Raw genomic sequence first — 72,089 nt, 5'->3', positions numbered from 1 at the left:
TAAATTTTGCTTTCTAGGAGTACATTTTGATCCAAGGTTAAGGAATGTGGAGGCGGTACAGGTAAAAAGGTAATAAATATAATGAGATGTTTATCAGGGTTAGAATGGGGAGCGGATATCAGTCACTGAAATATGTAAATGTAAGTTTAATAAGGTCAAGAATAGATTTATGGGAGTGTGGTATATGGATCAGCAGCCAAATCTGTACTTGCGAGCAGGCCGGTGCCAGGACACACGACTTGGGGCATAAAGTGCGTTTGGACCGGCTCAGTTTGCAGAATCACATATGTGCTTCTGGAAATTATTATCTTTTTCTATATAGTGTAGTAGTTAGCTTTGTTTGTGTCATATGTGGCCGCTTGTCCCCAAGCATGAAAAACACAGTGTAAATCAGATATACAAATAGGTTAAATAGAAAATTGCTTACCTCAATGTCACTGCAATTTTTTCCTTTGGCCCAATTGGTGTCTATAGTTAATTTATAGACATTCCTGTGATGTCAGGTCCAATAATAGACAGCAGGTCCTCCATTAGCTGTGTTCTCATTCTGAAGTACTGCAGGTGCTTTTCCAGGCTTATTTGCAGCTCCTGAAAAAGGTGGTGGTAAACGCCAAATTGTGTCCTTTTTTCATTTAGAGGGTGTACCCAAATGCGAATGACTCTTTTTTTTATTTTTTATTCTTCAACGTAAAAGTAGCAGTGCAGTAGTTTTTTGTTGTCAGACAAAATTTTATCTGTTTGGGAAGAACAGGAAAAAACAGGGCATTCATAAAAATAACCTTAATATTTTTACATAAGTTAATTATACACCCACATTTATGACATTCGTCTTGGCAACTAGGGAAGACACAGCCCTGTATATATTTATATATACAAACATGTCAATGGCCACACTAGGGTATTATCTATGATTTTCTTAATCAGATTCATTCAATCAAAATTAAAAATGTATATATAAAAAAAATAGATATTATGAACTGAAACCTAAACGAAAATACTGTACATTTGTTTAAAAGGTGTTTCAAGTCAAGTCAAGTCAAGTCTGCTTTATTGTCAATTCTTCCACATGTACAGTACATACATACAGAGAATCGAATGTATGTATGTTTGGTTACATTTTCACTCAGGCTGGCTTGCTAACGTTAACTAAACAATATTGCTACTATGTAACATAGTTGCCTAGACAACAGATACAACCAAAAACAATAAAAGACTTATCATAACACAGATTCTTTTTATTAATTAACATTCAAAACTCACAGCTATTATCAATTAAACATAATATATTTTAAAATAATAATAAGAAAATGAAGTTAAAACGCACCCATTTTGCTGCTCAGAACTTGATTTGAAATTGAGCTCGGTTGAATAGAATGAAGCTTTTACGGGTTTGGAACGCTATGGGGGATAAGTGATTCATGACAAAATTTTCATTTTAGGGTGGAGTATCCCTCTAAGAATTGCAGGGGCTTCAAGAGAAAAATGGAGAACATGTTCGTTCATGAGGTCATCAAAATATGCCAGTGTCTATTGCAGCAACATAAAGATAAAACTGCCTGACGTCGTGAATGTTACACACCGTCTTGGTCGTAACAAACCTGGAAGCAGCACTGCCAGAGAAATAATATTTCAGTTCACTTAATTTTTCTTCCGGGATGCTGTCTGGTGTGCTGCCAAAGATGCAAAATTTCTGAAGAACAGCCACTTGAGGATCAAGGACTTGTCTCCTGTCAACAGAGAAAGGAGGCTGAAATTATGGCCGTTGAAAAAGCACATAAGGAAAACAAGAAAAGCTTTCTTCGTCGGTGGCCCGTGCTTTTGTAGACGGCGTTGAGGATTTCTCCATCCACTTAAACTACGAAGGATGCCTTACCATAATTAAGGTGACTGGAACTGTGAAGAAAAGAAATATGTTTACAGCCTCTTTCAGTGCAAAGGTACTCATCCTTTTTACTTTGTTTAAAGACTTTGAATGAGACTGAGACTCCAGTTCAAATGTTTTGATTTATAAATTTATAAGAGGCAATAATACAATACATTTTTTTTCTTTGCATTAAAAAGGGATTACAGTTCTCATCCTGTTTCAATCGATTAAAATGTGTTATAACTTTTTATAGGAATATCTTCTGGGTTAAGCTCTTTGTGTTTTCTATAGGTTTTGTTTTATGGTCTTTATCTATTGTTTCTCTTAATTGTAGAGGGTTGCATAACATTGTTAAGAGGAAAGCTTTTTTTTACTTGAAGCTCTTTAATACAGATTTTTTTTTTCCTACAAGAGTACAATTCTGATATTCAAGATGTACATTTTGGAGAGGTCGCAATAGGGGGACTAGATTTATGGCTATCTCATGGCACTGCTCATTCTGCTGGGGTTTGTATTCTTGAAAAATTGATTTAAAGTGAAAATATTAAGTTATGAGTGTGATACGTCTGGACATTACATTTTACTTGCCCTTGAAATTTTAAATTCAACCTGTATTATTATTAATGTTTATGGTTTCACCTTACAAAGAGAAAATAATGCCTTTGACAGGTTAGGTGATGGGGTGTGACTGGTATGTTAGCCATATATCCTAACTCTTCTCTGATCTTTGGAGGTGATTTCAGTGTCGCCCTGGACAACAGGTTATGTAATTATGTTATGGAGACATTTTCTTTTATTGATACATGGAGGAAATCTCACCCAACACAAGAATGCTTTACTTGGAGTAATAATTCTTTATCTAGTCAGTTCAGGATTGATTATTTGCTTACATCTAAGGATTATTAAAGGATTGTTACTGATATAATACCCATCCCCATTCTCGGATCATAAGGCTATTTCAATAAGTGTTCCCTTAAGATCTTCTGTGAATTTAACTCAAAAGTCTGGATATCGGAAATTAAATAATTCAGTACTTCAACATAATGAAGTTATTACTGGCATAGAAAAAGTAATTTTGACTTACTGGAATAAAGCAAAAAATAATAATAATAAATATATATTATATTGTAGCAATTGGGAACTTCTCATATTTAAAAAGTAGGAATTTTTTTAGGAAGTACTGTATCGAGTTTGCAAAAAAGAGGAAGGAAAGCTGTACTTTATTATAGAAAATATCTACTTTATTATCTAAAAGCGTAGAAGAATTATCAGAATTCAAATAAAGTAGAACTCACTGAACAGAAACTTAAACTTGAGGAAATTTACAAACAAAAGGCTGAAGGAGCTTTTATTAGGTCTCGAAGGAAATGGCTTGAAGAGGGCGAAACGAGCTCTTTTTTTTTTTTTTTTTTTGCGAGAGGCAACAAAGCTAAAATAATCATATTGAAAAATTGAGGATTTAAAGATTATATTGTGAAGGACCCTAAAATTATTGCAAATTTTTGTTCTGAGTTTTATAGTAATTTGTATGCTTCTAATTTCTGTCAACAGTCTACATCTGTTACGGAATACCCAGGAGGCTGAGGATAACAGAAAGACAGTTTTATTCGGGCACAAGCAGAGGAGCGGGGTCGGTAGTGCTGGGAAAATGATATGGAGACTGGCAGTGATGAATGGATCCATAGTAGAGGGGTAGAGATGTCAAGGTAGGGAGGTGTACCACACGCATGCACGGAGATGGCTGGGAACTTCTGGAGATCGCTGGAGAGAGGTAAGTAGAGAGAGTTAGTCCTTAGAGTAAGCATAAAGGTAAGACCTTGTTGCGAACGAGACCGGACGCTGACTGAGTGCGTGTGTGTGGTATTAGTAGTGCAGAGGTGATTGACTGTTGATGAGGGTCAGGTGGAAGTGCTCAGTACTCAGGTGAGGGCGTGCGCTGTGATTGAATGGAGGTGGAACCTGGCGTGTCTGTAACAGTACCCCCCCCCCCACGGCCGCGCTCCTGAAGGCCGAGGACCCCGATGACGTGGTGGACGTCCTCTTCCTCTGGGAGCTGGCCTGTTAGGATGACTGGAGTGGAAGGTGTTTAGTAAGTTCGGATCCAGGATGTCGTTGCGTGGGACCCATGAACGTTCCTCTGGACCATATCCCTCCCAGTCCACTAGGTATTCAAGTTGTCCACCACGCCGCCGGGAGTCCAGGATGTCTCTTACTTCGTAGGCAGCACCGTCTTCAAGGAGGAAATTCTCTCAATTGAGGTAGTACAAACTGCAAGAGGTGCAGGGGTAGGTTTGGCTGGGACAGGACAACCGGTGATGCAGCTCTGGAAACAGGAGTCGCCCCACTTCAGGACTTCACCTGTCTTCCACGAGATGACAGGGTTATGCTGCTCCAACCATGGGCGCCCTAGGATGACGTTAGCGGTGGATTCCTCCAGAACCAGCAGGTGGATCTCCTCTTGGTGGAGTAGTCCGGTTTGGAGGGTAATGGGACCCACACTATGACGCTCACATCTTCTACTCAACGGCCTTCCGGTTATTGTGTGGACCTTGTAGGCTGGCAGCGTTGCCATGGTAGCGAGTTTGAGGTGACGGCAGAGGGCACCTGAGATAAAGTTGCCGGCTGACCCAGAATCGAGGAGGGCGGAAACTGGAAGAGAGATGTCAGTGGCAGTAAGTGTCACAACAGTGGTGAGTGGTTTCAGTTGATACTCCGAAGGGAGAATGGCACTCACCATGGGATGAGGAGGACGGACGGGGTATGCAGAGATGATATGCCCCGGGGATGCACAGTAGAGGCATAGATTCTGGGCCGGCCGTCTTTGTCTTTCAGCCGCAGTGAGTCGATAGGAGTCGACTAGCATAGGTTCGTTGGCTGGTTCTGGGGAGCTGACGGCCTCTGGTCAGCAGAGTGGCGAGTTGGGATACGCTTGGCCCTGGTGCTCTTCTAGGCACGCCTGCATACGGGTGGCGAAGCGGATGGAGAGTTTGGTGGATGGTTTAAGAGAGATTGTATCCTCGTATGCAGCGAGATGCAACCGCACTCGAGGTTCCAATCCCTGACGGTAGGTAGTCAGCAAGGCCTGTTCGTTCCATCCACTGGTGGCCGCTAGAGTCCTGAACTGAACAGCATATTCATTGACAGACATTTTTCCCTGTTTAAGGTTATACAGCTTCTCACCAATAGACGAGTCCCAAGCTGGTCTGCCAAAAACTTCTCGGAAATGGTAGATGAAGCTGGAATAAGACTGGATAACTTGGTTATTCTGAGTCCAAATTGAATTTGCCCACAGAAGTGCTTTACCTTGCAGTTGAGAAATCACGAATGCTACCTTGGATCTCTCGGTTGGGTACAAGTGCGGTTGCATCTCCAGGACCAGTGAGCATTGAAGAAAACCGCTGCAATCCTCCGCCGAACCAGAGTAGGGCGCCAGCCTGTCCATGGGACTGGCGTGCACGGCAGGTGAGGAAGTGCTGGCGTTGTTGGCGGAAGTGCTTGCTGGTGTCGGGGATGTGGGTAGAGTGGTGAGTGTCCGACGTAATGCGTCAACCAGGTCTTGGAAGGGATCCGTGAGGCTCATGCTTGTGCCGATCGGTGTTGGTCCGGTCTTCTGTTACGGAATACCCAGGAGGCTGAGGATAACAGAAAGACAGTTTTTATTCAGGCACAAGCAGAGGAGCGGGTAGTGCTGGGAAAAAGTGATATGGAGACTGGCAGTGATGAATGGATACGTAGTAGAGGGGTAGAGCACGTCAAGGTAGGGAGGGTGTACCACACACACGCACGGAGATGGCTGGGAACTTCTGGAGATCGCTGGAGAGAGGAGTTAAGTAGAGATAGAGTTATTCCTTAGAGTAAGCATAAAGGTAAGACCTTGTTGCGAACGAGACCGGACTCTGACTGAGTGCGTGTGTGTGGTATTAGTAGTGCAGAGGTGATTGACTGTTGATGAAGGTCAGCTAGAAGTGCTCAGTAAGATTCAGCGTGAAGCAGACTGACACACAGCGCGTCTGAACCGAGCTGGTTCTTTTGGTGATTGATTCTGAACTGATTCTGTGCTAATGTTATGAGCGCGGGTAAACCGAAGGCTTGAATCAAGGCATCATCGCCAATGAAGTCATTACGTCGAGCGCAAAAGAAACTGGTTGAACCGTTTCTTCAATTCCCGTTTATAAATCGAACTGTCCGAAAGAACCGGTTCGAGGAAAGAACAGAACTTCCCATCACTACTGGTGATCCGAAAACCTATGCAACCGGTTCTTGACTCGAGAACGAGTTCAATCTTTCATTGCGTTATCTGGCTCGGCTCCGGTGTTCATCTTCAGTTCTCTCTTCACAGCAGTTTTCAGTCAGTGTACTGTTTGAGTTAATGAATTACTCCCGGGATATTGGTTTAATTTGAACTCAGAGGGAGTGTCAACCCATGTTAAAAAAGTTTAACAGCTTAAGTCATTTGGGATTAATGCTTATTGTAGAGGTTGAACCGTTTCAAATGATTTCAGTTCGATTTGGTGAACTGGTTCAAGAAGATCCTTTACATCGAGTGTGATTCGTTTCGCGAACCGGATATCACTAAACTGCAGTGTTGTGAACGCGCTCACAACAGACCCGGGAGAGAAGACAATGCTGAATAAAGTCGTAGTTTTTGGTATCTTTTTTGACGAAAATGTATTTTCGATGCTTCAAAAAATTCTAAACTGACCCTCTGATGTCACATGGACTACTTTGAAGATGTTTTTATTACCTTTCTGGACGTGGACAGTATACCGTACATACATTCTCAATGGACGGGACAGAAAGCTCTCGGACTAAATCTAAAATATCTTAAACTGTGTTCCGAAGATGAACGGAGGTCTTACAGGTTTGGAACGACATGAGGGTGAGTCATTAATGACATAATTTTAATATTTGGGTGAACTAACCCTTTAACAAACTTGTAGCTCCTTTTTTTGTTTGAAGTTTTTACAGAAAGTACAGAAAGAGCCTTGCTTCCTCCGACTTTGTGTCAAGGGATCATAAAGATCCCTTGTTAACTGATAGTTGGAGGCCAGTTACATTGCTAAATAACGATTATAAAATTATTGCTTTGGTTTTATCAAAAAGATTAAAATGTGTTTTGAGTAATCTAATTGATGAATGTCAATGTGGCTTTCTACAAAAAAGGCACATTTTTAATAATATACGTCTGGTTTTGGACATTCTAGATTATTCCAACTTTTTTTCTAATGATAACTTTTATTCTCTTTTTAGACTATTTATAAAGCCTTTGATTCCCTGGAGCAGGGGTCGGCAACCTTTTCAGCCATCACAGGCAATTTTAAATTTTTCTGGTTAACCACTGTGCCGCAATTTTAAATTTTTCTGGTTAACCACTGTGCCATTAATACCCATAAATACGCTGCTGAGAGAACACACTGATTCTGAAAATTAAGTTTCTACATATATTTAGTAGTAGTTTATCAGTGGATGACTGTCAGTTTATGTACATACGGCAGGAAATGTTCAGAAAAATCAATAAAAGACGTAAAAACAAGCAGACAATTAACACCAGGGGCAATTCCCAGGTTTTTCATTTTAGGGAGGGCACAGCCCCCAATGAGGGAACCAATTCACAATCTATGAAGACGATTTTACACAAAATCAAAAAAACGAATGTAGAGTTGTTTCTACTTTTTCTGCTAGGTGTCCCAACTAATGCAGAGTATATATTCAAGTTGCCAACACACGATTGTGAAGTACCCTTTCCAGAGAAATTAAAGGGAAAATGACTGTGTAAGTTGCATTGTTTTTTTTTAATCCATTGATTTATCTCTATCAAAACATAATCACACACAGTATTGTAGTAACAATATATTGTAATCTTTATTTTGCTGGAAAATGACAATCAGTCAAATTTGTGTTTTAAGCACACCTGACACATCCCTAAACCGTAAATTTAAAGCAGAACGTGCACCACTTGCAGGTTATTGTAGCATTATGTAAACACTGCCATATGCATAATTTATTTTTGCAGCACCGTTAATCAATTTGACATTTTCACTTCAATTGTAAGGAAGAATACTGTACTACAGATATTTAAATCTTTTTTTTGTATCTACTCCCACTTTTTCACTGCCTGACCATCATTTTAATGTTTTATGCAGTTCAATGTTTTTATTATTTTTTATATCTAAAGTACCTTGTTCAATAAGAATTATAGATGTTTCTCATATCTGTCAGGGTCTAAGCATGATCTGTTTCTGTTGTTCTGATGAAGAAACGTGTGTTGGGGGAGGATTCATTCTGTTGAGAACCATGTGAATGTGCTACAAAGTGAGTATCAGAAAACACCTCCAGACCCCTGGACTGTCAAAGACCACACGGCAGGAACATTCTCCTGGAGATGCTGAGAAAGCACGGAAGGAATGTCTGTGGAGGGATGGACTCAAAAAACACCCATACTTAAGGACACCTGCTGGAGTGAGTATAGTAAAACAAATCATCAATTGTAAAATATCTTGTTTCAAATCTTTTTCATGTAATTATATTTTATTCTTCTGTACCCTTTTAGCCCATCTGTAAAAATTTTTAAAACAATAGTTTTAGAAAAACAATTGTAAGATTTATCAGTGTATACAAGAACATGAAATGCATCGTATATTATGACCCTTATACATTAGCCTTCTAATAGTTTTTGCAGTTCTGCACTGTATGTAGCTACACTGTCTGAGTCAAAGAGGATGGGACATAATCTGATGAATTTGAAAAGTGTTTCTTTTTTTTTAAATTATTATTTTTTATTAAAAAAATTTATGAAGGGGGACCCCTACTACACCCTTTCTTACCATACAACTGATGGATACTGACTGGAAAATGGCTATCATAGGCGGAGGGTTCAGTGTGGTGACAGAAGAGGGAATAGACGTGTGCCAGTGCACCCAGCCTTGGTGAAGCCTCTATAACAGCCTTCTGTATGTATTCTGCTTTCAACATTGCATATCCAACCTACCTGAGAAAGACACTGACTTTCCTTCAGAGGTACATTGTCAACATTAGAAGATTGGACACAAGCACTGCCAGTAACTTTTGTATTAGATCCTAATGCCTCAACTGGGTACCATTACACAAAGTGCACTCGAAGGACATTCACTCTTTTGAAGTTAATCCAACATGTTGAACCAAAAAATTAGTATAACCTATGGTATACATGAGTGCCAGTCACCTTTTTTGTGATTCCATTCTTTTAGAAAACATGCACAGGAATCATATGTACTTTTGGTAACAGAAATGACTGTCTCAGTGAAGAGTCAGCAGTACAGTTGTCTTATAATATAATGGAGAAGGGTCTGGCTGCAGACTTGCACTTGCACTCTCAGACACTTGCGCTTCTGCTAGTGACAACACTTGCGGTATTTTTTTATTTTATATTTAGTTCTACTTATTGGTTGCTTTTTGTTTGAATCTCTCAACATTTGTGTTTTTTCTTGTGTAGGTACGGTTGACTGGAAGTCTGTCAGTCCAGATGTGAGGGAAGACATACAGAGTGGAGTTTGGATGGCTGTGGAGTCAGCAGGTGTGATGGCTGTGGATGCATCTACAAAAACACCACTGGATACTGTAGCCATGGAAAGAAGGGGGTATTCACAACTTTCTATTCAGACAAAGAGTTTGCTGGATTTTGTTCTATGGACCTGCTACTACTGAATGAATGAATGCGTGGTTTATCTATCTATCTATCTATCTATCTATCTATATATATATATATATGATATATATATATATATCATATATATATATATATTTATTTTGTTTTTTTTTTTGTTTTTTTTTATATATATATGTTGTTTTTTTCTGAAACTGAAAGCTAAATAAATGTTTTAGTGGATAAAGCTGTGGTCTGTTTGATTATGTCACATAACATAAGGTTACTAAACTCTTCTGACTAATTTTTAAATTTTATAATTTAGTGGTTTTGTCAACTATGTATTTTTCTCTATCAGGCAAAGCATATTTTTCGAGGATAACACTTTACAATAAGGTTTCATTTGTTGGCACTGATGTATTAACTAACATTAACTATGAGCAATACATTTGATACAGTATTTATTAAACTTTGTTAGTTAATAAAAATATTCAGCTGGTTCGTTTTTTTTCTTGTTAGTATTCAACTTCACAGTGCATTAACTAATGGTAAACAAATACAACTTTTGACTTTGATTTAACGAACAAGCTAGTGTGACTAACCGTGTTAAGAGACGTTTGTATTTCTCGAAAAAATAATTGTAATTTTGTTTTTGATTATTGATAAATCAGGCCTAAACTTGCGCTGGTGACTGACGTCAGTAACCCGCGCCATGCAGAAGTTTTGAAGGTACTTTCAAAGTAATTTAAAATAATATTCTTAATATCATTAACGTCGTTTTGTACCTTGGAAGAATTCAATTGGTTTTATAGCGGATTATGTTTGAATTTATGGCTTCCTTTTAATCTGCGATTAAGAGTATAGGCCTCGCCAGGTTTTTTTCCTTTGTTTTACACAGCCATCTTTCCACTGATCGAATATCACATATACCCAATAGCATCAGTGCCCATCTTTCGTATTACCTTTTGGCAACGCCCCCACTACCTTTCGTTTCACCAATGAGAAACCTTTTGGCACGCCCCACACCATTCTTTAGGCACGCACCCATTTTTTGGCGCGCATTTTTCTAGGGTGTGTCTTTTTTTTGGGACGTTTTTTTACCCCTACTTGGCACTGATATTGGGATATTAAATTTTTATTTGAAGAAAAGGGATATATTTCATTAACCAAAAACATTCTGGATTACAATATTGGTTAAATTTATGTTTAGTAATAGAAAAACTCCATTCACCAAAAGCTGAGGAAGACAGAGGTGTTACATTATTTTGAGATAAATTACAAGACATCTGAATTATAGATTGTGGGATAGCTTTGATGATGTTATCATATTGTTTTCTGTCAAATGAATTAAATTTGGAACTAAAAATTTCAAAAGACATTACTCCGGTATGTCTAAAATTTGCATGACAGACCATATTCCTTTCTCCCCACCACTTTTTTGTAGAACTGGGATTTGTTCCTGGATACAACATATCTACAGTTCCATAAAGGGACATTATGGGGACTGAAATTATGCTTATAGATCATTTTCCAATAAAGTAAAACCTGTTAATGAAACACTGACTTAGAGAGTTTTTTAAGGTCATAATCACATCTAAGGAAACAATGGATACCTCCTAATTTCATAAATATTTGGCTGGGGATATGAAACCAAAAAATATTTTGATTTTTCAAAAAGTATTTTAGTCAATTTGTTTTAATCGTACCATTAATACATTCAATGTCAAGGACTTTAAGTCCTCATTCTTCATATTCTTTAACCAACATTCCTTTTCTAATGTAGTTTGTTTTTCTTTTCCAGATAAAATTAAAGTTAGCTTGGTTTATAGCTTTTATTGCATTTTTAGGAAAAGAGATCGAGTAGGCTGGGTAAATGAGTCTAGAAATACATTACATTTTTGTAAGAAAAATTCTGCCAATAATAGAAATGTCTCTTTGAGACATCAAGTTTAAGTAGGACTTACACTTATCTAATATTCCAAATGTTGAGATTATTAAGTGAATTATTATCCTATGTAATGTGTATGCCTAGGTATTTAATAGTGTCTTTAACAGGAATATTGTATACGGTTGAAAGAGGAAAGTTATGAATCAGTAGTAATTCACATTTTTTGATATTTAACTTTAAGCCAGATGTTTTTGAGAAACACTCTATGGTTTGGAGAATTTTTTGGAACTGGATCAATGTTTTTCATGAATACGGTTTTATCATCTGCCAATTGGCTGATGAATAACTGTTTGCCAAATACTGTCAATGTTTTCAAAATCAGAATTTTTTTTTTTTTATAAGAATGGAAGGCATTTCTTGCAGCAGCAGTAAAGAGCAGGGGAGAGATGGGGCAACCTTGTTTGATTTCTTTGTCAAGTGAGAATCTTGGAGATATACCATGGGGCAATATAACGGTGCTCTTTGTATCTTTCTAAATTAATTTAACTAAATTAATAAAATCTTCTCCAAAACCAAATAACTCTAAAGTACGAAACATAAATTTGTGTTCAATCATGTCAAAAGCTTTAAAAAAAGTATAGAAATAAAATGACACCATCTTCAGTTAAATAATTATAATTCAGTAAATCAAGTGCAAGTCGGATATGATTTGTGAATTGATCGGGCCTTTCAAAAACCTGACTGTGTCTCTGAAATAATCTGTGAAACTCCGGTTTTTAATCTGTTAGCAAAAATATGAGTTAAAATCTATTAAGCAGGGTTATGGGCCTAAGCTTGTCTATTAATTTAGGATTTTTTTCCAGGTTTAGGGATAAGAGTGTTAACCCCTTGCTTCATAGTAGCTGGAAGAATATGGGAATTAGATATTTTTTTTTCAGCATATGAAAAACAAGGTCTTTAATATATTTCCAAAAATGCCTGTAGAAATTACTCGTTAATCCATCTGAACCAGGGGATTTGTCTAACGATAAACAATTCACTGCTTTTTCCACTTCCTCCATACTAATATCTGCATCACAAACATTTTTAAAACTCTCATCTACTGTTGGAATCCAATCCTTAATTCAATTCAATTCAATTCTAGTTTATTTGTATAGCGCTTTTTACGATACAAATCATTGCAAAGCAACTTTACAGAAAATTAAGTTTCTACAATATTTAGTAGTAGCTTTATCAGCGCTATATAAATAAAGATGACTTGACTTGACTATGCTTTCCTCTAAAAAACAAAATAAACACACAACAGAAATGACAGCAGTGAGAAACCAGCTTTTTAGAAACCATCTGGATAGCAAAATGTGGTAGTTCTGTATGTTGTATCAGGGTTAGCATCATCTGAGGTCCTCTGAGGGGTTGGCATCATCTCATCTCATCTCATCTTTTCAGGTGTTCTGGATCCAGACTGGAGCTTGTGTAAATCCTAGTTACCACGGGGTGTAAATCCTGTGGCAAAACAGAGAAACAAATAGAGACATAATTAGCGTAGCTGCTGTTCCAGCCAAGTAAAATTAATTAGTTTAACCCAAGCTAAAGAATAATAATGCGCATTTGATCAGATATAACTGCAGTCCAAGATTATTGAGATGCATTATTTGAATGCTTGGCCAAAGAGGTGTGTTTTTAATCTAGATTTAAACAGAAAAAGTGTGTCTGAACCCTGAACATTATCAGGAAGGCTATTCCAGAGTTTGGGAGCCAAATGCGAAAAAGCTCCTACCTCCTTTAGTGGACTTTGCTATCCTAGTTACTATCAAAAGTCCAGCGTTTTGTGACCTTAGGGAGCGTGATGGATTGTAGCGTGGTAGAAGACTAGTTAGGTACGCAGGAGCTAAACCATTAAGGGTCTTATAAGTAAGTAAGTAATATTTTGTAACTGATACGGAAGTTAATAGGTAGCCCGTGCAGAGACTGTAGAATTTGGGTCAATATGATCATATTTTTCTTGACCTGGTAAGGACTCTAGCCCGCTGCATTTTGGACCACCTGTAGCTTGTTTATTGAGGATGCAGGACAACCACCTAGCAGTGCATTACAATAGTCCAGTCTAGAGGTCATGAATGCATGAACTAGATTTTCTACATCAGAAACAGGTAACATGTTTCATAGCTTGGCAATGCTCATTCTAAGATGGTAAGAATGCGTGTCGTTTTTTTTGTAACATGGGAAATATGATTTTCAAAAGACAAGTTACCGTCTAATATAACACCCAGAATTTTTGACAGTAGAGGAAGTAACAGTACATCCGTCTAATTGCAAATTTTAATCTACGAGATTCTGTGTAATGTTTTTTGGTCCAATAAGTAATATCCCTGTCTATCTGAATTTAATAGGAGAAAATGATTGGTCATCCAATCTTTTACATTTTTAACACACTCTGTTAGCTTAGATAATTTAGAAGTGATCAAAGAAAGCATCAGCATCTGTATGTGAATAAGAGAAGGAGTATGAATTACTTTAGAAACAATACATTTCCTTAGAATTTTTTTCAGGATCTGTACATTCTTCATCATTAAAGCTTTAACACTATTACGTTCTTGTCTCTTTTGTTCCAGTCTACAAAAATATGCTGAACTCCTTTCTTCCTCCTCTATCCACTTTGCTCTCAATCTTATATACAGTATGCTCCTTTGGCATTATCAACATAAAGTTGTCTAACGAAGAATTGAAGGAGTAGAGGTTTCTGTTATCATTTTCACTTAAGAAGGATTTCATACAAAATACTGTTTATTTCTTTAATAAATTCATTAATAATGTTTTAATAATAGCAAATAAATATAATAATTAATTTACTATTCCTGCTTAATAATTTACCGTAAGAAATAGAGATCTGATGTAGGCCTACTTTATACTTTAAATATTCCCATTTCTCTCTATAAGATTTAAAATTTGAATCTCCATTTATATTATTAATTGTAGCTATAATTTCCTAACTGTGTAGAAGGTTTGAATTGAATTTCCAATAACCTTTTCTCCTTTGATAGATGTTTGTAGGCCTAAGAATAAGCTTAACCATACAATGGTCAGTTAATGGTGCAGCAGAAACTATAGAGTCTAACTCCAGACCAGATCTAAATTCAGAGACTAACCAGAAATCTAACCTGGATTTGACTGAACCATCAGGTTTAAACCACATGAAAACTTACCAGGGTTTTTAGTGTGCCATACATCTATCAATTTAAACACACTACAAAAGTCAAACAATATGGGATTGTAATGGTGTCTCGGCTATTTTGAAGGAGATCTATCATGCCATTTGTCTATCACCATATTAAAATCCCCTCCAAAAATAAAATCTTCAGTAGGATACCTTTGGCAAAGATCCTTAACAACTGTTGTAACTGCGGTAATTAAAATTTTGTTTTGGTTATGATTATTAAATCAATATATATTTCCCAAAATCAAAAGATTTTCATTTATTTCTAAAACACACCATTATCCAGTGACCACAAGTATACCTAACAGTGGTTAAAATCTTCCCAGGGAAATTATTTAAAAGTACGGCAACACCCGCTGACCTAGAACCATGAGAAAAAAGTATTCTGTCTCCCCTAGTTTGTCTTAATTGCCTACGTCACTGTGACGTCACCGCTCTAGCTGGAGGCAAAACATAAGGAAGAGCTCATAGCAGGCACGCTAAAAGTTTGAGGTTTTGACTTTAAAATGTCGTCTTCTTGTGTTTTTGGCTGCCAGAATATAAGGAACAGCACTTTTGGTTCAAAACTAAAGTTTCACCGGGTCCCGGCCGACATTCCTTCACAGAAATCAAGAAGACAATTGTGGTTGAATGCAATACGGCGTACAGACTAGACAGAGACGATCATAAATAATGCTCGTGTTTTGCAGTGCACACTTCATATTAGGTAAAATAATCTATGCATGTGTACTGGGTGTGTTGGTTTAATCTAGTACAAATCAGCAAGTTTATGTTTTTATATGTGAAAAGTCGCCAACTTTCAGCGCACTAGCTAGCTTAAATGTTAAATAAACATACAGCGATAGATGTGTGTGCCATCCTTTGAATGGTCTCTTAAAATAATCCACATTGCTAATCATAGTTAGCCCAGCGATAGGTTACATTAGACAATAAGCCTTGACAAAATTCCCCAAACCACCCGAAAGTAATTCATATGTTGTTTGTCTAAGGAAATATCCAAAACCTGGTTAAAATGTTTCCAATGAGAACAAGATACAAGAACTACACCAGGCTTAGCTAAAATAAATAAATAAATAAATTAGGCTACTGTAATGTTTATCCACTCGTCATTATATTTTGGTCAGATAACCAGTTTGGTTAGTGAACTGAGTGATCAACTGAATTAATTGATAAATGTATGCTAACTCCCACTTTTTTTTTTATTATTTTTTTTGTCACGGTCCCGCAGAGTCAGTGACTGTGCATATTCGGACAGTTCCGAACCTTCTTCTGCATCCATGTTTAATAAATCCCTCCTAAAACGTGCTAGTTTACGCTTGTCTACATTTGCGTCCGCGCCTCTTTTTGCCTCCAGCTAAGCCCCGCCCACCCGGAGACGTTGCAATGTTTACAAACTTTTAAGGGGTCTAATAATTTTTCATCAAAGTCAACAGAATGAGTTTCATGGAGAAGAATACATTGCGCCTTTTAATTTTTACAAAAAAGAAAAATAGATTTCCTTCTAACAGAATCTCTTAGACCCCTAGTGTTTCTTTAGCGAAGGATTTGCTTCAGAACTACAAACACGAACAAAAATGCGTTAAAAAAAACTACAAACATGGGGGATGTGCGCGACGGTTAAATAAAGGTTTCGATGAAGGCGTTCTAATGACTAATAATCAACATTTAACCTGGTAAAAAATGATTCAATATTATCTGTGTTATATTTCATCTGCAACAACAATGTGAACGTTTATAAACATTCGTTTGGCCATTAACTTTTAATAGCAGCAGCATCCTAATGCAAAAAAATCGAGTTATCTGCATTAAGAACCACGGCTGGTAGATCAGCGTGCTACTTATTCTCTCCCTAAAACGGTAGGAAGTTAAATTAAATAAGATGTGAAGGATGTTAACTGTGACAGGATGATTGTCAGGCCAGTTATAGTGTCAGGGTGCGTGAAACTGTCCCAAAGCTTGCCTACTCTTCTACTACAACACACTCAAACGTGTATACGGTTTCCTAGCCTACAAAAGGTTTTTTTTTCAACGTCTCTGGCTTTAGTGGAGAAAAGCGTCACGTGACCTAATTGATATTCAGCGTACGGTAATTATGCCGAAACTGCTGGGGGCAGGTGTTATGAATGAAGTTCTCTATGATCTGATTTTTGCAGCGCTACTCTTTGTTCTCCGTTCCATCCTTTGCTAAGTTTTAGGCACACATGGCTTGGCAGGGTGTGAAACCAGTAATTCTGGTTTTGTGTTGCATTGATTTAGCTCTATCACAGGGTACTTTAGATCCCTTTTCAAGCATAGATGATGATTATTCTGGTGTTGAAGCTGATCACTCAGAAGTGACAACTCAAGACAGTGTACAGATGATGGAATCAAAGCTGGCAGTTTACTGTAACAATGATACTATGAAAGTAATTTTGCCAGCTGGTTCTCTCAGTCAAGTTAAGATTTTGGGTAAGTACTAGTACAGCAGTTTATGTTTTCATACATGTACATTTAATTAACATTTCCATTTCTGCCATCAAAATGTTTATAAATATTTTCAGATGATTCAGTAATTGAATCTGTGCTTGGGGCCCCAGCGTCCTGTGAATACTCGCTGACACAAGGCCATGGCCATAATATTTTGGTTGTTGACTACGCTGGCTGTCATGTCATCTTGAAGGTATTAAGTTATGGAAGTATTTATGCTCTTAAAGTTCACATCAAGTCATTTATTAAAGAAATATTTATTTACTCACCCTTATGTCTTTCCAAACCTGTACAAAAAGTCTATTCAGTAAAAGTCAATGTTGTTTGAACCCTACTGACCATCAAAATCTGTTTCCACAGAAGAAAGATACACTCTTAAAAATAAAGGTGCTTCCAAAGGTTCTTCACAGCGATGCCCATAGAAGAACAATTTTTGGTTCCGTAAAGAAACATTCAGTCAAAGGTTTTTTTAAAAAAACATTTCTTAGCTTTTTATAACCTGAAGAATCTTCTTTCGCCACAAAGAAGCTTTTGTGAAACAGAAAGGTTCTTCAGATGTTAAAGGTTCTTTATGGAATCATTTAGACAAAGAGGTTCTTCTATGGCATCGTGAAGCACCTTTATTTTTAAGAGTGTGTGCTTACAGGTTTAGAATAGCAAAAGGGTGACTTAAGGGTGAACAATCTGTTTATATACACAATCATGGTCCTATTGGGATATGGATCAGTGCATGTTATTCCAAAGAAAAATGTTTGTTTCATCAGAATGTAATGTCTTGTTCCACCTCTGAGACCTTTTTTGATTCATTTGATTTCCCAAGCCCACTTATTTTAACCTTTCTCCCCCAGGCTCTGTCAAACAAAAGAGCTGCACAGCTTTTTTTTTTTTTTTTACCATTGTTCTGTCTTTAGGACGGCCGTTACACTCTGAGCGTCCTCTATCCAGATGAAGCCGGACAGTTGGATGTCGCTACGGTGTCTTGTGATGCAAAACAAAGTCTCACTGCTTCCCTAAAACATCGGAGTGTGCAGTTAGATCAGATGCCAGTTTGTGCAAAACTACCCCTGGCACAACCTTCCCAGTCATCACCTCCCCTTTCCCCAGCATATCCACTGCTGCTGAACAGCAGACCGGGAGGTGAACGTGAAACTCTTGTGTACAGGTCAACTGTTGATCTAAAGCTGATGTGCCTATTCAACCCGATTGGTGGCAAATTTCTATTAATTCATACTGCGTGAATTATATGAAAATGTATGATTTTTAGAGAGCCTATTGTACAGTAATATACAAATGAGATCATGTGAATTCATACGAATTGACCAAAAATGGCTACAAATTGCCATGTGTTGGTCTTTCTCAAACTAATTCTGCTTTTTCATGGGGTTTTATTTTAAGGCTGCAGCATCTCTGACAATCAGAGAGTGTCGTGTGGCACCTCGGGTATAACGCAAGATGAGTGTCTGGCCACAGGATGCTGTTTTGATGAGAGGACCTCAGTCTGCTACTATCCCATGGACGGTATGTTATGTACTTCACCACTGAAACTGTGCATATTCAAGAAGCTTAAGTCTATTAAGGCAAGTCAGTTCACACAGTGTTATCATAAGGACCTCAAATCCTGCAGTTTTTAGGTCTGTCCACTTAAATACATTCTTAGGGGTGTAAAATACTTGAGTCGTTTTTGGGGGATTTGTACTTTATTCAAGTATGGTGTTGTATTTTTAATTGATTACATTTCTGAAGAAAAACAGCATTTGTTACTCCTTAAATTTATTTAATTTTGAAAAGTACTTGCATACATTAAATATGGTAAACAAAAGCTTAAACATCCGCTGTTGATGTGTGAGAACCAATGAGATTTCTGTTCACACGGCAACAGTTCAGCTTCAGTTAAAACTTTCATCAGGTAAATGTCTGGCTTCAAAAGTTTGCCATCAAATCTGAGAAAGCATATTGATGTACCAATGGTCCTTTTCCCTCAAAAGTTTATCCATGTTTGTCTGTTTTGATATAGCCATTAGTTGTGGATTCAGCCAATATATTACACAACATTTAGTGCAAATAAAATCAGTGATGAAAATTTAAATGCATGACCCATGTTTCAATGAGAATGATTAATTGTTTTAATTGTTAAAAGTCTCCAAAAAGTGTTTAAATGAACATTATATGTTAAATTAATTGTATTACGTACCTTTTTTTAAGAGTGCCTCTTAAGTGTGTATGTTATTGTGAAGAGTATTTTTACTGCCTTTTGAAAAGTTTTCTGACAGATTTAATAAAAAAGCATCCCATGAAATGAAGCTGTAATAGCCATAAGCATTGGCTAATATTTTTCAGTTTGGCTGATACTAGAGATGCTTTAACTGTTGAATTGGCGTTGTATTCTGGGCCTCTTCACTTGTGGGTCACACTTGGAACCTTCGGTGGTCAAAAGTGACCAAAGCCTTAAAACGTTTTTTTTTCTTCAGTAAAATCAATCAAATATATTTTTGTTGAATAATATTTTATGATGCTATGCGATTATTTATACCATTTTTATTAGCTATTTTTTCCATTTACTTTTTTTATTAGTTTCTTATGTTGGTCATTTTTGAACATGAAGGTACCAAGTGTTGCTTGTTATTTTTCGACCATTTAAATTCTGCATCATGTCCATGATTTTTGTGTGTGTTCACATAGCTAATGCGACAAAAGTCATCAAGTGTTATCCCATTCCGACGAAGCAAAAAATTTCAAAATGTGAAATTTTCGGAAATGAAGGACCTGTGCGGTGAAAGTAGCTAGTCAAACAGGTTTCCAAACACAACTTTCTGCACAGTTTCAAACTGTAAGGTCCACGCACTTGGCCAAAGGAAGTTATCCAGTGGTGGATGAAGGTTTCTTGCGTGTTCTGACTTTTCGGCGCACAAAGTTATTTAAGTTAAGTTAAATTGTAATCTGACTCCATTTTATTATGACCTCGCATTTGAGTTGGAATGTCAATTATTATTATTATTATCTATCATTTATAGGGTAATTGACCTAGACATCTGATTATTTATTCTTTAATATTATTATATTCGTTCATTTAGGTGCTCATGTTGCTCAAAGATATCGCTTCAGCCATTAACGTATTTTGCATATCTTAGGCTCACCCTATTTAGGTTGGTTGAACAACATCCAGTTGACCTAAACGGAAATTCCCTATAAGCCTTACAATCTAAGTGCACATGAACCAATACCAAGTGTTAGCCGGATCTCTAAAGATACAGTTAGTGTGCCCTATGCTCCACCTTAACTGAATTTTAGTATGTTACTGTGGTAACAAGGATACAACTTAATCTACTACAGCGCAAAATCAAATGTAACCATTTATTATCAGTCAGGTAAATATGTATTATGCCACTTATATAGCCAAATCAAAGATATCAAATCAATACATGGCATCAAATTCTCAAAGATGAATCTAAGAGAACTAACTATGGGCTCATTCATGGCTGCAGAATTGCCCCAATCCTTTTGCTGCAATCCTTAAATTCACAACCAAGATAAAACATCCCCCAAATGAAGGTACCTGGGTAGTTTACACCTCAGTGGGAACAGGAGGTAATATGCATGAAAGACCCTGGGAGAGGGCACACCCATTACAGTAAGCAAAATATCTCTAAATCTTTATTACCTTTTAGTTTACTTCTGTAGAAGTGAGACCATTGTACCAGTCGCACTGAGACATTTCAAATGATATCAGACATGACTGTTAGTTCACTTGCATTGGCATTTTCATGTAATCATCTTTAGCAGACTGATTAGAAGGAAGATGGGTGAAGGGATTTCAAAAGAAACGAATGGACAGAAGTAAAGGAAGTGTCCTGCAAGATGCCCGTGTATGGTTTTTTATTGTCTGTTTTCACAGGAGATCAACGTATCTGAGGTTCTTTCATCCTTACAAAACAAATAGATGTTTGTTCCTCAGATCATCTGATTTTGACATGATTTGATTAAAGGTTTGGCTCAGTAAACGAGTTATTGCACACACAATGTGAAGCGATTTAAGTGCTTAGAAAAGCATTATATTTATGTAACATTATTATTATTATTATTATTATTATTATTATTATTATTATTGCTGATACACCATACAATATTCTAGAGAACTGTTTTCACAGATTGACTTGCTAGAATGCTTCTAACATTGTTGCAATAGTTTGAGTAGGAACTTTTGAAAATAAAATTTGACTCTATGGGCAAAGTGAGGTCCATATAAAAATTATGTAATGAATCTGGTGTGGAAAAATGTCCGAAAAGCCCAGATCTTAAACCCAAAGACTTTGGGGATGAATTGGCACAGTGAGCCAAGCCTCTTCACACATCCATTAATCATTTTTTGCTGCTGTAACTTCTTTCACTTCTTTAACCTTCTTTCCAAATCAGATATAAGGTCATCTGTGAGTTAAGGTATAATATAATTTTAATTTTAGAGAGCATATTGTAGGAATGTACAAATGAGGTCGTGAATTTATACGAATTGAACCAAAAATGGCTACAAATTGCCATGATGTGTTGGTCTTTCTCAAACTAATTCTGCTTTTTCATGGGGTTTTATTTTAGGCTGCAGCATCTCTGACAATCAGAGAGTGTCGTGTGGCACCTCGGGTATAACGCAAGACGAGTGTCTGGCCACAGGATGCTGTTTTGATGAGAGGACCTCAGTCTGCTACTATCCCATGGACGGTATGTTGTTATGTACTTCACCACTGAAACTGTGCATATTCAAGAAACTTAAGTCTATTAAGGCAAGTCAGTTCACACAGTGTTATCATAAGGACCTCAAATCCTGCAGATTTTTAGGTCTGTCCACTTAAATACATTCTTAGGGGTGTAAAATACTTGAGTCATTTTGGGGGATTTGTACTTTATTCAAGTATGGTACTTGTATTTTTAATTGATTACATTTCTGAAGAAAAAAACAGTACTTGTTAAATTTGTTTCATTTTGAAAAGTACTTGCATACATTAAATAGAAGCTCCAACGTTCGCTTTTGATGTGTGAGAACCAATGAGATTTCTCTTAACACAACATTTCAGTAATATATTGGCTGAATCCACAACATTGAGTGCAAATAAAATCAGTGATAAACTTAAATGCATGAGCCATGTTTTGATGAGAATGATCAATTGTTTAAATGTTAAAAGTCTCAAAGAAGTGTTTAAATGAACATTATATGTTAAATTAATTGTATTACATGCCTTTTTTTAAGAGTACCTCTTAAAAATGAAAATGATAATGCAAAGTGACAGTGAGGCAAGCCTCTTCGCACATCCATTATTCACTCTTTTTGCTGCTGTACCTGTTTTGTCATCTGTGAGTTCAGGTATAATTTATTATTATTATTATTATTATTATTATTATTATTATTATTATTATTATTATTATTATTATTATAGTCCTTTTAGACCAGGCTCAGTAGAGAATTTCTTTACTTACGTTGTGCACAGGCATACTGTCATGTTGGTCTATGCAAAAAAATAACACGTTAGCTTTTCATGGATGTGATGTTTTACTGCATTATTTATTTATTATTTATTATTTTTTATTTATTTATTATTTTTTTTTTTTTGTACATACAAGACGTCTCTAGTGGTACTAGACATTTTAAAAAACCTACTTTATTCTTTAAAAAAAATCCAGGGAGGAGTGGATTATTTTTTTTATTTTTTTTATCAGTTTTTTAACGTCTTGTTTTCAAATTTAGTTTAATTTGGCTCAACCTTCTTGTCTTCCCAGAATGCACTGCTGATAAGAACTTTGTCTTCGCTGTTTATAATGATTTCACAAACATCCCTGTGAACCCCATGAGCCTGATGGTTGCTGGAAAGACTGGTTGCAAGCCTGTTATCTCCAACAAAGACTTCGCCATCTTCAAATTTTCTATCTCTGAGTGTGGAACACGTTCTTTCGTAAGTATTTTGTAGTAGAGAAGGCAGTTTGTATTGTACACTGATTCAGTCAGTTCATTGAAACAAGAGGACGTTTGCTGTAATTCTACAGGTCATTGGTGAGACGGTAATTTACCTGGCTGAAGTACAGACCATAATTAAAGTTCGCAACCTGAAGTACGGCATGATCTCCAGGGATAATCCAATCAGGTTTTTAAAAATGTTCTTTGAAAAGGGTCTAGCCTGTTCTTTTGCTGTCTTCAAGGCATGTTCCTGGTCTGACAGTGCATATTGTTCCAAGTCTTCGTAATCTCACAGGCTGGCATTGTATGCTTGTGTGCCTATATACTGCTTATTTTTCCTCCTTTGTCTTTTATTGTCTCTTAGACTGATGGTTGAGTGCCGCTACCCGAGGGTGTCAGCTCCTCCCATGTTTGCAGGACCTGTGCTTGCGAGTGCAGGATACATGGTTATGAGTCCCAGTCTGCCTCCATTCCTGGTGTCTGAAGGACGTTTTGGAGTTCAGCTTTTAATTTCTATGGGTTCAGTAGCCATGTTAAACTGGCACATGCCATACTGTCATAGCCTTTACTATTTGAGATGCTTAATTTACCCCAATTTCTTTTTCTTGTAGATGCGACTTTCACTAAGTTTTATCCACAGTGTCATCAGCCCCTACACGTTCTTTTGGGGAAGTCTGTATATCTGGAGTTGCGTCTGATGTCTCGAAAACTTGCAGCTACTCTCATAGTGCACTACTGTGTGGCCTATCCACGCTCCGCCAAGAGTGCCCTGATTCTGCTGTTTGATGGGTAAGAGACCATGGCATCAGGGGTATTTGATTTGTATGCATTTTTAGATTTTAAGTTCATTAACATTTGTTTCCATTATTACCTATTGCACATCAAAACCTTTAGTTTGTTCAGTTTATTCAATAAAGTCTATTTGCATACACTTACAAGTTTTTGCTTTTCTCAAATGTCTTATTCAGCATTAATTTTTGTTTAACACTTATTCTGCAGATGCCCTAATCCTCTCGACTCTGGCAGCACCTCCATCCTTTATATGAAACATCTTCCTCAAAATCGGCACCAGCGTCGCTTTGAGATTAAAGCCTTTCAGTTCATGGATTTGTCCACCAGAAAATACCTGAATGAGGAGGTAACTACACAAACACATGATCAGAAGCATGATTTGGAAAGAAAAGCCGGTGGTTCACGTGTTTCTCCTTGCAAACAGATTTACTTCATGTGCTCTACTGAAGTGTGCTTGCCCTCTGGGTCGCCTTGCACAGAGACCTGCTTTGATGGAAAGGTGAGTGTTCAGAATTTGTATACATTAATTCACTCAAATGTCGTTGATCTATTACAATGATTCATTGCTATTGTCTGCCAGCTGATGTGATTTGGTGTCAATATTCTTGTAGTTTCCCTGAATGAGATGCAGGTGAACCACTGGCAACGGGAGTGTGTGAATCCTCTTGTGTTGGTGTTGTCTTACGTTGAATAAAATTTTAGCTCAATCTTTGCACAATGTATATTTTGGCAAGCACTCAAAGGCGTCCTATTAAGCTCTTTTACAAGGTCTTGATTTTGTTTTGGGGGTGTACTAGAACAGGCTCTCATACTGGGTTGTTTGAAAAACACATTCATTTTCAAATATTTTACATTTTTACAACACCTCTCCCACACTGGCATGAACAGCTTGAATATTTCCTGTATCAAGTGAAGGCCTGTCTTCTGAAATAAGAGATGTGCTGTGATTGGTTAGCTGGGCCAGTGTGTGTTGTGATTGACAGCACTCGGCTATACAGGGAGGCTGGTCGGGAAATGTCATGCCCCTTACCATAGTTTAAATATTATGTCAAAAGCAGGTTTTTTTTTTTTTTTTTTTTTGTCACTACTGGAACACTTGAACAAGCAGGGAAATGCTACAAACCAGTGTATTTATAATTAAGACAATACTTTACAAATAATATGGTGTGAAACACCTGTTTGCAATATCAAGCAGAAAAAGGAGCTGTTTTTATATTTAAAAATAGGTGGAAGTGGATGACACAGACATGTTACCAGAAACAAAAAAATTTGCAGGAAAAATAAGGTAGATATTATGAAACGATTATAATTTACTTTACATTTAGTCATTTAGCAGACGCTTTTATCCAAAGCGACTTACAAATGAGGACAATGGAGGCAATCAAAAACAACAAAATATTATTTGTAAAGTATTGTCTTAATTATAAATACACTGGTATGTAGCATTTCCCTGCTTGTTCAAGTGTTCCAGTAGTGAAAAAAAAAACCCTGACCATATAGTTTGACTTTTGGTTAGGGTGTTGTGATTGTATAGTGTGGGTTGCAGGTTCGAGTCTCGGTGCTGGCAGGAGTTGTAGGTGGGGAGGGAGTGAATGAACAGCTCTCTCTTCCACCCTCAATACCCATGGCTGGAGTGCCCTTGAGCAAGGCACTGAACCCCCAGTTGCTCCCCGGGCACTGGATATACAGCCCACTGCTCCGGGTGTGTGTTCACGGTGTGTTCACTTCTCACTGCTGTGTGTGTGCACTTGGATGGGTTAAATGCAGAGCACCAATTTCGAGTATGGGTTACCATACTTGACAAATGTCACGACTTTCAAAAGAGCAATGATATATAAGTGCTATAACAAGTCTCAGTTAGCCTAAACGTAGTGTACGTAGCAAGGGCTTTTAAATAATATAATAAAAAGAAAACAGATAGAATAGAAAAAGAATAGAGCAAGCTAGTGTTAGAGGTCTTTTTTTTTATAATTGTATAATAAATGAAAAGAAAATAGATAGAATACAAAAATAGAATAGAAATTAGAATAGTGAGTGCAAAGGGTTAGAGGGTCAAATAAAGATGGAAGAGATGTGTTTTAAGCCGATTCTTGAAGATGGCTAAGGACTCAGCTGCTCGGATTGAGTTGGGCAGGCTCATTCCATCAGGAGGGAACATTTAATTTAACAAGTCCGTAAACGTGACTTTGTGCTTCTTTGGGATGGCAGAATCAAGCGACGTTCACTTGCAGAACGCAAGCTTCTAGAGGGCACATTTTATTATATCCTGTAACTTAAAATATTGCTTTCGAACATCTTTCAATTATTTTTGTTACATGCAAATCCGTTTATAAATTTTTAGTTAACAATGAATCTTAAGTTCTTCTAACTTTTATTTATGAAATGATCTCCAGTGTCCCATGCTTGAAATCTGCATTGTGAAATTATGCTATTAGTAATGAAAAAATAAAATAAAGCTAATTTGCAGTCAACTAGGCCAACTCTTAAAAAAAAAAACAACCACAGTCAAAATAACTTTGTAACATTTATTCAAAGCTTAAGCACATCATGCTTATTTTGATAAGTTCATACTTTGACCTCAAATGACATTGTTGTAGCTCAAACAGTAGAGCAAGCGCTAGCAATGGTGTCATGAGTTCGATACCCAGGAAACTGCTGAAATAGAATGAATGAATGATGCATTTATATAGCTCTTTGTGTATTGTTGTACACCAAGAAGCACTTTACAATCATGCGGGGGTCTCTCCTCCACCACCACCAGTGTGCAGAATCCACTTGGATGATGCGACAGCAGCCAGTGTGCTCACCACACACCAGCAACAGGTGGAGAGGAGAGAAAGAGAGAGCGAGAGAGCAAATCAGCAATGGGTCATGAGTTTGAGACCCAGGAAACGTATATGAAATGTATAGCTTGAATGCAAGTCACTTTTGATAAAAGCATTTCTCAAATGCATTAATGTAAAAAAAAAAAAAAAAAAAAAAAAAACATGGCTATCAACTGAAATGTTTGACCTAATTTAAATAAACATTTTTGCCCATAACAGTGGATGACTACAACTATCTTAATTTGTTTGGACATTATTATATATGTTATTTCCAGATATTCTTCATTTTTCTTGAGCTTGATGGTAAAAGTTAGAAATCCCCCATATTCTATGTCCTTCTTCATTACACATGAACGTGCATCATAACACTTTACACAGTCTGAAGGTAGCATGGCAGCAAGTCATTACAATCTCTCATAGGGTTTGTACAGAAACTTTTGAAAGGACTTTTCAAGCACTACTTTTTTGGGTTTTCAAGGACTAAAATCAGAGATCTCACTTATCAAACAATATTGTTATCTTTCAAATTCTAGCCTAATAAACGAAAAACAACTACAACAGCTAATAAAACAAAATGGTACAGATAAACTGCAGCACAAAAGCATGCAATGCATGTGGCAACTTTAATGTTTTAAAGGATATTATAGCAAAGTTATCGCATTTTTTTTAAATTATTTTTTTATAAATATATGATTGACCTAAAGAATGAAAGCTGTATCATACACTTGGGAAATTATGAGCTATGTCACCGCTTATCAACACTAGGGTGTGTGTCTACGCTTGGCTCATGAGATGTACAGATACTGGGTTCACTAGAATCAGACAATATTTTAATACTTTTTTTTTTATTTTTTTTTTTTTTTTAATAGACAAAAATATTTGTCTTTTAATCACAAATCTAAACAATGCAGTTGTATTTTGAAATATTTTAACCAATATAGGGCTGTAAACTAATGATAATTTTGGTAATCAAGTAATCTATACTGATTATTTTGACAATTGAGTAATCTGATATTTTTTAGTAATACAAATAGAACTAAGTGAAAAACGGGCTTTAGAATGACTATTTGTATATAAGCTAATGATGAGGCAATAATAATTGGTTTAAATAAAGTATCAAAACCACTTTATTACATGGTTTTATAGAACACTGATAAAATAGGCCTACATAATGTAATATGCCTACACAAAATATGAACATAACCAATTTAAGTATATTATGTATTTAACAAATACCTGCAGAGGGTGCCAATGACCTGGCCATGCTTCACTTTACCTCTGATTCAAGGATGTTTAAATCCATGTCATTTTAAAGGGTTACTCCACCCCAAAATGAAAATGTTGTCATTAATCACTTACCCCCATGTTATTCCAAAACCGTAAAGGCTTCGTTCTCTTCAGAGCACAAGTTAAGATATTTTGGATGAAAACCAGGAGGTTTGTGACCAGGATGTGTTCCATAGACTGACAAGTTACACTGTCAAGGTCCAGATAAGTACGAAAGACATCGTCAGAATAGTCCATCTGCCATCAGTGGTTCAATCTGAATTTTATTAACGATGAGAATACTTTTTGTAAGCAAAGAAAACAACGACTTTATTTAACAATTTATCTCCTCGGTCTCTCTCTGCATCACCGTAGCACCACTTTGGAGAATATCTGCTGAACGCAAACTGCGTATGCTATTCTGTGTCAGCTGTGACACAAGGATATGGTTTTTACATGTATTTACACTTTTATTTGAACGAAAACAGTGCATCCATGCAGCGCGGCTGACACAGAAGAACGTACGCTGCTTGCAATCAGCTCATATTCTCCAAAATGGTTCTACTGTGATGCGGAGAGACACAGAGGAGACAAATTGTTGAATGAAGTCATTATTTATATTTTCTTTGTGTACAAAAATTATTCTCATCATTTCATAAAATTATGGTTGAACCACTGATGGCAGATTGACTATTCTGATGATATCTTTCATTCTTTTCTGGACCTAAGTGTAATTTACTTGGCAGTCTATGGAACAGTCACAAGCCTCCCGGTTTTCATCCAAAATATCTTTTAACTGTATTCCAAAGAAGGACAAAGGTTTTACGGGTTTGGAACGACATGGGGGTAAGTGATTAACGGGGTCCATATGATGCAATTTCAAGTTTTCCTTTCTCTTTGGAGTGTCTTTAGTGTTACAAGCTCTTGGTGCATAAAGAAGATCTGTTAATTTGCAAAGACTAAAGTCTCAACCCCAAAGAGATGTTCTTTATAAAATTGGGGCCATGTTAGTGTCCAAGCACCTCCTAAAACGCCCCCTACGTCACTATGTGGGAAGATCTGCATAACACCGCCCAAATGTTCACGCAGTTCAAAGAAAGAAGGCGTAACCTTTGATTTTCGCTGTTGCCGCAGGCGCCATGTCATGGACATGCCGTTTCATTGTGAAAGCGAAAATACTTTGTTTGGCCTTACAAAAGAGGACATAACTAGAAAATCTTGTATTTACAACACTGATCTGGAACAATGAAACCAAAATATACAGATGTGTGCAGCACATTTTATGGAGGACTGTTTCCTGATCCTGAAAGAGTAGTCTACAATGCCGGCTGTTCCTGACTCAGTCTGGAAGTACGTTTTACATACGTAAAGGATTTGCCACTGATGATTCAAACTCGAGTTCTGAGCAGTGTAGAGCAGCGGTTCTCAATTCCAGTCCTCGCGCCCCCTTGCTCTTCACATTTTGTATGTCTCTCTTATGGCTTCAGACGTTTGTTCTATTCGAACGTAAGTGCCCTGCAAAGTCGACATCACAGGATATTCTGCCATGATTCCAGTTCAAAGTGAATGTATATGTTCAATTCAAAGTGAATAGAAGTGTGCGAGACATGAATTGAAATTGTATTTATTTACAGAGATGTATGATGTCACACTTTTCCGTGTGTGAAGACATTCCTCAGTGCAAATCCGTGAATGAACATTCCGAAGTGAGGTAACTTCAGCAGATTTCCCCTGCTCAGGGAGTAGGGAGCAATGAACACTGTGTAGGGACCATGTCAGTGGGAACACACAGTTCATGCTTGGAGCTCACTTCCAATGAGCTTATCTGAATCAGGTGTGTTAACAAAGAGAAACATGCAAAATATGCAGAGCTGGGGGGGGCGCGAGGACTGTAAGTGAGAATCGCTGGTGTTGTGCTCTTTGTTTGTCATTTCTCTGATCACAAATGCAGACATTGTTTTATGTTTACATGGCAGACATGGTTTTATGTGGCAAGTAGCTGTGTAATAAGCTTCGCGCAGGGGTCCTGATCACCCGGTCTGGGTTTATTCTGAGATAACAATCGGCTGGATGTACATTATAAAAGCCCAGTGAAAACATCTCCATATTTATATTAGATGCGCTGCATCGTTCATTTTGCGTAAAAAAGATTGTTTTATCGAGGAAAAATAAATAAATAACACAAATTTATAAAGGGCAGTATATATGAAATTAAAGTATTTTTCAGGTACCTTCTTCAAAATATAGCTGTTTTCAAGGGTTTTCCAGGACTTTAACACCTTGTATGAACGCTGCTCTCAGTTTAAGAACTTGAATTTGACTTTTTGAAAATTAAGTTACCTATGTCTGACGCTGTCCAGATCTTACACACCTGAATTCAGGAAAAGCAAAGCACATGGTAGATATGATGAAAGTAAGAAAAAAAAAAATCAAAAAGGCCATCTCCATCTTCAGTCACTACTTTTCCTGCTTCCTGTGGCACAAAAAAGAAACCGTAATCAATATTGCAGTAAAAGATGACCATAAGTTTCATTTCCTTAGCATAATTCTGGAATACATACGCTATTTTACAGTTAGACGTTGGCTTCCATTTCACTGCTTTCTTTTAATTGGACAAACAACTGGGAAAAATAGAAGAATATTTTAGTAAAACTTCACATATAACTGTACTATTTGCTTAGTAGTAGGGAGCAATGAACACTGTGTAGGGACCATGTCAGTGGGAACACAGTTCATGCTTGGAGCTCACTTCCAATGAGCTTATCTGAATCAGGTGTGTTAACAAAGAGAAAACATGCAAAATATGCAGAGCTGAGGGGCGCGAGGACTGTAAGTGAGAATCGCTGGTGTTGTGCTCTTTGTTTGTCCTTTCTCTGCAAATGCAGACATTGTTTTATGTTTACGTGGCAGACATGGTTTTATGTGGCAAAGTAGCTGTGTAATAAGCTTCGCGCAGGGGTCCTGATCACCCTGTCTGGGTTTATTCTGAGATAACAACCGGCTGGCTGTACATTATAAAAGCCCAGTGAAACAGCTCCATATTTATATCAGATGTGCTGCAAGATTGTTTTATCGAGAAAAAAAAAAAAAAACATTTATAAAGGGCAGTATATATGAAATTAAAGTATTTTTCAGGTACCTTATTCAAAATATAGCTGTTTTCCAGGACTTAAACTGAGAGCAGCGTTCGTACAAGGTGCTTAAAGTACTTGAATTTGACTTTTTGAAATTAAGTTACCTATGTCTGACGCTGTCCAGATCTTACACACCTGAATTCAGGAAAGCAAAGCACATGGTAGATATGATGAAAGTAAGAAAAAAAAAACAGAAAGGCCATCTACATCTTCAGTCACTACTTTTCCTGCTTCCTGTGGCACAAAAAGAAACCGTAATCAATATTGCAGTAAAAGATGACCATAAGTTTCATTTCTTTAGCATAATTCTGGAATACATACACTATTTTACAGTTAGACGTTGGCTTCCATTTCACTGCTTTCTTCAATTGGACAAACAACTGGGAAAAATAGAAGAATATTTTAGTAAACTTCACATATAACTGTACTATTTGCTTATAATCAGTATCAGTTAATAAAGGCAATTGACCTATCGTTAAGCCCTGCCCGCCTTAGTTACTGTTGCTCACTGTCTTACAATGACAGCTGTCAGTGAAAAACCTTCTTCTGAGGTGTTTCTGAAAAAATTTTGGACACAGATGGACCTTCAAATGGGACTTAAATATGCCATGGAGGAATATATAAAAGATTTTAAAATAAATATGTAAAATTACAGATCACAATGCAATTTTGGACATTGTTTTACATTCATATGGGTCTTAATTATGACATCGCTGTTCAACAGCGTTAGTTTTTTGAATAGTTATGTTAAATTAATTTTCATTTTGCAATATTTGTAATATGTGGAAGTTTCATATAGACCTTCGTTTATGTGTTTTTGACTTAAACTGCACAGTACATGACATGAGAACAGTTCGCCATTTAGGTTTTGGTACTAACGTATGGACTCACCTACCTTAATGCTAACGTTAGCTAATTTTAGCCAGAGATACCTTGCTATAGCACAAATTGACATTAACATTCTGCTTGAGCAGATGAAAAGTGTAACTTAATGAGAGTATTACAACCAGAAAATGAATGTTTTCATCTTCATGGTGATTAGGGTTGAATGCTTAGGGACATTTTGCTCTGTTTTGGTTGGATTTAGGAAATGTAATGAAATAAATTACATTGCATATCCTCTCAGGATAACTGAAATTAGTCTTACAAGTACCCTATGCACATTGTTTTTAAATTTTTGTAGCATAAACCCCATAAAAATGATGCAAGCTTCGGATCTTCCAATGTTTCTATATGGCGCTGAAACCTTCAGATGTCCGAGTTACACTCCCCTGCAACTGATACTAGACTGCCATTGGCTCAACTGCATTCGAGGGGAGGGGCTTACCGATAGATCAATTATCTGCACCATCAGCCATCTGCTGATTCTTTAAAAACAACCATGATCTGGTTATATCCTGTCAATCAAAAGGGGGCAGAAAACATGCCAAACTACAACTTCTGTGTGAAGAAAATGTCTTGTTGAATTTAGGGCTGTTGGAAGTTAACACGATAACACATTAATGGCATCTCACTTAGTTGAGGATGCTTGACTGATTGCACAGAGACTACTGGAAGAGAGCTGAACTGGATGATGACATCACTGAATCATCAATGGACTGACTTTAGCTGGAAAAATGTCTCTTTGTTGATGTCTTCTTGCATTATTGACATACTTTTTTGCAGCTATTACATTTTTGTTTTGTTATTTTGTAATCACTACACAGCCCTTATGGCATGTTATTTCAAAAACACCAGCAGATTTTTCTGCTGTACTTGCACTGTTAACTGCTTACCTCCATTGGCTGCTGTTTGTGTATGTCCATTGCTATAATTCTCCCCTGGGAAATCCAATGAGGAATAGAAAATAAGATAAACACAGAATGCTTATTAATTTTAATTTGTATGCATTTTTATATTTTAAGTTCATTAACATTTCAAACTATAAACTACTTTGTGAAGAAAATGTCTTGTTGAATTTAGGGCTGTTGGACGTTAACACGATAACACATTAACGGCATCTCACTTAGTTGGGGATTGCACAGAGACTACTGGAAGAGAGCTGAACTGGATGATGACATCACTTATTCATCAATGAACTGACTCTTAGCTGGAAAAAAAAATGACTTTGCATTATTGATTAACTATTTTCCTGTTTGACACTGTAAAGCTGCTTTGACACAAGTATTGTATAAAAGCTCTATACAAATAAAGGTGACTTGACTTGACTTAAAGGATTAGTTCAATTCCAGAATAAAAATTTACCGTTTACTCAACCCCATGTCATCCATGTTCATGTCTTTCTTTCTTCAGTCAAAAATATATATATATATTTTTTTAAGTTATATTTATGGATGTTTTTCTGCCTTTATTGGGACAGGACAGTAGAGAGCTGACAGGAAAGCACTGGGTGGAAAGAGAATAGGGCGGGATCAGCAAAGGACCTCAAGACGGAAATCGAACTCGGGTCGCCGTGAGCACAGTTGCGCTGTATGTCGACGAAGCTAACCACTAGGCTATTGGCAAAGATTAAATTAAGGTTTTTGTGGAATAAGATAAGACACTTATTCCTCGGCTGGGATCGTGTAGAGCTCTTTGAAGCTGCACAAACTGCAATTTGTACCTTCAACAACTCGGTTCCCATTTACGTCATTATATTATGGAGAAAAACCCTGGAATGATTTCCTCAAAAACCTTAATTTCTGTTCGACTGAAGAAAGAAAGACATGAACATCTTGGATGACACGGAGGTGAGTAAATTATCAGTAATTTTTATTCTGGAAGTGAACTAATCCTTTAAAGTCATAGCACAGTTAATGCAGATTTTGTTGACCCTATGAATCACTAATAGCAACCCATACCAACAAAAAAAATTCAATTCTGAACATTTTAATATATTAATAATGTGCAGTTATTATATTTTGTTTTGTTATTATGTAATCACTACACAGCCCTCATTGCATATTATTTCAAAAACACCAGCAGATGTTTCTGCTGTACCTGCACAATTAACTGCTTACCTCCATTGGCTGCTGTTTGTGCATGCCCATTGCTATAATTATCCCCTGGGAAAATCCAATGAGGAATAGAAAATAAGATAAACACAGAACACTTATCAATTTTAATTTATCACAAAATTATACATCTGTTAAATTAAGTGAGTGTTATATTAGTAAAGTGGCCACAATAAGCGTGTGTTAGCAGGCAATTAATTATACAAACAAACGATAATAATAAGTAAGGGATAATGTACATCCCAGCGGTTTGGTTGTTATCGCAGAATAACCCGCGACAGGGTGATCAAGACCCCGACGCGAAGTGGAACACAGCTACTTGCCACATAAGTAAATAATTAGACATGAAATATTGATTTGAGTTTAAATATTTGAACGCAAAGCTTCCGTGAGCACAGCAGTTGTGAGCAAGTGGCAAGTTCAAACTAGACGGACATTTAAGGGAAACGTTGCAGTCAAACCATTTATTACACAACATTTCATCACATACATAATTAAGGCAATAAAAGATTTAAGACAAATGTTTTAAAACCTTACCCGTTTGTTAGTTCTCTTATAATCTATTACAGCGTACAAAACAATCGTAGCAAAAAGGCAACAATGGTGTTTGTATGAACGCGAGAGAGCCACAATACCAGGATGACATAAATAAATAAATGTTCACCATTTTGAGTTGAGTTTAAATATTTTATTAGCTAAACAAACGCCAAGCTTCCACCAAGAAAAACTGTTCCTAGCAAGAGTACAGCGTCGACTGCTGTTACCCGGATGAGCCTCTGTTATCAGCTTTTACTGTTTGTTTTTGTTGTATAAAGTACCTCGGAAAATCACGACTGACCAATCAGAATCAAGTATTCCACAGAGCCGCGTAATAAACAATTATATTTGTTGGTGGAAGTATCATGGAAACTTGTCTGTATTACTGGTAACTCCGCTGAAATTGTTTATCTAAGCCATTTATTTCTGGTGGTCTAAAATGTGTTTATATAATAGATTTCGGGTCACATTTTTGAATGATTTGGCCTTTCATTTTCCTTCAGTTTTATTTAGTAATACTATTACTAAATTATTAATAATACTATACTAAAACTCTACCAATTGTAAGTTGTTCTGTAGCTGAACAACTTTTCACTATGTTGTAGTCCCCTTTCGCCGCTTCAGATGACCCCTCTTCAGTGACGCACTAGCGCTGACTCTTGTGTTTATACTCTGGGGTTCACTTCACTTTCATTCTCGTGATATAAACTTCATGTACTGCATGTTAGCTTGCTTATTTGGATCTATGCAAGTCCACAGGTAATACTAAACAAGTAACTATGCTTCTTAACACAGGTTAAGATAACTTGCGATGCTCTTTGTGAATGTTGCTAGAACTATGATTTTGAGAAACACCAACAAAATTGTTAATCTATGCTGCAAACTTGCTAACAATGCTTTTTGGGAACCGCACTCCAGAAGGTTAATTATTAGTAGCGGAAAACTGATTCCCTGTCAAAACATACTCCCTATGTATTTTAAAAGTAATCCATCAAATTTGTGGTGATTTTATTATTATTATTATTATTAGAAAATTAATAAACCATTGTGTAGCCCATTAAACTCATCCAGCAGTGGGAGCATATACACCCACCCAAGCACTAGCGATAAAATTGTTGTATGCATGAACACCCCAAAACACTTATCTAAAGGGAATTACAGATTCATTACACTTTCAGTTTACCTTGGAGAAGATTTTGAGCTACTCCATTAGCATGATCACTTTGTGCTGCTCCACTGGTGTTACTCCATGGGATAACTAGAGATTATTTACAAATAAAGATCATAAAATACCATTACAGACTACATGCGCTGCTGTCAGGAACACAGACAAGCAAGTGAACAAGTCAAGATAGCACAACAAAAATTTTTGGTGTAAAGTGTATAAAGGTGTATAATGTTAAGGAGAGTTTAGTTGCTTGCAGCTTAACCACATTAATAGATATTTCTGACTATTACAAGAGTTCGGTCATTCATACCACCCAACCCTAAGTAAAACAATAGGTTTTTAAAACAAAAATCAGCCTTGTCAATTCTGATAGTTGATGCACCTTTATTATAGAAAAATATTAAAAAGAGTATGGCCAGGATCAGTTATAATGTTGTAATACTCACCGAGTCTTTAGCCTTATAAAGGTAAAGGAGTGCTGCAACAAGAAGTATTGCAATCACAACTCCAATCACAGCTCCAATCACAACTCCAACCAGAATAGCTGGGGTAGAGCCTTTGTAACAGTCTATGCATTTCCCATCTGCAAAAAAAGTGAAGTGTAAAGTCAGTAACACTTGTAAAGTGTGCAATCACTTAAAATGAACTGAAAATTCCTTTGTTAAGCCTTTAATCTAGAGTCATTTTTAAGGGGTCATACATTTATCCATAGATTTTAACAGAAGTGTTTGTGTTGCACATTATCGAAAACAATGTTAGCAAGCATTAAAATAAACTGTATTTGAAAATGGTTCATTTTAACCTTAAGTGCTATTTGTCTCACAGATTTAAAATCTTCATAGTGTCACTGTCACAGGTTGTGGCTTTTTCTCACATTAAAGTATACTGATGACTCATCAGTGTCTCATAATTATTCACGAGATTGTGCGTCTGCTTATTTGAATCATATTCAATTCACAATACAGATTCAGCATGAATTTGAGGGAAACTTTGATGCTTTTAACCTCAATGAGAGTAAAATAAAACTGCCTGGGAGCCGTTATTTTGTTGTCTGTCTCCCCTGCTTCCCCTCCATTTCACAGAATTGTTTTAAAACTGAGTTGATAATTTTTCCGTATGCTAAAAATAGGTGGTGCAATGCATATGCTTACCCTTTAACAAGACAAAGTCCTCAGTGTTTTTTAATCAAATGTAATTTCTATCAAGATACAACAACAAAAAAAAACACACGCAATAACAATTATATTTTGTCTTCATTAAAAACTAGTAGTGTTTTTAAGCTTTTTAACTTTAATTCCAAAATAATTATAAGAATGCGGTTACAAAATTTCAGATTTCAATCACTGTTAGTATTATTGTGTTGTTTGTGAACTGATGTTCAGCTGTTCTTTTTAATAGTCAAACTTAATTTGCAGATCTTCAGTCATCAAAGCTCAATAAAAACTGCACCGGTGTTGTGATGGTCACAGACATGAAGAGGTACCTACACGTATAATTTCATCAAGCTGACTGCTCATCATAACAAAAGATGTTTTCAAGCCTATTACAAGTTTGATTTTCATGTGACATAAAGCGATAATATGGTGGATGAGTGGGTGCCTTATACTACTTTTAAATTAGTCTTGCCATTAACATTTTTTTTCTTTTCCAGATCAATATGTGTGTGTGAACCTAGCACTGAAACGAGGCAGGATTTATTGAGTGAACAATGAAATAGACTTTTCCAACATCACTTTTCCCCATTCATTCACAATCACCCTCCACCAAACCCATGACATGTTCTGAGATCTGTTAAAACTCTATAGAGAGTCAATTCAATAGAGATGCTGTAGCTTTAATCTCTAACTTTAATTGCTGGGTGTCGCTGTTGGAAAACTTTATACACTTTTTAATATCATATTTTAGAAAAAATTTGTGTTTTTATTTTTCTACTGTAGATTTTCTCATCCAGTTTTTTAAGGAGGCACTGCCACGCTTGCTTCCTCTGAGCAAACACACCCCTGCTTTAATGAATTGAATTTCACGAGTGTGCACCTTCCCCTTCAGTCCTGCTGGATTAATGAATAAACAAACTTGGCTTGACGCTTGGCTCGAGCTCCGAGTAAGAACCCCCCTATGATTGTATGTGTGAAGGAACAAAAGAAGGAAATAAAGGAGGAGGAACGGGGAGGTGGAAGGATTCCGGAAGAAATAGTGGTTGGGACGGTGCAGTGACTGCTGTTTATATACACTTGTAGTGCGACTGACAGGACTGAATATTTGACTGACAGGCTCCTCCCGAACATGTTTTGGAACTTCATTTAATGCTTTCACTTGCTTACCCCATCTGACAGTAATTTGTCCTTCGAGGGTTCTGTGAAACACAGAACAATCATATTCTGCTTTTTTCATCCTCCTCGATAATCACACTGTTCCTCAGCTGGTAGGTTCCATCATGGTTTGGTCTGATTCCTGTGGATTCAATCTCATCTGCAGGCAGGGATGTGCGATATTTCCTTATGGTCAACATCACATCTTTGGGGTAGAAACCAGTGGCCAGACAGGTGAGTTGCAGTTTGGTTTTGTTCTTAGAAGACCTATTTGCAAATACATAAAACTTTTTGGAGGAGCTGAGAACAAAGAAAACAATTTACAAGTGAGATATATCTCTATGACAACTGCAGATCATCAACAAATACAAATACTGTACATTTACTCACAGCCCTTTCTGATCTCCTCATCTCCGTATTCTCTGAATTTGTTAAGCCAGTCCCACACACTCTTTCTCCAGGTAGCCCTTGGTGTACTGGTTAGGATGGCACATCGTATCCCACTTCCTCTTGGTTGGAAGAGCTGCGTCAACAGGAGCAACCCACTGAGACTCCTATCATCAAAAGACAGGAAGTTCTCTCCATCATAGCTGTACTCATCAATGCCTTTGGAAAAATTCACTTCACTTCCCTTTTTCTCAATTTCACAACCATGTCTCCACTGAAGAACATGAACATCTGAAATAGACCACAAAATAAAATGTTTGAGAGTCAGATGTAACAAAATAAAAAAAAAATGTTCATAAAGATATGTATTTGAAGGTTAAATGTATCAGTGTTCCTAACCTGATTCATTGTGTCTCATCCGTTTCATCAGAATGTCGACGTTCACATTAAACCACTGCTCTCTTTGCTCTTGCTGACTGGGTGCCTTTTTCCCAGTAATCCTCCTGCCATTTTCTCTTTCATCCACTGCTGTGTGGGAATCTTTCTCTGTTCCTTGCTATTGTAATAGTCAATCTGTCTGGTCATCCAGCAGACCCATAGCAGTTGATTCATAGATGCCCGGCTGATCGACAGGTTTGGACAAGCCGTGTAAATGTAATACAGGAGAATGTTTATCTGCAGTAAAGGGGAATATAATATGCATTATATCAACTATTGAAGTAAATGTGATAAAAAGAGTTGCTACATTTCTGAAGAGGAAATAGGCAACATGAGGTGAGTTGAGGCACACTCAGGCAGTCTCAAAACATTTCAGTTACAGAAAAGAACTGAAAAGAGTGAAAATGTATATATAAAACTTCCAGACCTATAATTCGATGAGAGACAACAGAATAAGCCGATCAAAACAGATCTATATTTCTGGATTCGTGAAAATATATATATATATATATATATATATATATATTATCTATATTTCACTGCATCCCGACAGATAGCGTTAACGTTAAATAGGCCGCTGCCATGTGGATCAACGTGTTTAGGACATCAAGTTCGTGGATAGTTGCTTTTAAGTTGACAAAACTTTGATAAAAATAAAATTATTTATATCAGTATATAGATATAGGACACTTTTAAATGTACGATTGTAAGCATACATTCACAATAAAATGTAAAATTCTGTTTGTGACAAAAGCCGTTATAGTCCAGGAAGTTTTATTGTCACTTTCTTTTTCCTGACACGAGGGCAAAATGTGATCCTTTAACTGTTACCTGTCTGAAGTGAGGGCGAAGTCCCACAGAGAAGAAAAACACAAAGCGGAGCAAAAATCTTGGTCGCGACAGCCATGCCCATGATTGGAAGGTAACGTTAGTGATGTTGCGTTATGTGTAGAGAAATCCCGGCAGCTTTCAGTGAAGCGCGTATCAAGGCTTGTATCGCTTTTTACGGTACATTCACACGGGAGTTCTGAAACTTGGCGCTGACGCGACCCGTCATAGTGACTACAGCCAATCACATTAGTTTTTTTCTGGGTGCTGGATAAATGCGATTGGCTAGCGTCTGCATCAGGGGTTTATTTGGATAAGTCTATCTGATTGGCTGATGCCTGCGTTGGCGCTTGGAAAGTTGAGAAGTTTTCAACTGCCGCGAGCAACTGACCCAACGCGTATGGGAAGCCGTTTTAGCATTTAAAAACGTGGTTTTGACTATCCATAAATATAATTTCGGATAGTCACCATTGTAATTCCAGATATCTATATTGCAATTATGACTCGTCCTAATTGGAATTAAGGATATCTTACAATGTGATTATGACTAGTCCATAATATGCATCGAAGATATCTACCATTTCATTTTGACTAGTCATAATACACATTCCAGATATCTGCAATGTTATTACGAGTAGTCATAATCTTCCATTGACTTCCATTGAAAAATATTTTCAGATATCTTCAATTGAGTTTTGACTAGTCGTAATTCAAATTCAAGATATCTTTAAATATGATTTGACTAGTCAAAACTACATTTAAGGTATCTTTAATTCCATTTTTTTAAAGATATCCAAAATACATTTGTAGATATCTCCAATTCATTTATGACTAGTCAAATTACTTTTGTAGATATCTTGAATTGGAATTTTGACTAGGCAAAACCCATTTAAAGATATCTTGAATTGGAATTATGACTAGTCAAAACCCATTTAAAAGATATCTGCAATTTAATTATCGAGATCCCAATCAGATTTTTGACTAGGAAAAACTTTATTTAGAGATACAGTATCTGCATTTAGCTTTGTGACTAGCTGTAATTGCAATGTAGATATCGTGGAATTAACAATTTGACTAGTCAAAAATACGTTTATAGATATCTAATTTGCATGCAAATACACCTTTTGTTCATTCGCAGTTTTGTCTAAGAGTGTATAATAAAGGTCTCGCGTCTTTGGGTGATTTTAAACTGTTTTTATAAAGAAGTAATTCAAAAGGTATGGAAATAAAAATGTAGCTGGAGCAAGTGTAAAAGTGCAAGCCTGCCTTGCAAGCCCCTTTCACACTGCGATTCCGGCAAATACAGGGGTAATGTGTCCCGGCATTTGTTTCCGGGTCGCTAGATTTTGTTGTCAGAGACTACTTAGGCTACACTATCGCCCACCAACATGTGACTAGTCGAAATTGAATTAGAGATATCTCTAAATTACATTTGTGGATGTATGACGCTTGTCTATTGAAGATATCTATAAAGTAATTACAGATATCTTAAATGGAGTTTTGACTAGTCATAAAGTATTTAGAGATATATCTTATCCGATTTCTTACTAGTGCAATTATAATTGCAGATATCTCTAATGGTCATTGTGACTAGTCTATTGTATTTGTATTTTTTTATTCTTTTATTGTGTTGTTTTTGTTTCTGTCATTCTCTTGCACTGCGGAGCTTCTGCTTCTGTCACGAAAACAAATTCCTCGTATGGTGTAAACATATACTGCAATAAAGCTCATTCTGATTCTGATTCTGAGTCTAATTATAATTATGACTATCCAAATTACAATTGTGACTATCCGAAATTATATTTATGGATAGTCAAACCAAGTTTTAAATGCTAAAACGGCTTGCGATAGGTGCTTCAGATCAAAGCCTCAGCAGTCTAGGGATGAAGTTAAAATTTTAAGAACAAAAATATTTGAAATTTCCAGTTGCACCAAAAGGCAAAGGGAAGTCCATTTTAAAATTCTTAATGCAGTATATCCTTCTAGAGAATTTTTGAGATGTCGATTTGGTCTTGATGTTAACAACTGTTCCTTTTGTGATGATCAAATTAAAAACTACAGAACATCTTTTTTATGATTGTAAATTTGCCTGTGCCTTTTGGAAGATATGCATTACTGGTTATTTCCTAATTTTGAAAACTTACATGTTTTAACAAAGAAAAACATATTATTCGGTTTATTTTTGAAAGATGAAACACAGGATTTAGCAATAAACACTATTATTATTCTTGGGAATTTATTTTTGCATAAGAACAGATTCCTGAAAATTCTTCCAAATTTCTATGTATTTCACAACAAACTATGTCATTACTTTTTGTCGCTGACACGAATGAAGAAAAATAAATTAAATTTCTGCAATTTAGTCTTAAACTTGCTGAAAACCCCTAGTATTTTTTTTACATTATTATTATTATTATTATTATTATTATTTTCTCTCTCTCTCTCTCTCTCTCTCTCTCTCTTCTTCTTCTTCTTCTTCTTCTTCTTCTTCTTCTCTCTCCTCTTCCTCGTCCCTCCTTATGGATGATGCTTGTCTGTTGTCTGAATAAGAAATTGTTGCTATTTGTACCCTTTTTGTAATGGTTGTAAAGTTTACATTGTTCAATAAAGTAAAAAAAAAAAAAAAAAAATACCCTTCCAAAAATCTGCCTGAAATATTAAACTATTCGGGGACCTTTGAATGTTCATGGTGCTCCCTCTACTGCAGTTCCTGCACTGACCTTTGGGCTATACTGTTACAGTCACTTATGATGAAGAAAAAAAAATATTTTACAGAACTGAAGAATTCACTACGTTTTTAAATGTAGATGTGGTATCGCGGAAAAAAACAACATTTCACCACCTGCTTCACACAAAATACATAGGCTATACATATGGGATGTCTTTTAAAGCAAAAACATATAGAGAATATGTGATCATCAAAACACATCAAATAACACAAAAGAACACTTAATATACCATATTTATTCCAGTCCAGTTGGTGGCGGTAATACATCATAGGCTGGCTTGTCAAGCGCCCATTAAAATCGTACAAGAAGAAGAAGAACACGGGCTTAACCGCATGTATACAGTAAGGCGGCGCTGATGCGCTGCCGTTTTATCATAGGATCCTACAACGAAGAGAAGAAACACATTACTATGGGCGCCTTAGAAACACTAGTCTTTGCGTTAATAGAAACAGTTTGTGATATAAATCGTATTTTTAATTCAGAAGTTCAAAGCAGGTGAGTGATAATGCAGGAAATGATCAAAGACTAGCACTGACTCACATCTAAACAGTTTTCACGAACCTGATATTGTTAACTCTGAACATTACTGACACCAATATTACTAGCGTCAATAATCATCGGTAAACTAAAACGTAATGAAATAATATGATTGCAATTAAAAGCTAAAAAAATGTTGAACTAGTACATCACAAACATGGACTGTGTGCCAAATCCTAGTGAGCTGCCTACCTAGACAGCATTTTGGGGCATTATACATACATTCCGCACTCAATTCAGAAATACTGTTTATGATTTATACTTCATAACATTTACCCTGTCAAACATTTGAAGAAAAAAATTGGATCTGATTTGGACACAAAATGCTCCTGTTGTCAGAATGACACCGAAACTCTTCTTCATTTGTTTTGGTCATGCATATATTGCAGTTACTCTGGAAATATGTTAGTTTGTAAGATTTGTTAGTTAGATTTTTCAATGAATCCCAAATTTACTATTTTTTGAATAGTAGTTTAGTTTTGTAATAAACCTAATTCTCTTCTTAAGTAGATTCTGTATTCACAAATGTACATTTTCAAATTGTAAACCTGTTTTTGTAGTGTTTTTTTTTTTTTTTACAAGAGAAAAAAAATATTTCCTTACAATTTCAGTTTCACTTAACAAGAAAGCTCTTAGAACATGTACAATTTACACGGCCTACTCATTTTCTACTGTATTTAATGTTTAATTTGTATAGTTCTGTATAATACCCTCTTCTTTCTTTTTCCTTTAGTATTGATTGTTTCTGTTTTTAGCTATGGGATTGGTTGTTCATGTTTTCTTTCTTTCCATTGCTGTTATTTGTAATTATTTTGTTCTTGTTTGTTGTACCATAGTGTAAACAGATGGTTCAGATAAAGCATATAAAAAAAGCTTTATGTACTGAATGCTATTCGCTGTTGTATGTGCTGATGTTTGTATGCAGGTCAGTATGAGCGCTGAGGCGGCAGACCGGGGAGCGCGGTGGAGCGGCAGTCGGCCCTGCCCCACAGGCCTCCTGGTTTGAGTTTCTGCTTGATCCATCGTTACTGGAGCAGCACCTGCAGGGCCCTCATCCAGGTATGCATCTTATGTCCTAGAGTCACCACCAAGCCGTGTCGTGATGTCTATTGTAGTTCGATTGACAGACACATTGCCAAAACAATGGCGCAAAACAGTGTTAGAGCTCTTTCGTGTTATTATGAGAACTGTAGAATATTTTCAGTTCAGTTTATGAAACTGTGACAGGACACATAAAGAAACAAAATGTCAGGAAAACAAACAAATCCTCTTACATTGTGTGAAGGAGATTGCATATTATCATGACTTTACTAAGGCTGAGGTTATGCCAGAGGACTGTCCTAGTTATATGTGTGCAGTATATTATTTTAAGTTCAACCTGTATCATGTCTTCATAATTTCTGCATGGATAAGATCAATTCCTGTTTTTCCCCCTCACTGAATGTGCTGTTTCACTGGGAAACCTGTCACATCACAGAATTAAAATCAGCTGTGAATGCTTTTCCTTAGTTTCCTGAGCTTCAGAATTAAGTTTTATATGGTTCCCACAGACCCGTCTCCTGTTCAGCTCATCGTTCAGTTTCTTGAGCAAGCCTCCAAACCGTCTGTGAATGAGCAGAACCAGGTTCAGCCACCAGCAGACAACCGCAGGAACCGCACACTGAAGCTGATGGCACTCAAAGTTGCTGCCCACCTGACATGGGACTTGAAAGTGCTAGAGAAGGGGTGAGTGAAGATGAAGCATTTGATTTGAATGGTTGTTTTTCCTTTCAGGGAAATATACTGATTTTCTGTATTACCTGAAATAAATCTTTTTATTTTATTTTATTAGCAACCACCCAGAGTTCCACTTTGACATGCTAAGTTAATTTAGAACAGCCACAAAGCAATATCTGACCATTGTGGCCATCATTTTTGCACAGGCAAACTTCACTTACATTCTCTTCAGAAAATGTAAAAACTGGGTTGGACAATTAGACATCTTTAGACAACATTTTATAACTTCTCTTCTTATTTAAAGTGTCGTCTTTGTCTTTCTGTTTGATTGACAGTTTGACCATCCCTGTGCTTAATATGTTATTGAATGAGCTTCTGTGTGCCAGTCGTGTTCCTCCTGGAGTTAAACATGTAGATCTGGATTTGTCCACCCTGCCGCCCACCACAGCCATGGCCATGCTCATCTACAACAGATGGTCAGTGTGACAGTTTAATGGTGCATTCACGTCCTCCTGGGAAGTTTGTATTTATGATTGGTCGTAATTACGATGTCAGGTGCGTTCAAGTCACTTTAGTTGGTACAAAATGGCGATTTTCTATATAAAATTCAATATATTTTTTTTTTACTCTACATCTACAAAATGATGAATAAAGAATGTGCATCGTGTTTTATTTATTTTTCTCAGTTTTTATTTCAATTTATGAAGGTGATGTAAACTGAATCATTTTATATTCTATGGTAATTATACAATAATATAATATGTTATTCATTTCAACTAATTTACCGTCAATTCAGATGCTTATCTCTATTCTTTGGCTGCATCCGTTGCATCCGACTTGTTTTCTCACCGACACGCCCCCATCTTGGAAAAAAAATTTTTTGAGTTTCCCAATCGTAATAACAACTTTGAGGTGGCGTTTGATGTGTGATGTGTGTTCAGCTAGAAAATATGATCTATCCGATATGACTTGAACACATCATAACTGTATGTCATAGCTTATGAAGGGTTAGATAAAACTTTGTAAAATTTGTGGCTGCGTCTCATTTCAAAGGTCTTCTGGAGATTGCATTTGTCAGCCACATACATCGAGGCTGCCTCTTTCAGAAGATTTACAATTTCGTTCCAAAGTTAGAAAGACATTACAGTATATTATGCCCCGTGATTAATTATAGTCAGTTTTGCAACGATTACTTCTCTGAAGTGAGGCCTGCTCTGTGGTGTATGCAGCCTACAAATGCAACCTGGAGGGCACAGCCTTTGAAATTAGACAAGATTTATGTGGAAAAAAAACAAAAACATAAAACAGTCACAGGCTTAGTTTCTGTTTGAATTAGCCTTTTAAACTAACTGGTTGAATAAATTATTCACTCTTTAAAGCAGGGGTCTCCAAACTCAGTCCTGGAGGGCTGGTGCCCTGCAGAGTTTAGCTTCAACCCTAATCAAACACACCTGAACCAGCTAATCATGCTCTTACTAGGCATACTAGAAACATCCAGTCAGGTGTGTTGAGGCAAGTTGGAGCTAAACTCTGCAGGACACCGGCCCTCCAAGACGAGTTTGGAGACCCCTGCAATAAAACAATGACTTGCTGCCATCTACTGGTGGTTTTAGTTTTATATTGAGCACATCATTTTTTTTTTAAATAATTTTATATTTCAATATTCATTAAAAAAAATATATTATTGATTTATTATCAATATGAAATGCTAAATCAAAATATTTATTTCATCTAACATGACTTTAAATTATATTTTGGGTTATTTTTCATTTATTATTTTGGTTATTTCTCAGCCAGAATTGTTGTGTGATTAATTTTCAATTTTTTTATTTATTTTTATCTTGTACTATGGGGCTGTTCAATGCTTGATTCTGATTCTGGTTGACAAACCAAAACCACTAAAAAGATACTGACCAAGCAAACAAACATGAATAAAAATAGGATAAATACAAATGTATATGTAATTCTCTCTCTCTCTCTTCAATAACTGTGTTAATCTGCATATTAATGGATCAAGCCTACATTACTAGCTCTTAAATGATGTTTTGGATTTAGCAACAGTGGCTTGGGATGAGAAACGTAATAAGAAATGAGTCCTTTTGAAGGACAAACACCTGACAGATGTCTTGAAATAAAACATCTGAACAGTGTCTCTGTGTTGTAACTGTTGACATAAACTGAATAATATACTCAGGTCCATTGAATCTTGACCACAGTGTGTATATATATATATATATATATAGAGAGAGAGAGAGAAACATTTGACATATTTCTGAAGCAAATTAAATAAGCAACAAAGAAATCCACTTCTTTTACTGTTGCTTAAGTGTAGCTTTGAGCTTGCAGCAGATTATAGCTGAGTGGTCCAGCCACTTGCTGTGTTCACAGTGTAATATGATCTTTGTCTCAATAGGGCCATTCGTACCATTGTGTTGAGCAGCTTTCCAGAGAAACAGACCAAACCTGGACCACATCAGCTGAATATGTAAGGAAGGAATAACAGGGGTGTCAGTGTTTTGTGTTGTGAGCTGTTGAAGTGCTAATAGTGTTTTGTGTTCTGTAGGATGAGTTTGGTCCAGCAGGAAAAGGAACTCACAGAGAACATACTGAGTGTGGTATGACTGCTATATACTGATATGTGATTGATAAGCTTTGGGTTGTGAAAGGAGATTTTCCCATAATATTGGATTACTAATTCAATAGAAGTACGTAGGATAACAGCAGAATAACAGCAAAAGAAGCAGTGAGGCGTAATACAAGCCACAACTTTCTTCCTTCATGCTGATTTCAAGTACAAAGGATTGATGTGTTTCATCAGTGTCTGATGTCACGCTTTAAAATGCCATTTTCATTCTCAAAGAAAGCTCATCATAGCCCTGTTTCTTGTTTGATGTTGTGCTCCTCAGCTCAGAGAACAGGCCACAGACTCTATCATGGTGTTAGAAGGAGCCCTAAACATTAAAAAAGACTTCTACGTCCACACGCTTCGAACCCTAGACCTGCTAGCTGCTGATCCCAGTACAGCCAATGGAGAGACTGAGTCCTCCACCGCAGGACTGCGCATCAGCGCCGATCACCTGCACTGTCAGGTGTGTCCTACAGGCATAATCAGTCACACTAGTTAACTCTTTCACTCACCGTCAGGCCATCCAAGATGCAAAAGAGTTTATTTTTTTCATTGGAAAAAGATTTGCAGTAATGTAGCATTACATCACTTGCTCAGCAATGGATGCTCTGCAGTGAATGGGTGCCGTCAGAATGAGAGTCCAAACAGCTGATAAAAACATCACAATAATCGACAAGTAATCCACACTACTCTAGTTCATCAGTTAATGACTTGAGAAGGCAAAAGCTGTGTGTTTATAAGAAATAAATAATTAAGAAGTTTTTAACTTTAAGCATTTGCTTCCAGCTAATTTACGAGTCCATAATGCATAATTTTGCTTTCACCAGTGAAAAAGTCATCAGGAGAGATATATGAACAGATCAATCACAAGCAAAACTGTTCTAAACAAATTTAGCATTTGATTTTGATGTGAGAGACTTTCACTAGAGCAAGCGTTGTTATCAATTACGGACTCACATTTTGGTCAGAAGTGATCGTTTACAGTTCAAACACTTTAATTATGAGTTTGTTTCTTACAAACACAGCTTTTCACAAGACATTAATTGATGGACTGGAGTGTGGATTATTGTGATGTTTTTTATTGCCCAAAATCTGTTCCCATGATGAAACAGACTGATCTAAATCTTGGATGGTCAGTGGGTGAGAATATTTCTGGGAAATTTAAATTTTTGGGTTAATTCTTTCTTTAAAAGTGAACTATGTTAATATCTGGCAGGTGCATTACGATTTAGGAGGCATTTACTTTCAGCAAGGCTGTTCTGACCCTTCAGTGTATGAGAAAGCCAGAGAACACTTCAGAAAAGCACGAGAACTGCTCACAAAGGTGAGACATTATCAAATCATCAAAAAACTTTCCCCAAAACAGTACATGCTCACCTTCATACTCACCTTCATGACACAACTGAAATGCAGTATTGACCAGTCAAGCATCCAGGACTGTAGTAATCTGTTGAGATAATTAATGTGCATTTCTGAATCATGAGATGCTCTTTTGTTTTTGTGTCTGATGGCAGCTGGATTCCTCCCCATCTCTCTGTTGTGTTGATGAGCAGCGGTTGGCTGGATACTGGAGTGCCTGTAAAACCCTGACCGGAGCCTCAGACCCCAGCGAGAGCCAGCACACCCCGTACGGCCAGATCAGTTGCTTCATGAGGAACCACGATTATGGGGTCAGCAAGTACTCTCACTGCTGTGCTACCATTAAATATGTACCATGGTACTCTTATTGCTTAAAAAAACAGCTCTCCTGAATTTTGGTCTGACCCTTGTTCACAAAACTCATACGATGACTTTCTAATTGAGTAAGTGAGTGGTTTTAACTCTTGAATTAAGGCGTTTTATTTAGTAATAGTGCCATGGTTAGGTATTTTTTTTCATTGTATAGTGCTTTTCACAATATGTACTGTTTTAAAGCAGCTTTACACACATTGTAGAGATGCCCATCGCATCAAACAGCAACATCATGCTGGGCCAGAGCTGGATAGTTTGGATATTTATACCAAGGATGAGGAATGCAAAAGACTAATATTACCTTAGATTCTATTCAATAATTTAGAGCAGACTTGTAGGATAAGAGAGGTGTTTTCAGTTCCAGCAGACATCAATAATGAAAAATAACAGTGAGGTATGAATAAATTAAATAGATGTATGTATGACAGACTAATCAAAAATCCTTTGGTTAGAGTTCTTAGTATTGAGTTAATTAGTTTTTTTTAGTTTGTTTTTTTTAGAGTATGAATCAGTGTGGATACATGTGTGTTGTAATAAGTTTTTTAATATGATTTTCAAAGCGCAGATTTCTATCAGACATTACTATCAGGTCTCAACTGTAGAAGTCTGCATTATAGTCAAAAACATAGTTTTTATTATGTTATGTTCAGAGGTTTTCGGGCTAACTAAGACATTCCTCTGTTTTGTCAGAATTCAGACATAGGAAATTACTAGCTATCCAGTCTTTGATATTACTAATACATCTGTTAACTTATAGAATTGAGGTATTTCTGTAGGACTGGAGGAGCTGAGTATCTTCTGCATAACAGTGGAAACTAACGGTATGGTTCCTGACCATCTCTCCCAAGGGAAGCATATGCAAAGAATAGTACAGGACCTAATACTGAACCCTGTGGTACTCCGTACTCCATCCCACAATTAACACAAACAAACTGGTAGCAATTGGATAGGTAGGTGTGCAGCTGTGGTCAGATGATACAAGCAAGTCATTTGTAACTCTGAAAAATGCAGTCTCTGTGCTATGATGGGACCTAAATCCTGACTGAAACTCTCCACAGATACCGGTTCTGCAGAAATGAACAGTTGTTTGGGGCAAAACTACTTTTTCTTATACTTTATTTTAGACATAAATGGAAATTTGAGATTGCTCTATAATTAACCAGTTCTCATGGGACAAGTTGGAGCTTTTTGGTAAGGGTTTGATAGCTGCAAGCTTGAATGTTTTTGGGATATGTCATCAAACGGTTATCCAGCTTTTTGTTTTTGGAGTAAGTCAAGTCAATCAAGTCGACGATATCGCTGGATATTAAGTTTCCCCAACTAAGCAAGCCAGAGGCGACAGCGGCAAGGAACCAAAACTCCATCTGTGACAGAATGGAGAAAAAACCTCGGGAGAAACCAGGCTCAGTTGGAGAGGCCAGTTCTCCTCTGGCCAGATGAAACCAGCAGTTCAATTCCAGGCTGCAGCAAAGTCACATTGTGCAGAGGACTCAACTGGTTCCTGTGGACTTGTCCCGGTGGCTGTCTGAGACAAGGTCTTCACTGGGGATCTGTCTCTGTGGCTTATCTAGTTGTGCTGGTCTACGCTGACATTCAGGGCTGTAGAGGTCATCTCTAGGTGCTGATCCACCATCTGGGCTGGATACGTACTGGATCCGGGTGACTACAGTGACCATCTGGTCAGGATACGTACTGGATCTGGTGGCTACGGTGACCTCGGAATAAGAAAGAAACAGACTAATATTAGTGTAGATGCCAATGCATAGTATGTTGAACCCTTCAGCATAGAGCATATTTTATACACCACCCTGGCACTTTGTATTATATCATATTGTTTAACAAATATTTCTGGTTGGTAAATGGTAAAGTCACTGTAGATACATAAATCTACATAATTTATTTTTGGTTCCTCCTATAACAGTTGTAGACCTCGGTTACACATTCACTGGAGCTTGACAGGCCTATGCAGTTGGTGAAATGTGAATTTGTATATCAGTAACCTTTACTGTCTCTGTTTTCTGTCTTTATGATGTAGGCATTGATCGAGGCCTTCATCAGAGACAATGTTACATCCAGTCTACCCAACAGCTTCAGACATTCAATTGAGCTAGAGCTGTTGCACAAGCTTCAACAAGGGTGAGATGCTGTTTAGATGCCGTGTGGACAATTATGGATTATTATTTCTTCTTTAATGGTTCTAACACTGATTAATTGAATAAGTAGATCCAGTCTCATTTTCCTTGTACAAAATTCTTACAGAATTAATGTAATTAAAGCTGTATATTTTGCTTATAAACTTCCTCATTGTCTTTCCCCCTAGAATTACATTAGAAGTGGTTTACTATAATAATTTTTTTTGTTTGTTTGTGTGACAAATGGAGATGTAAGCCAACATGTGGTTAGTGCATACCACACATGCTGTCCATAGATCCTGTTGTATATTCCTTTAATATATGTGTGTCTGTGTGTTTTAAATGACAGGGACAGGGCTCTGGAGGAAGTATGTCACAAACTGTGTGTGTGTAACGCAGTGAGAGATGCACTGGAGGGTGGCGTCCTCAGTGTGTCCTTCCATCAGCTGCTCCTCAAACCCAGCAAAAACACCATCAGTTTTCTGCTGGAGGTATAAACCCTGCTGTGTTGCTGAATCATGCACATTACACACTCTATTCTTTTACTAAACTGATCTAGTTCACATGGTCTTCTATTGAAATAAAGGGCTCTCTCACATGTGCTGTCTCTCTCATGACTCCAGGTGTGTACAAGGTCAGTGGATAAGGAGCACAGGTCGGAAACAAACAAGCGGAAAATGGCTCTTTTTATCAAGTGAGCACCCTTACAGTTTTAAGAACTAAGACTAATCAGGTTCATACAGTATGTCTTTTTCTATTTTTTTTTTTTATTTATTGCTTTTACATGCTTTTCAAAGGTGGATTTTTTTGAAGTGAATTGTACCATAATAATATACTGACATGGTGTGGGGAAATGCTGCAGCAGTTTGCATTAATAAATGTCTTTTTTTTTCTTTTTTTTTTAAATCATCAGGTTATAGATGATGTATAATCTAGTCTATATTAGGTCCTGTAACTGTTCGCCATTTTAAATGTTGTCTCGTATTTGCTATTGTATTTCATTTTATATTGTATCATTGTGTGAAAATACTACAAATATTCCATGATTAAAAATAGCTGTTGCTTTCTTGTTTTCATTGTAGGACAGTTTGTAACAGGTTGGAAGATGTTTCTCTGGCCTTCATGGTGTCTTCTCACAAACTCTTCATGGAACTTCTTCAAGATGAGGAGAAGAAGATCCTGATGGAGCAGATGAGGAAGAGCTCAGCCACAGTCAACCTCAGTGCCAAACCACTGCCCTCATTCTACGATATACCTGGTACATCCTGGAGGGCAGACGTTTAATGAGCATATGAAATTCTTCATTTCATCCTCCGAAGAGCTGTGCTTGCTGTTGGTTGAGGTGTTGTTTGTGTTTTGTTCTCACCAGCATCTGCCAGTGTGAATATCAGTCAGCTTGAACAGCAGCTCATTCTGTCATTGGATCCTCGACACATCCAGCAAATCCTCATTGAGCTGCACGGGATGGCCGAAAGACCCTTCTGGAGGGTTAACAGTAAGGTCAGGAAAGACCACATGATGTTTTTAAGGCTACTTTTATGCCTCATTTTAGAACATAAAATGTAGATAATCTAGTCTTCTGTCTTTAATTAATGCTGATCGAGTAACAAACTGGATCAGTGTTTCTTATACACAATTTTGTTTTGCAGCAAATTGAATAATAACGTGTGAATTTATTTGAGTGATTTGTAATATCAATTCATGACAAAGAATGCTTGCCATGAAAATGATAGTTGTTACATCGACTTTCTTTTTTCATTCTTGCAACTGTATTTTTTTCCTGTAGTGGGAGGTTCCTGTTGATTATGTGAACGTCATACTAGCAATAAAAGACAACCTGACACGAGACCTGGTGTACATCCTCATGGCCAAGGGTCTGCACTGCATCAGTATAAAGGTGTGTATCTGAACAAGACTCACTTCCGCAGCGTTCAGTATGTTAACATGCGCACCAGAAAGACGGTTTTGGAAAGACAGCTGTTTAAGACGCAGAAGCAATATTCATGTGGATATGCACTATTGTAGTAATGTGCTCTTAAGCCTGTGACACAGTTGTCTAGATCAGTGAAAACCTTTGCGTAATCTGTAAGAATATACATTTACAAGCCCACTAAAGATGAATCCTACTACAGAAACCCAAATGTGTTAAACCGCTTTCATGTAACTGTGAAAGGAAAATGCTGTTCACATTTACATGATTCTGAATGCTGCTTTCCGCAAAAGCCCTGAAATACGTCATTTTGTAATCTACTATCAACACAGGTGCAGAAGGGGTTAAGACATGCTTTTTAAAAGGTGTTAAATAATGGCACAAATACCAGTAAACTGACTACTGCAAACTTTAGTAAATTATCTAAATACTCCCCTCTCATTAATTTTGTGTCTGAAAGGAAAACTCCTGCAAATGCATATGCAGTAAGGTAGGCTGCAAAAATATCTGTCGACAGCTTTTCATAGCTAATGTGTCTTAACTGCATATTAATACACTGCTGGTCTTTAGTAAATCCTGACAGTAGTTTTTGTGAACTCCAAAAGAGTTTTGCGCTGGCTATTAGTAAAGATAGGCCTTTCTATTTTAATAGCATTAAAACGCTGGTTTGACGTTTATTACAAACACACTATAAGATTAAATATAAATGAAGATCACCTCAGAGGGTAAAATGTTCGGCTCTGCTGTATGGAGTCACGTCACGATTGTCCCGATTTCAAATCCATGTGTTTCAGAAGGTTAGAAAAGAATAGTTCATATTTTAAACTGGTGAGTTAGTTTGAGTTCTGAAGCTTGCAGTATGTTTTTATTGTAACATCTGATATGTGTAAATATCAAGAAGATTTTGATTCTCTGTTTCATGGCCCCTTTAAGTCCAAGCATAACCAAAGAATACTCAGTTCAAATAAATAATTTTATAATTTTTATACATGTTATTCAGGGTGCCACATTTTTGTAATTAATTTAGAAAATGAGGCAGTTTCATTTAATTTAGCCGGGATTTATTTCTGGGAAATATTTCTTAGAAACATTTCTGTTAGCGGCACATAAAGAGACAGTACAGAAATTACATATTTTGAATTAAATTATTGATAGTTTCAAATTTCATTTTTCTTTTAGTTTGTAGTTTGAGACACTTTTTTTGTCTCTTTGGCTGTTGCAGGATTTTGCACACGCTCGTCAGCTGTTCACGGCGTGCCTGGAGCTGGTGACAGAGTTCTCTCCTAAGCTGCGTCAGGTCATGCTCAACGAGCTGCTGCTGATGGAGGTCAGAGGTCACGAGGCAGGCGCTGCCGAAGGCAACATGGAGAGACCTCCACCTGACCTGGTCAGCAGGGTCCGCGGATATCTGGAGATGAGAATACATGGTATTACGTTAACTGTCTGATGATCTTTATCTTAAAATGACCCAGAGCAAAGTCTTTCACACGCACTTCTGGGAATTGTATGAAATTCTAAAGAGAAATAAATGAATCTGACCTTAGATCAGATATCTACAAACAGTTGTTCATCTAGGCTTTTAAGGCAGGTGAGCATTCATATTTAAGGGTAGGATTCTTTAATTTGTTACAATGTTCTCCACGGCCACAGATCTCCCTCTGCGTCAGCTCGTCGGGGAGGAATGTGTTGTGTTCATGCTCAACTGGAGGGAGAACGAGTATCTGACGCTGCAGGTGCCACAGTCACTGGTCAACAACAACCCATATATAAAGGTATCCGCACTCTTCCCACAAACGCTTCTGTGCTTCATTCACTGTCAGGAATAAAGTCATGGTCTGAAAATCGTTTCAAATTACACATTTTCTAGTAGGCGAAGACATGTTCTTGTGATACTTTGTAGGAATTCTTATCTCAGATCATCTCTTCTTGTGTTTTAATCTTCATGCAGCTAGGGCAGCTGATAGCGTCCACCTGTAAGGAGCTGCCAGGACCCAAAGAGAGCAGACGCACGGCGAAGGAGCTCTGGGAGGTGGTGGTGCAGATCTGCAGTGTTTCCAGCCAGCACAAACGCAGCAGTGACGGTCGAGTGAGCCTTCTCAAACAGAGAGAGTCCTCGATGGGCATCCTTCCCCGGTGAGACACAGGGACCACTCAGTGCATTGTACATAGAGAACAACTTTAAAACCTGCCTTAGATGACTTCCAGAGGAAAATAAATCATGCAGAGCCTGTTTCAGCATCTGCGCAATAATATATAAAAACGTGATCACAGCATGTGTTAAATAATTCTTCATGTTATGTTAATGCATTGTTATATTTTATCTTTTGTTGTACTTTTAGGAGCAAATTCATGACGTTTATGAAAAAACTACGGGTAAGTGTAACATTATCAAGTACACAGCATTACATAAAAGTATCTTAAATATAGAGACCTTTCAGTATTAAACTCTGATATAATTTTTGGTGTTTTAGGAGCCACTGGTTTTGACAACGCTCATCTCTTTGTTTGTGCGGCTGCACAATATTGTACGGGTATGTGCTATCAGTGTAGTGGAAGTTATACTTTGTTTTTGTTTTTGGATTGTAATTTTTTTTGGTTGCCGCTTTATCCTTTTCATGTCATACTCTAGGATGACTTAAAATGAATTACTGAAGTGTAGGTACTGAATAGGTACTGTAATGGGAAAATCTTGTTTCTGTGAATTGATGTATATGATGTGTATATTTGTGTTTCTCAGGATGATATAGTGAATGAAGTGACAGCTGAGCATATCTCCATATGGCCTTCAGCTCTTGCCAAGTATGTCACAACTAATGAAATGCCATTAGAAATGCTCCTATGATTAAATGTGTGGATGTAATGATAGTTTGTGATTTATAAGGTTTGTTTTGATGGTGTAATCTTGGTCTCAAATGTTCTGATGATGATGATGATGATGGTGTTGATGCAGTTTACAGTCGGTGGATGTTGAAGCTGTGGTCGTCACGTTGAAGGAATTGGTAAACTATGCTCTCAGCCTCAACCCCAACAATCAGTTGTGGCTCTGCACGCAGGCCGACATTTACTTTGGTAAGTTGAAGCTGTGTATGAATAAAACCCTGCACTCACACTGTAAAGATCCAACTACAAGGGGTCATTTCAAGTCAAGTTATTTAACACTTTAAACAATACACATTGTTTTGTGTTAATGCTGAATTGTTTATAGTATAAATCACTTTATGAGTGTGTGTTTGTATGTGGTTAATTTTGTTGCTGTGATATGGAGGATTATTAATCTATAAGGTTTGGCCTAATTACCATTAGGTGTTGTGCATCACTGCCATGGTTAAGTAATGCCTTTAAATATCAGCTTTTTAGTTTTAGATCACTCAACCCAAGCAGTTCAACTTAAAAGTAAATTTAAAGTCATGCTATAATACTTAGATTTACTCAAAATCTGATGTAACTAAAACAGAAGTATAAAATATTTGCAATGTTTCGTTTTCATCAAAATATTTAACTATTTACACAGGGACTGATGCTGAATGTTCATAATTCATTGAAAAAAAAAAAAACAGTTAGAATTTCTGAATAAATGTTTTGACATTTAAACAATTAAAAACTCTAGGCCAAGTCTGTCAGATGCACAGTATTTCAGAGATGAGTTCACAGAGATGCATTGATGGGTAATCTTTTTAAACAAAGAATAAACATCCTTTTTTTTTTTTTTTTTTTTAATCAAAATATTTTAAAAACAATTTCATGCCGAAGGTTCGGTTTTAAATAGGTCCAAATGCTAAAAGAATGATTAATATAGTACTTGTAGATTTTTGCCAGAACAGGTTAGAAATGGAGAAAAAGCATTTAAAAAACATAACTTTTTTTTAAATTTGAAAACATACTTCAGTTTAAGTTTTTACTTAAATTCATTTCTTTTGTTCTTTCAGTGACCAACCAGTATTCTGCAGCAATGCACTATTACCTGCAGGCAGGGACCGTGTGCTCCGATTACTTCACTAAACCGGTTCCTCCTGACGTCTACAACGACCAGGTGCTGGAAATCTGCTGAACACTGTTGTGAATGAATAAAGAAAACTCTTTCGTTTCTACTTTTGGTTTGGTAGTAAAATGCCCTGTAGAGATGTGACTGCGATATAGTCCGGACTGACACACACTGAATGTTTCTGCAGGTTCTGAAGAGAATGATCAAGTGTTGCTCGCTGTTGAACTGTCACACTCAGGTAACAAACCACATCGGTGTGCTGTCACGAGTCTCGTTTCAGATGATTGCATTGTCTGATACATGATGTCATTGTGTGCACTTTGCAGGTGGCTGTTCTCTGTCAGTTTCTGAGGGAAGTGGACTACATGACTGCATTTAAAGCTCTACAAGAGCAAAACAGGTGCGAAACCTATGCAATGCATCAATACCTCCTTTTCAAAATAGTTCAGAAACTTTCTTTTCAGAAAAGATCATTTCATTTTTCTCCATTCCATCAGTCACGACTCTATGGATTCGTTCTATGACTACATCTGGGATGTGACCATTCTGGAATATCTGACATGTATCCTTTTTAAAGAAGACTCCATCTCAGACCAACACAAGGCTGCTGTTGTCAGTCTTAAGCATTACATTTGCAAAAGTATTAAAAAAAAAAAAAGATTTGAATAACCCTGTTTTTCAGCACATCTGATATTTTCTGTCCATCGTTTTACCATAACTTTTGCATTTAGACATTCATCATAAACGAGGAGAGGGTGACAAAAGACAAGTTGCGGTAAGCTGATTAATTTATCTGTTGATTCAAGAATCAATTATGCCACATAGTTTCTAAACATTTATTGTAGATAGTGTAGAAATACAATCTAACAATATCTACCAATATTTAATTTCAGTGCAGATTCAAAGCAAGATTTGTACAAAAGTTGCTTGATTTTCATATGGAACAATTAGACATCACAAAAGAATCTAAATGAGCTCAGTACATGGATATGAAGGTAATGATGGTTAATCTCTTTGAACACAGATCAAGGCCATCGGACAGACAGAGTTAAACTCCAGTAATCCAGAGGAAGTCCTGCAGCTTGCAGCACAAAAAAGGAAGAAGAAATTCCTACAGGCCTTGGCTAAACTCTACTTTTAATTTCATTTCAAAAGAGTGTTTTTTTTTTTAAACTGGGAAAAAAATAATAATTACAAAACATTTTTCAAATAAATATTCCTATGCTAATTCATGTCGTCTCCTATTTTTGTAATGTACAAATGTACACAGAGGTGTGTGTGTGTGTATGTGTATATATATAATATATATATATATATATATATATATATATGTATATATATATATATATATACACACACAAATTTTCACAAAAGGAACAATCATAATCATAAGGAACAATAAAATGCACAATTTAATGCCTTTGGAAAAGTTGAAATTAGTATTTATATTTAAACATCTTACATTCTATATACAAATAAACAGTATACTTAAATTATGCTGTATAATAAAAAACACTGATATTTTCAATCTGATATTTTCATGAATTACATTTTAAGTCATCATTTGCACGCCAGAGAAAAATAAAATAGAAAAAATACAAAAATACCACACCAGCAATCCTGAGGCCTGCTCTTATTTTTGCACAAATATTGTTGTACTATAAAGTATAAGAGAACCATAACTCACATTGGGGAACACAAGTTGCCTATTCAGAACACAAAACAGTGCAGTTTCTTAAAGTCTATTTTGTTACATAATAGCAGTTCAAGCCCTGTGCAAATGGTAAATATATCAATTTGACAACTTATGACCTGAACTAGAGTGATGGTATAGATCACAGTACACTTGAGTAAGGCACACTGAGTGGTCCTGCTGTGTGAACACTACTGTTAACTGGGTTTCTCAGCGCTGCTTGGTGGTGTTGGTGGGAAGAAGGGCTCCAGGCTTTCTGATTGTTTCTCCTGAGCCTCTTTCTGTAAATGAGAACAACAATGACTTAAGAACGGTTAAATGCACACAGCTGAAACATCGCCGCTGCAGAACCAAATGAGCACAACATGCTGATGATTCTGTTCCTCTCATACCACCTCTGAACTTCAACATCCATTCATTGCATTGATCTCTATGATTAATATTAGTTAAGCACTAGACTCACCAGCATGCAGAGGTAGTCCACGTGTGTCTGAATGTTGTGTCTGTCCTCAGACGGCACTTGGCCAAATTCTTTCAGCTGTGCGCTCTCATAACGCATCATGGTCTCCACGAAAGGAGCCATCCAGTTCACACACATCTCAATGGCCTCCCATTTCAGTCCTGTGCGGAGGACAAACACTTCTGATCTATGTTGAGACACTTCAGTATTTTCAAAACTACTACTCTTCACACTCTGCTCAGTAACATAAACTTCACAAGTACAATGCAAATTTTGATGCAGTTATATTTATTTTTAAAAAGGTATGTTTGTATTAAGTAACTATGTGAGAACATGTGTGCCGTTTATGGCACAAGTATCGCCAAAGTATGTTTTCCGCAGACTTCATTTTATTCATTAATCAAATGTTATGAATTTTATTTATGTGTGGACCCATGCATCTCTGAACTGCTTCAAATCGGTTTAGATGTCTGGATCACAAAAGGTACACTAGCTAACAGCTTTAGAAACATGAAGAGCTAATATAACAGTAGACCTTGCAAATGAATATCTTACCCGATACTTTTTGGACAACATCAGCTGACATGAAGTGGCATAAAGCAGCTGCTGCTAAGACTCCATATTTAAAGTCCAAAGAGTTCATATCAAGGATGCACAAATCCAAGAGCTAAAACAAACAACACAAGAACATGAACATATTCACAGTAGCCGTCAAGATATTTTTATTAGATCATTTAATAGTGTATAATGGTGTGGGGAAAGCGTGTGTGTACCTGTGTGATCTGAATGTAGGTTTCCTGAGGAAACTGTGGTACTAATAGATTGGTGACGTCGTTTAGTGAGGCGATCTGAATGTAGAGCTTCATCCACGAAACAACAGTCTCTGGACAAAGTTCCCAGTTTAATGCCTGTTGAGTACATAAAGACGTTTAAATAACACACTTATCCACACTAAAAGAAATATTTCTCATTAAATTTTTATTAGATTTTTTTTATGTTCCCTATTTTCAACTTTACTACCTTGAGTCATCAAGACCTTACAATGCAAACTTTAAAGTGCACCTATTAAGCCCCTTTTTACAAGATGTAATATTAATCTTATGGCTCTCCTGAATGTGCCTGTGAAGTTTCAGCTCAAAAACCATACAGGTCATTTATTCTAACGTGTTGAAAATTATCATTTTTGGGGTGGGTCTAAAAAGTGCTGCAACTCCCCGCCCAACTCCAGAAGGGGGCGGAGCCTAGAGGTCTCTGCTTTGTGTATGGCAATAAACAGAGAGGAGAAGCAACGTGAGCGAGAGTGAGAGGACTGGTTTTCAGCTGTACATGTTTGAACCAGACAGCAGAAGAAACAATAATGCAAATGAACCAGAATGTCCTGGAATGGCAGTTTGAATCATTTATGTACTTGTATAGTTTTTCACAGCCACTGGATGCAACACCCAGAAAGTATGTGATAAAGTCCATTAAAGTTATGAGCTTTAACAAAACAACATACACAAACAAATTTAATATAAGCACTAATGCAACGTTATATTTATGTTAGGGGTACGTAATGTTTGAATATTACTTCTTGTACAGGTGCTTGTGTGGCAAATACGAGCAAATAATGTCAGTCAACAGCGGTGGGCGGGGCTACCGAAATATGATGTCATATCGCGGACAGGACCCAAACCGCTTGTTTTTTGAGCCTGGTTTGCTTTTATGAAGATTAAAAAAAAAAAAGACTAGATGGATTTTTATTATTCTAAGATGGCTGTGTACACAATTTCATCACATATTTCTGTCCAAACACCTTGTAAAAGTGGATTTTGCATAATAGGTGCCCTTTAAAAAGCAGGGGCTCATTCGGTCCAGTAAATAATCGTTTGAAAAATCAATCAATTAAAAAAAATCATGAAATGTGAATGAGATTTGCCCAAAATCAAAAATAAATACGCATAAAATCCAACAAATGAAAATACCTGAAGACCAATTTTATAGATTTCTGTATAATCACCTACTGGATTATATATAATTGTTTTCAACATTTTATGTTCTGTTTGTTTATATCTATTCATCCATGTTTTGACATTTTATTGATAAAACTGATTTAGGAATTTCTCTAATGATTTTTGCATCCTCATATGAAAGGACACAGTTAGGAGTCACCACAGCAGAACCAGAAAGGATTTCTCTGTCCACACCTTCAACATGATCAGCTCCATCTGCAGGATCTCCTCAGCCAGACACGCTCCGTCAGACACATAAGCCAGCTCAGTGATTTTTGGAGGATATATTTCCTATAAGAACAAGGAACATGCAGTGATTTGCAGTGATCCATTTCCTATGCAGACAGTAGCTCAAAATGAGATGAATTTATATTTGACACAGCATGCTGCTTGCCTTTAGAGTGGACTGTGACTTGTAGGTTAACATCACAACTTAACAAGTGCATAAATCAAGCATGTGAACAAAAACAAGTAAATGCAATGTTTTAATAAAAAAAAAAGAAAAAAAAAAACTTGGGCACCTCAAAGCCCCTCTTTTGTTAAAAACCAATTTATCACTGATTCTAATTATAAATTTGGAAGTGGTATGTTGTGTTTTCAAATGCACTGGGACCCAAACAATGTGCTTGCAGAGACTGAGTTTGTGTGGAACAGCAATTAATATGAATCTAATCGCTCTGAGACACTGAAAACACAGGACCATGAGCTACACGTGTGTAACACATTGAGGGTCAAACTATGTATTCATATAAACTGCAGCTTTTGCAATCTGATAACTGTACTAAGCCACATCATGTTCTCAAATCCATGCATTGTTAGAATTCACAAAACTAACTGGCCAAGTAACAGCATTTCATAAACTCGCCAGCACTCAGTTTGGCGCTTACCCACAGTTTACTAGCTGGCTCAGTGCTGTTGGAAAGCAATAATACAATAAATGTATTTGGAAATCATTTTGCAGTTTGTTTAAGCATTTTACACAGGAAATACTTCTCAGGTTGAAAATATGGAAGCCCATATAAAAACAGAAAAATCACATCCCTGATTAATATTGAATTCAACTGACATACAGTTACAGGTGTTTTTAGCTTTGAGCACAGCTCACCTAATTAGCCTTATAATGTAATATAATGTTTTTGTTTTTTCTCTAGTGTTCAATGAGAAGCTGATTTTGCACTGATGCCAGACTTCTTATGTGCTACGAATAATTTTATCTTGACCAGATGTAATACAATTTCAAGTCTGATGTTTATAGATTATATTGAGCAAACAGTTATTAAACACTTGTATACCTCTATTTTAGAGGAGATGAACAGAGCAGTGATTCCTATGAGCTGCAGCTGATCCTTCTGCACGTCACTTTGGGACGACATGTACCTGTCAAAGAAGTCCTGAGCCAGGTAGAAGGTCTGTCTGTGAAGTGTGTATGCTTCACACACCTAAAGAGAGAGAAAGATGAAGAGCTGAAAGATATTTCTACAACCAGTTACTGACTCTAGTTGACCAATCAATTCAACTTGTGATGTTTTTTTTTTTTTGCTCTATCAAGGGAATAAACTAGAGAAAATGTGTCTGGGATAGGGATTCTCTGAATGGAGGAGCAAAAGCACACCGCTGGAAAGGGGACGGAATAGGGCGCAATAATCGTTTTATCTCGATTACTGTATTTTCATAATCGGAGATCAAAATTGTATTTCGATTAATTGCACAGTTCTAATACATCAGCATGCTAAGAACTACTTAAAATGACGGAAAATGTCTTTGGAAAAAAATATTTGAAGTGCAATTTGATTGTTCAGTTTGTCTCAGGTCCGATTTCATTACATGGAGAGGGCAGGGTTTATGACCAATACTGCAGCCAGTCACCTGGGGCCGATCGAGATGCTTTGGCTTCACTTTTCAGGACTCGTGTGGCATGCTTGGTTCTAACATGTTTGGTGTTAACTAGGCATGGGCCAATTACCGGTTTCAAGGTATACCGCGATTTGAAGTTTTTTTCAAAGTTTCAAAACCACAAATATTTTCCAATATAATGTTCCCGCACTGTTTTTCATGTCTCCTCAAAGACTGAAAGTGTAGAAATCCCTCAGGTTGAGTGCAGTGTAGAGAGTAACACGACCCGTCTCCTCCTGTTGGTGTGAGCGGTGTTGTTTAGTGTATTGTAGGTGGTGTCTGCTCCTGTTGGTGTGAGCGAGCGGTCAGTCGTGTTCCAGAGGCGCCTCCTGCTGTCAGAGAGTGAATATACATCTCATTCAGAGCTTCTGCTGTTTGCTACATTCAGGCATGTAGTATAATTTTACAAAGCTAGTCAGAACATTCTGTTTTTCCTTTAAATTGGGTTATTATTAAATCAAATTATGTATATGAAGTTATATAACTAAACAATATGAAATGATATGTATATGAATTATATAACTAAAATTAAATAACTGTAATTGCAGGTTTAGGTTAAATAAAGATGTCAGTCTTTATTTTCCTTCTTTTTAGGAAACAAATCAAAGAAAAAGTCAACAAATTCTACTGTTCCTAATATTCTGTATGTTGCTCAAAAACAAAATATATTATGCTCAGTGGAAAAAAAAAGTTTTTTTAGAGCCGTAACGACAATACCGTGATACCCTAAAACCAAGATATTTTTGCTTAAGGTTATCATACCGGCCCTAGTGTTAACTACTTCATGTTTGGTCTCATCTGCCAGTTTATGAACTGAATAGAAATGTGGTTGGTGCACTATATTCAAGTATCCTAATCTAGGAACTGCTGCTTAAACGTATATTGAGGAGAATATGTTAACATGCTTCCACCCTTCTAATATCTAGATCTGCACCCATTTGCCTCCAGGTTTATGGTCTTTTCCTTCAGTTGGTTTTGGGTGTTTGTATTCCATTGTGTCATGTTTTAAAGATGTTTTTGCTCAAGGTATTGAGAAGTTAAAATAACTGCTGATTTGGGAGATCCTATATTGAATCTAACACTTTCCAATCAGTTCTCTTTGACATGAAAAAAGAGAAACATACAAAATGTTTAGTAGGGCTGGGAATCGCTTCCAAAAAGAATAGATTCCGAGGTGTTGGGAATCGAGAGTAGATTCCAAGGGTTATCGACTCCTCATTCAGAGTCTTTTTCAGTTCAAGAAAGCTTATCTATGGGAGTCTCTCAGACGGAAGGCTACATCCGACAAAGACTGCACACATTTAAATACACGAAAATAAAAAAAGAAAACGAGTCGGTACTGATCATTTGAATTTAGTCTATAGCCTTCCGTATAGCCTTATAATCATTTATATATTTATATATATATATAAGCGATTCAGAGATTATTTTATGGTGGAACTGGCTTGTCCACAATTTTGAGCGCTGCATGACAGAATAGAATACATTTTTTTTAAAAACATTTGTATCAGCCAATGATAATTATAAATAATACGTCACGAGCATAGATCAGTGGCCGAGAGCGCATCTGATTGACAGATAAATCAATTCCAAAAATTGTGGAATCGAACAGCCCTTTTTGACATGAAAAAGGGTTAAATAATTATGTTGCAGTCAGATAAATATTTGAATTATATGTCATCCTTTTTGTTGTTCTTTCCTTTAATTAATAAAAAAAACATGTATTAAATATGTGTCTGATCAATTTAATGTTGTTACATTATTGAAGGGCTGCATTTAGCATTTAATTTATTAGTAGGGACTACTTCTGGTGGGCATCTGCTGGTCTCTAAACCAATAAAACCAGTGAAAATAGTTGAAAAAAAAAAAAAAAAACAACACAGACAGAGATATATATATATATATATGTGTGTGTGTGTGTGTGTGTGTGTGTGTGTGTATTTCACCTTCTCACTGTCTATAACTAACTCTCATGATGGAAGTCTATACAGTGAAACATCATAAAGGGAATCTAGTGTGAAGAGCAGATCATGTAATAGTACCTCCATGAGCCAGTCGAGCAGCATGGCTCTCATTTTGGGCTGCAGTGACGGGTGTCGGTCTAAACTGCTCTTGCTGTGTTCGTACTTTATCTCTTTACTCAGCATTTTCATCCAGACGTCCTCTGAGCTGCCCCACTTCCCCAAAACAAAACAGAACATAAATACAGACTTCAGACAATGTATCAGTAAAAAAAAACAGGATACCGAAAAATATACAACTGTACATCAACCTGAAGTTCAGTAGCATCGAGATGATGGTGACTCTTGCCACTTAATGTTAATAACTGCTGCTGGACTGACATGGCATCTAACACACAGAAGCCATTTGTTTTTGTTTATCTTGTCAGGTCAACTAACTAAAGTAGTCCATGTGACATCAGTGGGTAGTTAGAATTTGTTGAAGCATACAGTAAAGACATTTGGTCCAAAAATTTAGCAAAAATTACGACTTTATTCAGCATTGTCTTTTCTTCCGGGTCTGTGTGAATCCGCGTTCATGGCACTGCAGTCACGCTTTGTAGTGCACGTTTTCGATAAATGGTTGTTTTTTGGCGATTAGGACATCCGCGATGATACACACATATGCACCATTTTAAAAAATGCTAGCATACCAAAATATAAACGATGTTTAGCTTGAATAAGCGTGCGCCAGACTGCAAAAGAAGCTCGGGTGACCAACATAACAAATCAGCAGCGTCGTACGTCAGCAGCGTCACTGCAGTGTCATGAACACGGATTTGAACAGACCCGGAAGAGAAGACAATGTTGAATAAAGTCGTAATTTAGTTATTTTTGGTCAAAATGTTTTTTCGATGCTCAAAAAAGTTCTAACTAACCCATGATGTCAGTTTTGTGTACTTTGATGATTAATTTCCTTCTGGAAATTTCCAGCATTTCTTTTGTAATCTCAGATACTAAAATCTTTCATTTTTGTGTCTCAATTACATCAGTATAGCTGCTGACTCCTCATGTGTCAGTCACTACTAGAGGAGGGACAAACTTTTGCATCACACAGTTTTTAGTGGCACATGCACTGCACATCAGATGTGCCGATGGCTTCTGTGCGTAAGATGCCATTGCACTTCACTTTAATAATGCCTCGGTCAGTTTGTTGCTCTGTAATGAATGTCACATAATGTGGTGGTCACAATGTAATTTCACTACAGGAACACACCTGAGTGTTGGGAGTGGAGATGGTTGTGCTTCTGAAGTTTGATCAGACGAGTCAGACTCAACTTCATTCGCGCTGTTCGGATCATTCTGCCTCCGTAATTTCTGAACAGACAACACATTTACATAAATATCAACATATAAAGATGAAACATGGACTTTTTGCTACCTGTTAATTTGTGCTTAAGTGGCAAACTCTACTGCATTAATTTAGATTTCAAGCCATTTGTGTGCTATAGGATTTGCTGTGCTAATTAGAAAGGCATCGACAATTGCGTCGATATTCCTGCTGTCTCACAATGGAAACACGCTTACACAACACGCAGGAGACATGCTAACCTGCATCCACACTTCTTCTATTGTACCCCTTTCTTTTTCTATGGGCCTCTGGAATTGTCAGTCAGCTGTCAACAAAGCTGACTTTATTCCAGCCTTTGCTACTCACAGATAAAACCTGATCTCACAGATAAAGAGACCTGGATAAAACCTGAAGACACAGCTACCCCTGCTGCTCTTTCCAACAACTTCTCTTTCACCTACAACCCCCCAACACACACACACACTTTTGGGGCCACTGTATATGTAATTGTATATGTATATGTATTTGTTTATGTGAAATACCTGAGAGTCATTAAACTTTTTTATTGATTTTCTGCTCTTGTTGCACTGCAAAACAACACAAAAAAAATCATACATTACAACTGACTTATGTACATGCATAAACAGTACCGCATACACACTGACCAAATACAAAGTAAACATACTGTGCATACCTCTTTCTTTACTCTTGCTATCTTACGTGTGCTGCCATTGACAGATCTCGCTAGATGGCATCCACTAATAGTCACAGGGAGAAAAGAAAACCTTGCTTAGGTTATACTATCAAATGTTCCAACAAGCATGGAAAAACCTGAAATTAGTCATTACCAGTATTTTGGGAAGTAGCCAATGGTCATAATAGCTTAATAAACATACGAAATAATACCGTAATGATAATGTAAAACTGATATGAATGGCTTGTGAAATCACAGTAATAACAAACTTGTTCTTTACCTTCTTCTGGCCATGACAAGTAAGATGCAAGTTTGTTCAGCAGCAGTTGGCATATCATGCAAATATTACAGTATTTAAGCAGCATTATTAAACAGCAAATAGTGTTTGACAATAAAAATAACTTGCATTCCGCTCAGGTCTAATATAGTCATTTAAATGATAACCATACAAATTTAATCGCAGTTGGATGTGTTTCAGCTGCGTTTTATCTAACTTATCAATATTGTCGCGCGCCAAATTACTCTCTGGCTATACTGGACGCGCGAATTAAGTAAACATTTAATTAATTATAAATGCATGACACATAACTTTATAATTCTGGATGGCAAAGCCATGTTCATATTCATGTGAGGTTATTTCCCATTTCAATACTGTCCTCCACAACTTTAGCTTGTTAGCATTGCCCACTGATAACTTGTATGTATGCAACAAACAAGATGTCCATGCACAGTACGAGACGTTATTTAGCTAAATACCAAGTAAAGCTAACAGCAAGTTAATACATTCAGGTAGTATAATTAATAATGTTAGAACTGAACAAAGATGAAGTGCAGTTCTAAATCCAATTATATAAATAAAATATAAGTACTAAAGTCGGTGCATTCGACAGCTGCTGGACAACCGCAAAATAAATGCATTCTGTAAATGCATTAAATAATAATAAGTGCGTAAAAATGACACTGCACTTCTTACCGGATCAAGTTGGTTGTGACTCTCGCGCCGGCGCCATGTAGTTGTTGAGCGGCTTATGGGTGCGCATGCGCTTGTGATCCCCGCGCACTTGTGTGCTCTGGTTTTCCTGTTTGATGACTTTTGTTATTTTAGGTCGTTTGTCACAAGAACAAGACACTTATTTTCGCATTCTTAGCTGTAATTAAATATCTATGAATATTCAGTTTCAATATTTGAAACATCCATTCGAAAGAAAAGTTTAGACTTTTGATTTCTAGCAGCTGTTTTTTATCACTCGAACTGAGAAAAATGAAGACAATGTGCATTTATTTTTCTTTGAGCATACTTTAAACCTACATTTTGTTTACGTTTCTTTCATATATTTTAGATGTTTTTTTTCACTCGAACTGAGAAAAATGAAGTTTGGAGCTCAAAACGAACTGGCCAATGGGAGAGAGCGCTTGTGCTGCCACGTGCGCTTGATGAGAATGTAAACACACGTGTTTGACGCTGAGGCACGTGACCGTGAGCACTGAAGTACTCGACATGCCATACTTGAGTTTTATTTTCTAAGAAGTTACATTTTATAAACTCTCGCATCCAGGCCAGTAACACAAAGCTATTAAGTTATTAATAACTGTGACAGAAGTTTTTGCGGACGATTATGAAAATTCTTCTTGTCCTGAGGACACTGTTTATTTTGTGTAAAATAAGTATACTAACAGCACACTTGAACTACTACTACTACTATTACTACAACTACTACTAATAATAATAACTTTTTTGTATTTTTTTATGGAATGCGTGGTTTCAGAAGAAGAAGAAGAAAACAATATCAATACGCAGACTACAAGAAATTTCACTTCCTCTGTTTTTCAGAGAGTGAAGCACAGCACTACTGAGCACAGCCTTCATCCAGCTCATGAAGAATGAAAACCTTCAAGATCATAACCATCATACAAACTATTGTTTTAATACAAGGTATCTAGCTATCTAGCTAGCTAGCTAGCTATCTATCGATCATTGAAACGTTTTTGATCAGTAAGATTTTTTAATAATTCTGAAAAATTATTATGTTCACAAAGACTGCATTTATTTAAACAAGAAATGTCACAGACAGTGATATTGTTTAATGTTATTGCAGTTTTAAATTATTTCACTATTTTATGTTTATAAAATATTAATTTTCTTGTTATGGTAAACATTTTCAGCAGTCATTAAGAAATTAATAAATTGACTTCAAAAAGCCAACTAACTGATCTACTAGGCCTACAGTACATAAGTTTATTATTATTATTATTATTATTATTATTATTATTATTATTAATAGAATTATTGTTTTTTTTATTATTATTATTTTTATTTTGTGTATGAAATGTTTAGATTAGACCTTCAGACTGTTCTGACTCGGTTTGCTTACTTTTCATAAAAATAAAGATTAAAAATCAGAAGAATCCCAGACTTACATTGAAAGAATGTTCAGATGAGCCAAGACTATTGAAACAACAACTGTCAGCTGGTTTTATCAGTTTGTAGCTGTATTTTTTTTTTTTTTTTTTTTTTTTTTTTTTTTTTGCTAATTCAGCTGGTTTTAGCTGTTCTTAGTTGCATTTTTTGCCACATCTGCTGGGTTTAGGGTGTGTGTATGTGTGTGTGTGTGTGTGTGTGTGTGTGTGTGTGTGTGTGTGTGTGTGTGTGTGTGTGTGTGTGTGTGAAAATCTGCTATACAGTGTCTTCATGGGGATTTTTTGATGAACAGAATCTTTAAACAGAATTTATTTGAAATAGAATCTTTTGTAAAAATGTCAAATGTCTTTTTTGTCATTTTATATTAATGTAATGTGTCCTTGTTAAATAAAATAAACAGGAAAAAATGCTGTTTCATGCATTGAAAGTTGTTGAGTTGTTTCAGAGTTGTAACACTGTTAAGAGTTGGATCCAATTTGGACATATGAAGGAGTATTTCTGTGCCAAAAATATTACTTCAGGGTTCGTACGAGTTTCAGAGAGGTTTCTTCTTTTTTTTTTGATTGTGGCACTTCTTGAGGTAGACAAGACTGGAAAAGAAATGCCGAAGTCCCGTATTTCGGAAAAGAAATACGGGAATTGCTTGTGGAATAATGTCTCCAAAGAAGTGTGTTTTTGGTTGTAAGGGAAAGATAACTTTGTTCAGCTTCCTAAAGAACCCAGCGTTATGTAAACAGTGGATACAGTTTATTTTTCCAGTGCAGCAATGGAGTTTCACAAGTGTGTTTGTTGACGAACGTTTTATAAACAAGGTCCAGTTCGACGCTGGATTTGCACATCATTTGATACTTTTTATTTTGGAGATATGAAGGATGCAGTACTCCTCGATAGGTACTCAAGATTAACATGAGACTGGGTAAAACTGTGTGTGTTATGCCCCTTTAAAACGTACTTTTTTTTATAGGGTAGCTTTATTTGATTATTTTGTGATTGTTTTATGGTTTAATTATTTCTTAATTTGTTTTGATAGCATGTTTTTATTTGTATTGTGTACTTGAATGCACTTCTTTCTGATTTATACATTTATTTATGTTTGTATTTTTATTTTATTTATGCTTTGAGATGTAACTTTTAAAGGCGCTATAGAAAATAAAGTTGGGATCTAGCTTAAAGAGACCAATCTACTTAGAGTGTAAACTAAACAAGCCAATGGACATTGGTATGCAATGATTCCATCCAGCTGCCGCTGTTCACAGCATGAGCATAAAAAGGCAGGTGCAACACATATTAGCTTTTCACTTAGGAGCTGAGCGATCACATCGTTTTGCTCCTGACTACTGAGAGAAGAAGACTAAACGAGTCCAGCGCACTCTTTGGAGCTCTTGGTGTTGGCGGTACAGCACTTCAGTGGTGGTGTTTTTCCTGTGTTGAGTGGGTTGCATACATCAGGCTGCACTACCCCCTGTTTGTGTTGCAGGTGGCTATCTTCCCTGTGCGCTTAAGCACGCTAAAAGGAGCTTTTTCGCTTCTCTTGCACTCTGCAACCAGTTGAGCTGCCAATGGAACGTGCTGGGCCCTCTACACGGAGTGTACCTGCAGTATCCTTTGGTGCTCCTCTAGACAACCGGATGTCGATCGCTGCATCGGAGGGTGAGCTGTAGCTTTCTGGAGAGTAGATTCGGCTGCGCTGCTGCCTCCGGGACTGTAGCAATGCCTGAATCGGATCCAGAAATAACGACAATGCTTTATCAAGCCGCCGTGAGGGTAGGGCTCGAGTGGGGACCTCCACCATGTCCTGAGCCCTCAAGGTTGGATGATTGGATCTTTGGGTTGGTCTGCACTGGTTCTCAGTGCCCCACCCCAATGCTATTCTTACCAGAGGTGCATGAGGGGCTTACCAGGTTGTGGATGGCACATTTGTCTGGCAGAAACCAACCTGCTAACTCCTCCTCCCTCACCACTTTCAACGGTTGTGCAGCTAGGGGGTATACGGGGGTACCCCCAGTGGAGCAGTCGGTTGTGATGCAGTTATGTCCTAATACTGCCTCCACCCTCGCCTCCTGGGTCTGTAGGTACTAGTCTGCTCTGTCCGGCTATGGTTATACGGCCTGTGGAGAAGCTGTCTCTGCCTTACACGCTACAGCGTTACTGCAGGTTCTTAAGGCTTAAGCACTCCCGCTCATGTGCTGCATCTGCAGCAGCCTCAAGCAAGCGGCACCATGGAGCTGGGTGTAGGCAGGCTGCCCCACCCGTCCAGGCCCCTGTCAAACCTGGCGGTGAGTGGAAGAGCAAGAGGCCCCAGGACAGGCGACCCAGAGAGGGAGGAAGCTGCTCTTTGGGGGATGGTGAATGAACCTCTCTCTCCCCCGGAGGAGGGCCAGGTGGAGAATCTGGAAAATCTTGACGAGAGTGGTTTTCTCTATTCCTGGGTCCCAGGAAGGCACGGAGAGTCACGGACGGACCAACACCAGACCACACTCATCCTCCACTGCCGTGAAACAAAATATATATTTTCTATTTAAAAAAATATATTTCATTGAGCTTCACTGTTTACAACTGTCACTATTGCCTTCTGTAAAGAAACGAAGAACAAGGAG

The 72,089-nt window shown here is 37.0% G+C and overlaps 3 protein-coding genes and 1 pseudogene across 4 annotated transcripts; 2 read left to right on the top strand and 2 right to left on the bottom strand.

Annotated features, from left to right (window-relative positions):
• Positions 1–16,704: 16,704 nt before the first annotated feature.
• Positions 16,705–24,490, top strand: LOC109112465 (zona pellucida sperm-binding protein 1-like). Its single transcript, XM_042738876.1, has 12 exons — positions 16,705–17,035; positions 17,128–17,246; positions 17,965–18,190; positions 18,449–18,571; positions 21,641–21,763; positions 22,817–22,989; positions 23,081–23,178; positions 23,356–23,510; positions 23,603–23,780; positions 23,991–24,129; positions 24,208–24,282; positions 24,395–24,490. The coding sequence occupies exons 1-12, from the start codon at positions 16,789–16,791 to the stop codon at positions 24,401–24,403; spliced, it is 1,665 nt and encodes a 554-aa protein (XP_042594810.1). The 5' UTR covers positions 16,705–16,788; the 3' UTR covers positions 24,404–24,490.
• Positions 24,491–30,567: 6,077 nt separating this feature from the next.
• On the bottom strand, positions 30,568–39,897 carry LOC122139731 (annotated as a pseudogene).
• A 2,877-nt stretch (positions 39,898–42,774) lies between these two features.
• Positions 42,775–58,279, top strand: LOC109056756 (integrator complex subunit 8). The gene is given in 29 exon segments (XM_042738873.1): positions 42,775–42,892; positions 43,860–43,918; positions 43,920–43,993; positions 44,485–44,659; positions 44,986–45,126; positions 47,064–47,135; positions 47,214–47,265; positions 47,557–47,739; positions 48,493–48,600; positions 48,791–48,946; positions 51,043–51,143; positions 51,489–51,630; positions 51,763–51,833; positions 52,222–52,397; positions 52,509–52,639; positions 52,926–53,036; positions 54,292–54,496; positions 54,720–54,841; positions 55,018–55,202; positions 55,409–55,442; positions 55,541–55,600; positions 55,807–55,868; positions 56,020–56,138; positions 56,996–57,099; positions 57,239–57,289; positions 57,378–57,451; positions 57,549–57,613; positions 57,783–57,826; positions 58,076–58,279. Coding segments are annotated over 28 exon segments (2,988 nt in total). The 5' UTR covers positions 42,775–42,892; positions 43,860–43,865; the 3' UTR covers positions 58,193–58,279.
• LOC109056754 (G1/S-specific cyclin-E2-like) lies at positions 57,874–67,370 on the bottom strand. Of its 2 annotated transcripts, XM_042738875.1 has the most exons (11): positions 67,354–67,370; positions 67,074–67,137; positions 66,922–66,966; positions 66,303–66,405; positions 65,131–65,265; positions 62,488–62,634; positions 61,391–61,486; positions 59,978–60,112; positions 59,760–59,871; positions 59,208–59,365; positions 57,874–59,025 (listed from the first exon to the last, which is right to left on the bottom strand). In XM_042738875.1, exons 3-11 carry the CDS (start codon positions 66,930–66,932, stop codon positions 58,942–58,944), a joined length of 981 nt encoding a protein of 326 aa, XP_042594809.1. In that variant the 5' UTR covers positions 66,933–66,966; positions 67,074–67,137; positions 67,354–67,370; the 3' UTR covers positions 57,874–58,941. The 2 variants fall into 2 exon arrangements, with proteins under 2 accessions (XP_042594809.1, XP_042594808.1); XM_042738874.1 differs by lacking the exon at positions 67,354–67,370 and having other exon boundaries at positions 67,074–67,274.
• Between the last annotated feature and the right edge of the window lie 4,719 nt (positions 67,371–72,089).

Source organism: Cyprinus carpio, chromosome B15 (genome assembly GCF_018340385.1).
Source record: "Cyprinus carpio isolate SPL01 chromosome B15, ASM1834038v1, whole genome shotgun sequence".
NCBI lineage: Eukaryota > Metazoa > Chordata > Actinopteri > Cypriniformes > Cyprinidae > Cyprinus > Cyprinus carpio.
This window is presented reverse-complemented; position numbering and strand designations above follow the sequence as displayed.

What these genes read in the sequence shown, in the direction of transcription:
- LOC109112465 (XM_042738876.1), top strand. Translation starts at nt 16,789, where the DNA reads ATGGCTTGGCAGGGTGTGAAACCAGTAATTCTGGTTTTGTGTTGCATT. An exon ending in GCTGTCATGTCATCTTGAAG is followed by an intron (nt 17,247 to 17,964) that starts GTATTAAGTTAT and finishes TTCTGTCTTTAG; the next exon opens with GACGGCCGTTACACTCTGAG. An exon ending in AGTGTGGAACACGTTCTTTC is followed by an intron (nt 22,990 to 23,080) that starts GTAAGTATTTTG and finishes GTAATTCTACAG; the next exon opens with GTCATTGGTGAGACGGTAAT.
- LOC109056754 (XM_042738875.1), bottom strand. An exon ending in TCATCTCCTCTAAAATAGAG is followed by an intron (nt 61,487 to 62,487) that starts GTATACAAGTGT and finishes TTGTTCTTATAG; the next exon opens with GAAATATATCCTCCAAAAAT. An exon ending in TGGACTACCTCTGCATGCTG is followed by an intron (nt 59,026 to 59,207) that starts GTGAGTCTAGTG and finishes TCTCATTTACAG; the next exon opens with AAAGAGGCTCAGGAGAAACA.